The sequence below is a fragment of the Mytilus galloprovincialis genome, chromosome 10 (assembly GCF_965363235.1).
Source record: "Mytilus galloprovincialis chromosome 10, xbMytGall1.hap1.1, whole genome shotgun sequence".
NCBI classification, from domain to species: Eukaryota; Metazoa; Mollusca; class Bivalvia; order Mytilida; family Mytilidae; genus Mytilus; species Mytilus galloprovincialis.
Genome location: NC_134847.1, coordinates 91,198,537 through 91,270,625, shown reverse-complemented (window position 1 = coordinate 91,270,625; position 72,089 = coordinate 91,198,537). Strand labels below are relative to the sequence as shown.

The window sequence follows — 72,089 nt, the reverse complement described above, 5'->3', positions numbered from 1 at the left end:
GTCAATTACCTGCCTTCCATATGTGAACGCAACGTTAATGTAAAGTTGTTGCTATGGTGGTACATGCAGTTTTGCTAAAATGAAGCAGTTGTAAAGCTAATCTGACTTATCCAGTCGTTATATTCCGACTCCCTATCGATCGCTACATTAACCCGACTTATCCAGTCGTTATATTTCGACTGCCTATCGATCGCTACATCAACGCGACTTATCCAGTCGTTTTATTCCGACTCCCTATCGAGCTACATTAACTAGAGGACACTGACCGACATAAGGCGCTGAAACATTCGTTTTATTGGAATACAGAATACGGTTGGACCAAGGTATATCATGTATAATAGAGGTGACCGTGAAAATCCAGTGAAGCTACGGATGAGACATCCTGAATATTCATAGTTTTACCTCGTAAAAACTTACACACCAACCCAAAGTCCTTTATTCTCAATTGTATCTTCAAACTTCAAGTTTCCTGAGCGAAAATTCTATATATTTTCGACGAAACTAAATATGATGGGCCGAATTTAAATTTAATAAAGTATCTCATAAAGACAAACACTCGTTATGAATATCTAAGCAAAATAAATTTGGATACGCAAACGTCAAGTTATTTTCAACAATATGCGGTGTTTTTTTTTTCCGGTTTGTGCAAGTGATTATCTTCTCTTGATATCACCAGTAAAAAAAGGAGTTTACTTTACAAATACCAGAAAGAAAATAAACGAAATTCGACAATCCCGGCAAGGAAGATACTCTACGCGGAAGATTATTTTTGCGAGAAAATATGAATGCTAACTCATTTCCAATCTTTAACAAAAATCGTTTTTTTTTTTACAAAAGTGTGTCCACCATGCACTTGCACTGCCCTATTATTACAATGGTAGAATAGAATGATATACAATTGGATGAAAATTATATATACATGTATCCGTACTATTAAACGAGAAGACCTCATTTGTGTGTCGCTTTTCTTCCTTCCGCAATAAACTGATCACCATGCCTCTGTGTCCTATTGGTACCATGCATAGTCGCATTTGTCATCCGTTCTTATGATTATTCAGTTTGGGTTATTTTGGGAGAAAAACGAAACAAAAAGGTGTCAGACCACCAATTAAAAATCCCTATCTGTTCAACCAAATTTTGCAATTTTCACAGCTTTCTAAATATTTTACCTTAAGTTTAACTTCAAGGAAACCAGGTATATCCTGAATTGTACATGTATCACCTTCCTACATGCCAATTTTCAACCAATGTTTAAAGTCTTGTAACAAATTTCTGATTTTGAAAAGACAGGTACTACCAAAATAACTCCCGGTTTTCTGGAAATCTGAAATTAGTGTACTATGTAGCGCATTAATCCTGAATTTTTAATGCAAACTCATAGACAAGTGAATTTTGGCTCAAAATGGTCTAAATATATTTCCCTTTCACCAAAAGTTTCATTTCTGCAAATTTGTTGGTTAGTTTAAGTAAACAATGACATCAAAAGCACTATTTTGTGTCAAAGTAGGACTACTTTTACATACGTTCTAAATTGGAGGGAGTAATTGGTGGTCTGACACCAAAAGGCGTCCGGGTATTGTTTCCGTCATCGGACCGACTTTTAAGTCATAGACAATATTTCCGGTTTTTAACTTTTAAACATAATTTTCATAATTATTCATGATGAGAAAGAGGATAGTACCAAGGATTTGTATAGTAAGATAAATATTTTCACTCATCTCCGTTTTTTGAGGAAGGAGTATAAAAATAGAAAATGATGTTAGGACCGCCCAATAGGCGTAATAGGGTGAGGTCACTTCGGTCAATATGCAAATTCATTCTATGGAGCCGTGTATTCTTACTGCGATCGTAAAAGTTATTCATAACACCAGAACCATTGTAAACTTCTTATTTCAAGCATAATATTTGATAAATATAGATTGTAGATACTTACATATCGATGTCTGTTTGTTTAGGTGATGCAAATGTCAGCCATTAATCAGAGCTAGTTTAGCATTTTCCAGATGCATCACGGGTAATCTCACAAAATCTCGCGCCGCAGAAGATATTATACTACAGTCTATGCAAAAGCCCACGAGATTCCAATCCTTCTTACTATACAAATCCTTGATAGTACAAATAAGAAAAAAACATAATAGCCTTGCTAGAAGTCATAATTATGATTAGGGACAGGACAATTATTTTTGCGTTATTCTGCATGTATACTATGATTATATTCCTTATAATAATAAATACTATATAGAGAGACTATATATAATATAGGAATGATTGACGTGGAGAAGCAACTTGGAATGGATAGTTAATAGCAAATACGCTTTATTAATAATATACGTATGTTCATAGTACAATGGAAATTGCCTAATCTCGGACTAAGCAGGGTGTAGGAATACTCCAAGTTTTTCTGCAAGGACAGGCCTATTTTTGTACCATTGAAATGTGTCGGTTAAAGCAGAATGTTGGAATACGTAGGTGTCGGATTAGGCAGGTTACACTGTATAAAGAAACGCGAAGATCATGGAATTTAATAGAAAAAAACCGGACTTTTACAAAAGAGGGAGGGCTTATGATAATTGGCCTGTCTCGAAGAAGTACCTATGACTTTCCAGTGGCGGATCTAGAAATTTCCATCAGTGGGACCCACTGACTGCCTAAGAGGGGGCTGCTAAAGTCATGCTTAAATTATTTCATATATAATCAACCTTTTTTCACAAAAGGGTTGGCCCGGGCACCCTGAAAAACCCTCTTAATCCGCCTCTACAGTTTTGATACCTTTTATGAAATTCTCAAGACAATATTTTACAAAAATTCATCCTACAACAGTTTGCATACTTTCAAACAAGCTCTATGCCAGCGATTTCGCGGGTGTATTCTAGTAAACTGTTATATTAACAACAAACCAGTGTATACTGATGAATATCACTACAATATAATAGTCATTACGGTGATGTTGAATTTCCTGTCATTTATAATATATTTTCATCATCCACGCACGACTTGTCCCCCCCCAAAAAAATCTCTGTTGTAGGTATAGAATTGTGAATTTTTTTTCTGTGACAAGTGACAAGTGTTTTTGACCATCCATACAAAATTGATTTTCAGTACTTCAGTTCTTTGATTACTTTATGCTCCTGGTAGAATTACTTATTATAATGTTTCATGCAATAAAACATATTTTAACCCGGATTTATTTTGTTATCAATGAATTTATGAATTTCGAACAGCGGTATACTTCTGTTGCCTTTCTCAAACAATTTGCATAATCTTTCTCAAAATAAAATAATAAACAGTACTGATTATTTATATTTTATATTCTATAATATTTCATAGCAATTGGTGGGACAAATCTTGGGCACTTTACTTAAATAATGATCAATGCATTATTAAATTTGCCAAGAATTTGCCATTTGAATAAATTCATGTTTGTTACAAAACATCTCTATGAGGGGGAGGGGCATTAGGGGATCCGTAAACATGGGGTTCGTGTTGTTTATTCTTTAATTTTCTATGTTGTGTCGTGCGTACTATTGTTTTTCTGTTTGTCGTTTTCATTTTTAGCCATGGCGTTGTCAGTTTGTTTTAGATTTATGAGTTTGACTGTCCCTTTGGTATCTTTCGTCCCTCTTTTAGCAACACTTCGATTTAGGCAAAAACAATTAACAACAAATTCAAAACGTTGATAACAGAACTTAACACAGTGGGTTGAAATAGTTAACCACTGGCGGATCTAGAAATTTTGATAAGTGGGGGCTCGCTCCAGTCACGCTTCAGTGCTTCCCTATATAAGCAACCAATTTTTTTTTCCCAAAAAGGGGGGGGGGCTCTTAATCCACCTCTGTAAACAGTTTAACATAGAAAGGTATTGCATTCCCGCCCCCCTTTCCTCCACTAACTTCTTAAGCTAGTTTTTACTTTTATTAATGAAGCTTACTTTAGTATAGAAGTATAGAGATAAATATATAAGGCAGCAACCATTTGATTTTCGGGGGGGGGGGGGGGGGGGGGGGGGTGGCTATGGACTCTTTTCTCAAAGTCAAAAACAAATTATTTTTTTCTCCAAAAACTGGAAACAAACAAATCCATAGCCCCCCCCCCCCCTGAAAATCAAATGGTTGCTGCCTAAGCAAGTTTTTATTTAACTTAAATACAATACTAACTGACCTTCATTTCCTTTTTTCAGATGTTTCTTCCTCCAGAAATGTTCTTCACAATGTATTTTCTATTGTTATTGTTTGTGCCTTTGTCCATCCATGGACTATCATTGTCAGATTATTGTTATTGTTTGTGCCTTTGTCCATCCATGGACTATCATTGTCAGATTATTTCTAGTAGGAATGAAAGTTTCTAAGACGTATAATTTCAAACGCAAGAAAGAAGAAAGACCTTTCTTGTTGTTTCACTTTTCCAATGTGTAACAGTTACTTTTATATTCATGACCCTGACACATATTTTGCTAACGCTAATGACGTATGTTGAAAAAAGTAAACAATGTCACCGTCAATTTGTGTAGGGGGTCAAAAAGGGATCCAATTACTTTGAAATGGAGGTATCGTATGGAATTATGAAAAACAACAATTTTTAATCACCATTTCATTCATATCTTTAATATAATCAGTATTTTAGAGTACTTTGGAAACAGTTACAATGAAAACTTTACTGTTTTGAATTAGAAACGCAGACAAAACAACATACAAATTGACATCACTGGTGGTCACTAAAATTGATGTATTACAGTAAAACACTATGCATTCAAAATTGTGTAGACATATGAAATAGGTAACCCGGGTTCATTTTAGATTATAACCGTTCTTTTCCGTCATTTGTATACGCAAAAGTCAAGTTATTAAAATAAGATGTTTTGTCGAACAAAAAAGATGGCTGATAGATCTACATACTTGTAAGAAGTAATAGCTTTTCTAAAAAGCTAGTCGTCTCTTAGCTGATGAAATTGGAAAGTGTTTGTAAAATTATGAAAGGTTTATACATTTGTTCTTAATTTACCATTTTTGGGGAGGGATTAAGTATCAACACTGGAATGGTAGGGGATGTAATAACTCGAGTCTTTCAATCGTTTGTATCTTTTTGTCTTTTTTCTAAACAGATATATTGTTCGTTTACTTTTTCTTTGGTTGTTTGTTTACTTGTTTGTGCTTGTCCCTGAATTCATAATAGGCAATGAATGTGTAGGGATGGAAAAGTAGTTAAATTTAAACATATAGGAACAAGTAATATACATTATATTTCCAACGGGTTTTCCACATCTTTTTAAATTAGGATAATGTTATTGATTACATAGAAGGTGATGTGTTCTGCAGTGCTATTTTTTAATTTCAAACACGTTACTAGACATAATACCGTTTAATACTGTATCATTTGATACTTTGTTTACATGTTCATGTCTTCCGAAACATCTTTTTACTATACTAGAGGATCGAAAGATACCAGAAGGACAGTCAAACTCATAAATATAAAATAAACTGAAAACCCCTAAGCTAAAATTGAAAAAGATAAACAGACAAAAAACAAGATACAAGACACAACATACAAAACTAAATACTAAGCACACGAACCCCATCAAAAACTGTGAATGATCTCAGGTGTTCCGGAAGGGTAAGCAGATCCTGCTCCACATGTGGCACCCGTCTTGTTGCTCATGTTATTACAAACCCGGTAATATAAGTTACATAGTGTGTTATTGACCTAATACTGTATGTATGGGGTCAGTTAATTCCATATGGGGTAATCTTACCGACTATCTTAACGTTGTATTTAGACTAGTGGCTTATCAAAATAATCAAGCCTTCAATACCGTTTGTATTAAGAACCTACATCCATTGGTCTATACAAAAACAAATGCCAACATTAAAAACTTGTTAGCTTTAAATGTATATTATGAATTTATTTCATTCGTTTATCAACAATTTCTTCGTTTGTTGAAACCCTTGAGATTTTTCCTCAACTGTATTGATTTTTAGAACGACGTCACAACAGTGCTACTAACCGTGTATTGCTTTTTACCATGCATTTGAATGTTATGGAATATAAAATAAGATAATTGTTGAAAAAAATATTTACACAAATATAAAGTTCGAAAGCAGTTCTCTGAATAAAACAACTAAGGACAGGGTATTCGATATGGCTCATAGTACAACTGAAGTATTGGAGACTGGTCTTGTTTGTGACTAAATGAGCAAGAATTGGAGGTATAAGTGGCCTAAGGATCGCCCTAATTATAACCTTGACCGTGCAAGGAGACTGGTCTTATTTGTGACTAAATGGGCAAGCGTTAATGAGAGGTATAGGTGGTCTAAGCACCGCCCTAATTATAACCCTGACTGTGCAGGGAGACTGGTCTAATTTGTGACTAAATGAACAAGAGTTAGAGGTTTAAATGGCTTACGCACCGCCCCAATTGTAATCCTGACCGTGCAAGGAGTTTGGTATTTTTTACGAGACTAAATGAGCAAAAGTTAGAGGTATAAATGGCCTAAGCACCGCCTACCGGTAATTACAACCCTGACCGTGCAATGAGACTTGTCTTATTTACGAGACTAAATGAGCGAGAGTTAAAGGTATAAATGGCCTAAGCGCTGCCCTAATTATAACCTAGATCTCTGATGTAAGAAATTGTTATAAGTGAACTGAATTGTCCGTATTATTCATTTGTCATTTTCATAATTCGATCAGGACTGACCTCAACTGTTATTGACTTTTATTTGAATAATAAAAAAAATATTAAATGGGAAATTTTAGGATATTACTTTTCAATTTCAATTAGGAGTTGAGATTTTTTTTTACTAGTAGCATATTCTCCTAAGATGAAACACAACATTAAAACTAACCTCATTGGTTGATATCTTTTGCGGAAGTACATGTGATACATCCTCATTCTTTCAATATCCAAGCTGTGGGAAGGTCGTGCTCCACGTTTTGTCGGCAAAGTAACTATATTCTTTAACTTTTACTTACATTTGCCTTGGTGGCAATATAGCCTTGGTGGCTTTAAGACCTTGGTGGTCATTTATATATGCCTTGGTGGCAAAAGACCTAGGTGGTCATTTATATATGCCTTGGTGGCAATAGACCTAGGTGGTCATTTATATATGCCTTGGTGGCAATAGACCTAGGTGGTCATTTTTATAATTTTTTACATTTGCCTGGATGGCAATATTACATTAAAAATACTAGCCTTTGGGGCGTCAAGACCTTGGTGGTCATTTATATTTGCCTTGGCGGCTTCTTGATAGAACTAGATAGTAATGTTTGACCTTGGTGGCAAAATGTTTTGGGATTTGGACCTTGGCCGGTAGTTATTATCAACCCAGGTGGTCAGATATTTGTTATGCCGTAAACGCAGGACAAAGTGCTATCGCTATATAAAATATATGTGGAAGTGGGGGTTCTGGCCATTTTGGGAACCTGTAATTGAAAGAATAATAAATTGTTTATAGCGTAAATAGTTTCTTTTGAGTGTTGTGTGCACTTTTCATTGATTATTACATCGTACATACTGATAAAAATGTTCTTTAAAGACTTTGTTAGAAAAGAAATATTGAGAAAGTGAAATAATTTAGTGTGACATGTCACTTGATATTATTGTTATTTACCGGAGTGATGCGTATTGAATTATGAGGTGTCTTCGTCGAGGTCCGCGTTCAGCGGTCTGTTTGATTGTACATAAAATTGAATAGAATGTTTTTGTTTTCAGATGGTGTTGCCTCTGATGAATGATGGAGAAGCAATATGACATTGCACGATGATTCATGTCTGAGTTCGAATAACCTAAAAGGAAAGGATTTTTCTGATCACAATATGGTGAGAACAAATTGCAATTAATATCGAAGTAATGTTTTGATTTCTAAAGATAATTATAAAAAAAAAAAATAAAAAAAAAAATGAATGGGAAAAATACGGATATAACACTAAATTATGTATGTCTGTGTTGAGAAAGGCAAAAGAAGTCAATATGGCACGGTATTAAAAAAAAATTATTGGTGAAAGCAGCTTTATGGTCAAATGAACCTATTAAGTAATTCTAATAATTTGTCCGTAATTACATGTGGATGTGTATATAATTGCATTGATGTGTTAAAATATGTCACATAAATCTGTTGACTTGGCAGATTAAATAATGATTGTACTATTTTTTGTTTTGTTTAATAAATATAATGTTGAATGATTTTGTATACTAGTACAAATGTATACTAAAATTTTATTTATGGTTAAATTTTTTAATTTAAATTTCTTTGTCTACAGTTCGAGGGACACTGATTCCCTAGTGGTTTTTCCACGTGGATTGTAGGCAAAGGGATTTTTCCTTTTCGAAGTGTGACTAATGCTGTCTTAAGTACAAATAAACAGCTTGTTATTGGTTAATATATTTTCAGCAGAGTTGTGAAGAATCAAGTGGAAATACAATTGTCAATGTTCCTGATTAGGAAGTAAAAAGTGTGTTTGATTCAACAACAGTAAAGAAAGAGACAAGTCAACATAGTTTACACTTGGAGGTGAAGTCCCTTTGCTTACAAGCTTTCCATATGCCGAAGATGTTATTAAATAATGACAATGTTCATTTTGATATGATTTCATTGCCTTAACTCAACTTTTAAAAGTCTATGTGGTCAAATTCATAAGAATTTATTGGAATATGAAGTACTTATACAGAACTGTGTACATGTATCTTGAAATGTTTAGAAGTGTTTTAAAGTAAATAAGGAATAATATTTAAAAAGTCTACTTACTATAATGGAAATTTTGACTTGTTTGTAGATCTTGTCATGCTGATAATTTTATTTCTAGCTTTCGCTTATAGTTTTCAAGATAATTGGTAAAAAAAACAAAAACTGATTAATTCAATTAACAGCGGAAAAACTCCAATATTGGGTCGACTCACGATTTCGCAGGACATTTGACCTCCTTGTTACGATCTTGTCTTGCTGTATTTGTAATTTAAAGTTTTTATCTATTTATTATTTATTATACATTTCAATATAATACGCAAACATGGAAAGTGGTAAAATTAGTCATATAAGGGTGATTACTCCTAAACGAAATCATTTGACCGTTTGGCGTGTATGGACATAAGGTAGAACTCAACATTCTAAACATGTTTTTCACATCAATGTTTCGCTATTCATAGCAATTTTCAATAGACAGCACTTGCATAATATCCCTGTGTTTTAATTTTAGCCATGTCGGCTATCTTGGCTGGCAGGCAGGGTTATTCAACACTCTTTTAAAACTAGATATAACAATAATAATTGATGCCAAGTTTAACCAAAACTGTCAGACGACTTCCTAAAATACATGTATTCGGTCACATGTTGGTCATTATTTGTAAAAGTTAACAAAGACGAAAACGGATTACGGACGCCAAGTGTCGAGAAAAGCTCATTGGCAGGGCCAGGTCAGAAAAAACAAGAACTTTCAAAGGGTACCTCCACTAAAGACTAAAGCAAGTCTAACAGCAGAAAACGACCATGACAGAGCAGTAACATTAAATGAACAATTCACTATAACTGTATCAACTTAGAATATACAACACTAAATAAACCGTTATATCCAAAAAGAGAAGACATAATAACATAAACAAATTATAATATGGACTCAATACATTAGAAGTATGAGGGCCAGAAGAAATAAGCCATAGAATGTTAATAAATTATAAAATGAATTATCAGTTTTTATATTATTATTCACCAATTTTTCAACAACCATCAATACCAGCTTTATAACTGATGAATGGACAGCAGAAATTAAGCATTTGCACTAAGTATCTCAAACATGCATTCCCTGCTAGATGCTCTAACATATAGTATGCTCCTACATAATGCGTAACCCCCTCTTAATTCTTATAATATCATAAATGATTTACGATATATTAAGTTGAACATAAACAGTTACAGTAAACCAGGAATGACGCAATATTGAATTTACATATTCCTATGCTTCCACAAGCAAAGAGTCGTGGTATATTCGACAAAATCAAACAGGTTCAACAGGCCGTTGATTCTGTGGTATCTGAAGGAACTGTTCTGGATCAGGTATTATTTAGTAAATGATATTAATGATATCTTGAATAAACGGGTGTTTGGAAGTAGAAACATCCAAAAGATCAGATGCGTAGTGTAAAATAAAGTATCATTTCCGTCATAAAAAAGAACAGAGAAGTTTTCAGTTGCCTTGACATAGCACCAAAATATTTAAAAACTACCAATAAATATAAAAGTGACTTTCAAATTTTAACATTCCCTAAGTGTGAATGAATATAAATTCATGTCTATCATAGTGTTAACGGGTGTCACATGTGAAGCTGGATATGAGATACCCCTCCCCTCCCGTTTGGGGATGGGGTTCGTGTTGCTTTATTTAACGTCAATTCGTATTTTATGATTTTAAAACCTAGGAGATGTAATGCCGCTTTTCGGACGTTCATAACAAACAGCATACTTCATAATTTTTTATTTTATTGCAAGTTTTTACATAAAAATAAAATATATTTAAGTTTCTATTCTAGTCCATGGGTTTCCTTATCGGTTGTTGTCCGTGCACCATTGACGTATTAGTGTGGTAGAGACGATTTTCATTGATTTTATTATTTTAATCACTTCTCTGTATAGTTTATCATTATTACTTATTGACCAGTTTATCTATGTATTATTTAATCATTAGAGTATTTAGTAATAATCAGCTGTGCTTGACCGCACATTGGTAACTGTTTCTACCTGTACAATTTATATATCATTAGTTAGAAAGCTCAGGGGCCGGTTTCACGAAGCTATCCTAAGACATGTCATAAGACATATCTTAGGACATGTCTTATGATCCTCTTATTACTATCCTAGGACATATCTCAGACCTCGTCTTGAAGCTGTCTTAGGATCATCTTAGCTAAGACATCCTAAACCTGTCGCAAGTTCTTTAAATTTTCAAATAAAAATATGATCTACGGAAAAAAATCATGTAAATGTAGTATGTCTTACCATAAATTATTCTAAACGTATTGTATTGATTAATATAATGACATAATTTCGAAATATAAATATAAAAAAATAAAAGTAATTTATATAAAAATTATCTTTAAACAATACATCAATATAAATATGAAATTTTCAATGCAAAATTAAGAAAAAAGAATATAAAATTATGACATTGTTTTGGTACAAGTGAGTTGAATTCAATTTCGACTTTATTGGTTATAAAAGGTTCAGAGATAAAATCGTGCAATTTTTATATCAATACATCGAATTTTCATTGTTGACAAATCCTGATAATCCGTCAATGTATATATGTTTTAAGCAGGAACTGGAGGATAGATAATTAGATAATAATAAGATATTTTTTTTCAAAATTGATATAAAAAATGAGTGTAATTTATATAAATAAACGTATAACTATCCTAAGACCATCATAAGACACCTCTCGCGTTGTCCTAACTTTATGACCAACTTTAAGAGATGTCCTAATATAGGACCGCTTTGTGAAACCCACTTAGGACTAAGATATGTCGTAAGACCATCCTAAGACATGTCTTAGTCCTAAGACAGCTTCGTGAAACTGGGCCCAGGTGAATTTCTCTGTGGTCAGAATTATCTGTGTTCTCATTGGTTAATTGAGACATACCCCCAGATTTGAAATGGGTATTGTTTGAGAAAAAATGGAGAATTTATATTTAATTTAGTTTGTACCATTTCTATATTGTTTGGAACGGAATGATATTCCATTGATAGTCATTTGCAACATTTGGACATATGGAATTTAGTATATTCACTTTATAAGGTAAGAATGCACTTTATTTACTTTGAGTTGTATGAGAGACGAATGAATTGTATGGAACGCTTTAAGCCCTATTTGGGAGGTATAACCCTATATCCTTATATCAGTAAATGTGTGTAAAAGAGTTGATTCAGAGTATGATCTATATGAAAGCGTAGTTTGCAAGTAGGGAGATAGATTTTTGAATGATTCTGAGAATGACCTTTGACCCTTATGTCATGAGTCTTATACGTCACATTGCTTTATACTTATACTACGTCATAGCCTGTAATTTTAATATATGATAATCAAGTTTATATTACTATTGTGATTGATTATTAAAAACATTGTGATGCTTTGATTATATGGAACTGAAATGTGTATTTGAATACTTATTGTGTTGTACATTGTTTGTAGGACCCATTGATCATACAGACATATATTTGATGATAGAAGTAGAGCATTGGTTATAATGCTAATGTAATGCTGTTGATGTTATAGCCTGATTCCATAAATCGGTAAGGCTTATCTTGATCTCTATTGATATACGTATTATTGATGTACTATGGTACCTTGATATATGTTAATTGAATGTTTGATAGTTATATTCAAATGTAGATCATATACTTAGTTCTACGTTCACGATCGTTATGGCTATGATATTTTATCTTTGTATTTATTAAATGACGTCAGCTATTATAAATGCAAATATGTGATTACTTCATATGTAACTGTGATAATTAATAACTTTATTATATATTTGTTATTATTATTTCAGGGCTGTATTTATTATATTTCCTGAATATTAATAAAGTATGAAGAACCCTAAACAGAGTGTTGTTATACGAGCCTTAAAACCACCCTGTTATATTAGGATTCTTTACTTTTCTTTTCATTCTACAAGAAAAGATAAAAGATAGATAAAAAAATCACCAGTGCGAAACAACGATTCAAGATACATCACATCACATCACTTATCTGTATTCACGGCAATTAAAAAAAGACACAAAGAAAAAACAATGAAACGCATTTCCCCAAACCTATCTATAGAATCAAAGCAGATGTCCGTCTTTTTAGTCTGTATATAATTTTTTTTATATTGTTGGGTAACTATCTTATTGACATTGATCCTACTTTTTTTAAATAAGAAAAGTCAAACAGATTATACAGAATCGCAAGAACGATGTACGCATGACCCTATCAAATATTTAAAAAACATAATATCATTATCTCCTGCTAGTTCAATACTTTATGCTTTAAAATCGTTTTATTTAAAATTCATTCCTCTGTTTTTCTTTTTTGTAAACATGTGTTATGCTATATTAAACATACCTATGTAGATAAAATAGTCAAAAAGAAAAGAGATTAATTTGCTCTGTTTCCGATTTCCGTTTCCGTTTTCCGTTTCCGCCGTTTAGCAACACCCTATACAAAATATGTTGTATTGTATATATTTTCATCTCTGTAACTATGTAATTTAGTTTATGAGAATAAAGATTTATTTATCTATCCCTATATGCGGACAAATTATGTGACATCATGATTTCTGTTTTGAACCCTGCTTTTCCTCGATTTTGAACGATCATTTGCTATTTTTATAGCAATTCACCTTTTTTAGAATCTAGAGGACTGTGGGTAATCTTATTGTCCGTACACCAAAATGAAAATAACATTACGTCATTGGTTGAATTCCTATTTTTTATCAAGTTTTCAACCAATCACAAGATTTTGGTGTACGCTTTAGGAAATATTACCCAGAATGCATTAGAGTCTGAAACGACGAATTATACAACGATTACGCTTCCGATTTTCAAACTAAAAAGGCCGAAAGTTTTCAAAGTAGACAATATTCTTTTGTATACGAACAGAACTCTAAAAACATTTACAATTGACATATATGCGGACTAATTGATGATATAGTATAGGAATAGGCATATTTGAATTTTTATTTCAGGAGAAAATATAATCCTATTGTAATGGCTGTCGTCATGATAATGCAAAATGGCCGCTATGCAAGAGGGACGAAAGATACCAAAGGGACAGTCAAACTCATAAATCTAAAACAAACTGACAACGCCATGGCTAAAAATAAAAAAGACAAACAGAAAAACAATAGTACACACCACACAACATAGAAAACTAAAGAATAAACAACACGAACCCCACCAAAAACTAGGGGTGATCTCAGGTGCTCCGGAAGGGTAAGCAGATCCTGCTCCACATGTGGCACCCGTCGTGTTGCTTAAGTGATTACAAATCCGGTAAATAGTCTAATTCGGTAGGTCATATTCATGAAAGGGAAGGGGATTGTAGTTACGACGTAAGGAACATATCCGATATCATTTGTGAAACGGTTATTCCATAACGGTCAACCAACTCGTGATGGCGTCCGTAAAATTTACGAAGGGATGATTTCAACTTCACCATTTGGAACTCTTGGTTTAATAGCTTCCTTGTGAGCAGCAAACCTCTATCAAGAAAATCATGATAGGAAATGCAAGCACGGGAATATCGTATCAATTGGGAGATATATACCCCGTATGCAGGTGCTGCTGGAATGTTGCTACTGAGAAATGCAAAGTTCACAATTGGAAAGCTGAAATCATCTCTTTTGTCGTAAAGTTTTGTTTTCAACCGACCCTCATTGTCAATTTCTAGATGTAAGTCAAGATATGAAGCCGACTTAACTGTATCTGTAGTATCCTTTATCTCTAGTTCGATTGGATAGATGCGTTCCACATAGTCACCAAATTTTGAATTGTTTAGTGAAAGAACATCATCTATATAGCGGAAAGTAGAGTTAAAGGATATTGCTAACTTCTTATCTTTCTTCCTAAGAAGTTCCTGCATGAAGTCAGCCTCATAATAATAAAGAAACAAGTCGGCGAGTAGAGGGGCACAGTTTGTTCCCATTGGAATGCCGACAGTCTGTTGAAAAACACGTCCTCCGAACGTAACAAATATGTTGTCAATCAAGAAATCAAGCATCTTGATAATATCAGTTTCAGAGAATTTTTTGTTTGAATCAGAGTGATTCTTTACAAAGTAGGATTTATCCCTCCCTAAGACAAGATAATTAGCAAAGTACCCTAAATTTTACCATATGTAATACGTGTACCAAAATTACGAGCCTGTATAAATTATTGTTGCTGTGTATTATATTTGCTTGCCGTCTATAGCTGTGTATTTTTTTTAATTTCTCTTTACGTTTGTCATGTCGGATCCTCTATAGCTTGCAGTGTAGTTCAGTTTATGTAGACGAAACGTGCATCGGCGTACTACACTGTAGGGCTCAAATTATTCCCATGACGGATACCTAATTTGATTGGAAGTTTATAGGTTATGTGTTAGGGACGACATCAAAAGTTCAATGAAGGATAAAAAAAAAACAATTCATATAGTTTTTTCAATGACCCCTACCCCCTCTTAACTTAATTTGGGACAAATTGATTGACCAATAAGGATATATGTAAAATCAATGTCATTTTAAACAAAACTTGCAGCAATTTGACCCCCCTACCCCAAAACTATTTGTAATAAGTTTTGTATCCTTCATTGAATTTTAGATGTTGTCTCTTACTTTAAGTTTTTATAGACATATCCGTCGAAAGCCTTTTTAAAATCAACAAAACAGATATAGCGACGTATACTTAGAAGTATTTATCAATCACCGTTTTAATTTTCTCTGGCTCAACTATATGTCTGTGAACTATAAACTTTTCTAATACATTATTAAGTATTTATAAAATAACCATACAATAACCCATCGTGATGTCCCTAAAATTTAAGAGGTCATCTTTTGGTCCGCGTTAATGTATTGGGACAATAAATTCTTTAGGCCATATTAGGTACAGCAGTCATCACCGTGTTGAGAAGATACGATTGGCTGTACTTTAGTATATCATGCATTATGATGTCGAAGCTGCTTGGTTTATTGTTTAAGTTGTTTGACTGCTTCATAAATTAATCTCTTTTACCATAGAAGGCGGACGAAAGATAACAGAAGGACAGGACAGTCAAACTCAAAAATCGAAAATAAACTGACAACGTCATGGCTAAAAGAATAAAAAAGGCAAACAGACAAACTAGAGTACACATGACACACATAAAAAACTAAAGAATAAGCAACACGACCCCACTGAAAAAAGGGTGATCTCAGAATTGCTCCGAAAGGGTAAACAGATCCTGTGTGACAGCGATATTTTCCTCTTTGTTTTATTTCGTAACAATTCAAACTTTATCTAAAAGCAAGCGACTATTATTCTCCAAATTGCTAGCTCACACGTTTTAAAGAAGTTAATCCATAATAATATTATATTGTTTCTATGCAAATGGTCAGTTGGATATCAGCGGTCAAGCTGTACGGACGCCGTGCATTTACAGTGACATTCATTGTGTTTAGTATAGAACATTTATTGGAATTACCATTTGTTGTATCTTTTCGGAATATTTACCGTTGAACTTTTATTGTAATTAATCTTTTGCACTATTGAAAAAGTTATATATAAACCATCGTAAAGCTTAACTAAGTTTTGTTGACTTTGCCAGTGACCCCCCCCCCCCCCCCCCCCCCCGAATTCTAAATATAACAGGAACGACGAAAACCCCTGTTATACCTGCGTCACATGTGGCAATGTAATTGCAATTTAATAATCCTTGAATTAAGCTTTTTTAAAATAGTGCAACGACTTAGAGTTTGATATAAGATGTATCTCTTTTCGGTAAGGATTCATTACTGAGAGACCCAGTAATAGTGGAAGATATTAGCAAGCAAAATCGAAGGAATTATGCAAATGATGATACAAGCATGAAAATTAGCACGGAGCATCATTATTATATACTTTTTAAGAAAAAACTGCTGGCCATGAAAAAAATCATGTTTTCAAGATGGCCACGGCCTTTTAAAAAAAATGGCTGTTTTTTTTCGAGTTCAAAAATACTTATTTTACTACAAAACTTGTTCCTAGACCTTCTTTTAGTGAACAATATTATATGGTTTGGTGGAGACATTACTTGCATTTGACGTATTTAATAGAAATAAATATTTGATTCTTCATGGTTTGTGCATGTGCGAAAATGTAACAAAAATAACACCTAAACATTTGAACTATTTACTATTTACTATGGTTTGGTGGCGACATTACTTGCATTTGACGTATTTAATAGAAATAAATATTTGATTCTTCATGGTTTGCGCATGTGCGAAAATGTAACAAAAATAACACCTAAACATTTGAACTATTTACTATTTACTTGGTCTTTTGGATTTTTAATGATATTATGAATTGGTTTGAAAAAAATATTTAAGGTTATGAAACAAATGCGTTTATCAATTTTGCGCATGCGCAAACTATTTTTAGACATACAGAGCGATTTGCACTAACTACCAGGGCACACTGATGTAAATCATAGTTCATGTAACAGAGGAGGATTTGAATTTCGTAAACATATCTTGGTCGTCATTTCATTCCTCTAAAAAATATACTCTTTAAGTAACTGTAACTTCTATGATGCCACTGTTTGAAAACACGCCCACTCAGTTGAATTGATCAATGATACGATGGATAGGTGTAAAAAGTAATTAAACTTTCAAAATCCCGACCAAACATCAATTATAGCTGCAGATCAACAACTTTTTGTATTGCGTAAGTAAGTTCAGTATGAATGGCCAGATTTGTATGAATAATATAAGTTTATCGTTATGTTTGGTGGAAAGTACCTTAAAATGGCTTGTTTTAATATTCATGGGGTTATATTGCCTGAAAGTGGATGGACTTGTGCTCTCACTGAAGCCGACATTGCAACACCTAGAACGTCATAATATTTTCATATATATTCAAATGAACCTAGGTTTAGACATGCGAATTAGATAACTGAGTGTGTTTTAGTTTTGAATAGGTAACCTTTTAGAACAAGTTTATGTAAAGGAGCGACAAGTTTACATGGATCATTTCTAAATTTCCGGGCACGGTTAACAACATTTCCGTAAAAGTGAGGATGTGCTATCCCGTTTGAAATAAGTTTTCTACAGGTACAACCAAACTTCAAAACCATATCTATGGAAAAATTTGGTAAAGGTTTTAAGTAATTTATGGTAACGATATCCCTGGTTTAACAATTTACCAGTAATACATAGGTTGCGTTCGTTAAAATCAAAAACGTCACAACAGACACGGGCATAGCGAACAAGTTGTGAAGTATAAGCACCGTAAGATGGTGCCAAAGGGACATCACAATCTAAAAATGGAAAATTAACAAAGTAAATTTTAGTGTGGAGTTTCCCGTTTAAAACCGAAATATCTAAATCCAGGAAAGGACAGTTATTACCGTATAAATTTGATTTATTTAAAGTATGTTCCTTGGGGTAAATTTCAGCAGTATATTGAGAAAATTCTTGATTATTTAACGAAAAAATATCATCCAGATAAGTGTTGTTGAATTTATCAATTAAACGCAATTTCGACGGGTCTTTACTGAGTTTAGTCATGAACTGTGATTCGTAACAGTACAAAAACAAGTCTGCTATTAAAGGGCCACAATTAGTGCCCATGGGGATACCTACAACCTGTCGATAAACTTTGTTGCCGAAACTTACATAAATATTATCAAGGAGAAAATTAACAGCTTCAATCATCTCATCACACCTCCAGTAAGTATATCTGGCTTATTTACCTTTCTCATTAGAGAAGAAGGCTTTAAATGAGTTGCAGCAAATATATCTACATTCAGCTTTACCAAACGACCATTTAATTAAATAGGAAAACTTTTGTTTAATAAGATAGTGTGGAAGTGTAGTGTAAAGAGTAGAAAAATCAAAACTATTAACAGAATCAAAAGGACCATCAAAAGCACGTAATTTATCTAAAACATCCAAAGAATTTTTACACTCCAAAAATGGTTTATACCACTATGTTCATATATTTTATTACAATAGTTTATGATAAGCTCTTTAATAGTAGTTAATGAACTAGTTAAGAGCACTGAAAGATTAGTTGTAGAACACTTACTAGAGGCCGAGATGAAACGATATTTAAATGTTTTTTTTGTGTAGTTTAGGTAGCCAATACATAGTAGGGACCTTCAAATATCCAGAAGAAACCTTTAGCTTTGATGTGGTTGTGATATGGTTGTTTACTATATGGCTCTCTGAGGAGCGGATGAACTTGAATGTAGATGAATTTAAAATTTCATTCTTAAGAACGTCCGTGTAGTATTTACGACATACCACCACCACATTAATAAGATCATTGAATATTGTTTTTATTGGTATAAATATTGATTTTGTTATCAGTAAATTAAAAGCTAACTAAATTTTACTAGTATGTTATATGCATATACATATTCATGGATCTACAATCTGTTGATACCTGTAACTTGGCATTGCACAAGGTCATGTTTTTCTCTGGCTGTGTATGACGTCTTTACACTAAATCCATTGGATGTTGGATGTGTACGGATTGATAGTTTAGTCTTAGATGCATGATTTTTTTATTAGTTGTTTATGACTTTGAACTAGCTGTCAGATAACTGCGAGTACTCTCAGATCTGTTCATTGTGTCTTTTTGTGTCGGGATGTATAAGTATCGGGCCACGTCCACTTGTATGTTTGTCCATCTGATTTTTATAGTTCGTTCTTATGTTGTACAGTTATACCACTGTCCAAGGTTAGGGGAAGGGTTGGGATCCCGCTAATATGTTTAACCCCGCCACATTATTTATGTATGTGCCTGTCCCAAGTCAGGAGCCTGTAATTCAGTGGTTGTCGTTTGTTTATGTGTTACATATTTGATTTTCGTTCATTTTTTTTACATAAATAAGGCCGTTAGTTTTCTCGTTTGAATGTTTTACATTGTCTTATCGGGGCCTTTTATTGCTGACTATGCGGTATGGGCTTTGCTCATTGTTGAAGGCCGTACGGTGACCTATAGTTGTTAATGTCTGTGTCATTTTGGTCTTTTGTGGATAGTTGTCTCATTTGCAATCATATCACATCTTCTTTTTTATATTTGCTCAGCAATTAATGTCTAAACGCAGTAAATATATCTCATGAATCTGTATCGTTCGGTTATTTTAATATCTGTTGTTCAATTATATAAATTAAGAACTTTTGTTCTTTCGACGGTACGCCCATTTTATGAGTCAGATATCGTACAAACAGTCTAAATAAAGCATGATACCGTATTTGTTGGGTCCAGATCATGAAAATTATTTTCGACAGTTACGGATCCATCTCCAAGATATGACTTCCCTTCACTAGCATCACCAACAAGGTGCCAATTGTTATTTTACTGTACGTAAGACCAGCAAGTTTTTTTTTTATCCCAATTGATTAGACACAAACACAGAATAATGCAATTGTGAAGGGCGATGTTTGTGCCACCGAAGATTCCCTTGAGACTATTGATGGATGGATGTCAGTAGACTGGTAGATGAATTTGAACGAAATAGTGGTTTTAGTCATTCGAAAACAGATGGACGAAGACGAAGACTCTACGAAAACACAAAAGGAATTTTTTTAAAGAGTCAAAGGCTTTCTAAAGTGATGACCGAGTTTGGAAATCCATCTTCTGATTTTACTTTTTTCTAGAACAGTCGTAAGATTTGTACACAATTGATTTTTTTTAAGAAATTATTGACTCGGAGGCAGGTAAGATATGTATGTGATCTCTTTTCTATATTTTTCATTTCCTGTAAGTGTAGACAGTTTGACTTGGAAGATGTATTTATTCATGAAAACAAAATTGCTTCTCTGTTTTTGTCTAAGGATGTCACTTTAAACAGTGTTATTAAATCGCAGCAAATGGGTATACTTGAAACATTGTGAAATTTGCCGCCAACTGATCCAAATTCTGACACGCATTTTGGGGGGCCCTCAATGGTCAATTCCAAGCCACCACGTGCTAAACTATTTGATGATTAAGCAATCGATGTCATACTGCTTCACATAAAATCTTGAATCGAAAAGTATTGACGAGTAGACATTGTACTTGATGTTTACTAAATGAATAATTTAAAGGCTGGACCGAGGAAAAGGCAAGGTGCTGGTGCTAGACGGAAAGTTGTTGGTTCTGATAGAACGCCAAGAATTTGGAGTCGTTATCTTTGTGAAGATCATGGCAACAAAACGGAATGATTCAAGTTTGTTGCCGACAGAATTGCTTCTTTGGAGACTTGTAAAAACGTTTATGTTACTCAAGGTGAAATATTCTTTGCAAAAAAAAATTTCAATACGGGTACTTGCCAGCTATCACTTTTAACCAAAAACAAGCAGATACACGTATGTGTGTCAATGATAAGCTTGCTGCGCTGAAATTGGCTGATAAAAGTAATTTTAAGTAGTACTGATACAGATGTAGTAGTATTAGGATTGCAGCTCTCGCAGTATTAGATATGGACAAAGTGTGGATAGGTTTTTGAGGGAATAAAGACTTTCGATGGCTTCATGTATATGACATACCAAATGTGCTTGGTCTACGTGCAGCTGCTATTATTTCCTTCCATGCATTCTGTGAATGTGACACTGTGTCAGCATTTGGTTGGAAAGTGAATAGGTCAGCTTGGCAGACATTGGAATTATTTCCCGATGTAAAGGATGTTGTTGCTCGCTTTAGTTTTGTATGAAGACAGAGACATAGATATCATAGAAGCATTTGCTAGCATCATTTGTCAGGAAGCAGCGCCCTTACTATGCTATTTTCCCTACAAGAAGTTCTCTTCCGGAGCACATCTAAAGAGAAGCATATCAAGGTGGGCTCAACCGGATGTGTGCATTCGACAGGTACACAAACCAAGTCATGAACACTGGGTTTGGATGAAAGAAAAACAAACACTGACAGTTGGAAACCAAAATGGACTTCTTTGGCTGCATTTGCATCCTAGTATCAGAAATTTTGGAAAAGCGGATGCAAAAAATCCAGCGTTGTTGATAACTGTAAACGATTCCGTTCTGGCTTACCTTGTACGTGTTTGTGTTGGCAACTATCACATAATTATACGGAATGCAAACTGCCTTTTCTAACCAAACTAGGTATTTGAACTTAACAAATTAAGCGATATCTCTTTTAAATTAGAAGAAAATGAAAAAAAAAATGAAATTTTAAACGTTTTTGTCGCCATTTTTGAACCGGAAGTTACGTTTTCGTCGTGTATGTATTGTGTCATCGTACTTAAGGAACAGTAATCTACGTTTTATCAAATATACATTGAATTATACCTACAACACAGCTTTCAAGGGACCTACGAAATGTAGCCATCTTCAACGTTTTTGCCACTATTTTGGAACCGGAAGTAACTTTTTCGTGTTTTATGTATTGTTTAATCGTACTTTAGGAACTGTTATTTTCGTTTTATCAAATTTTACTTTGGATTATACCTAAAACACAGCTTTTAAAGGATTTATGAAATGTAGCCATTTTCAACGTAATTGCCGCCATTTTTTAACGGGAAGTCACTTTTTCGTCATTTATGTATTGTTTTATCGTACTTTAGGAACTATTATGTACATTTTATCAAAATTGAATTTTGATTATACCTATAGCACAGCTTTAAAAGGATTTACGAAATGTAGCGAATTGGATATGACGCCATTTTTAAAATGAGAGGTGGCCATCTTGAAAAAATTAAAATTTTTGATGGCCAGCAGCTGATCATTTTTAATTGTCGTTAAGTCAACCTCTATACCAAATTTCATGCTTGTATCACGATTTGCACAATTATCTCCATAATATCTCCCACTATAAGGCCCAATATTGGAATGGATTGTTATCTCTCATGTTGTCTAATTGTACAATAATCTTTACGGAACTATTTATATTAAAAAAAAATTATATTTGTAAAAAAGCTGAAGAATATCCTTTCACTGTAGGGTCGTTATTTTTTTTTAAATAGATTTCCCTCGTCATCTAATTGTTTACTAATTTTAATTAAAGAAAAATCAAACCACTTTGGTTGTCTTTTTATTTTTAGTATTTAAATTTCAGGAGTGAAACTTGGGAATATTTGCTTTCAAGAACGATAAGCTGCCTCACAAATTATATTATCTAGTTTATATCATATTTTGAGATTCAGAGTCATCTGACAAAAAGTTTGATATTTTTTCTTGCATATCTGTTTTGAGGTCAGGTGTTTGAAATTGTTATTAATGAAGACTCCATTCAAACTATATCTGTATAAATTATCAGCGAGTGTTCACTCTGTTATCTATCTTATATAGGGTGAAAAAGGGGAATATTCAGAATTAAACCAAATTTGCTTTATTTCACAGATTTTAAAGAAATTAACTCAAATAAGAAGTTTTATAAATATTTAATGAAGAGTGATAGAATCCTGGGCCTTAAATATGATGACTCAGCATAAATTCACAGTTTACAGTATGCATAGTTTACTTAAAGTCCTGGATACAAAATTAAATCATAATATTTGCATATTTGTAAGTTAAATTGTTAAGAAGTGCTTATATTTACTCTTTGCAGTCATTGAAACTCATAGATCCTTCCTGAATATTATTTATGGGGTATTTGTGTCCTTTCGATAACCCAAAAAGTAAGCCGCAACACCTAAATCTGCATTTTTGTCACCACGGCATAATAAATACAAGCTAGAAAAACAAAAATATCTCAAGAAAACTTACAATAGTGTGTTCTATCCTGAATATGTACTAAATATTCCAAATTGCTAGAAACAGCAGAATGATTTAGGAAATTTGAGGCCCCAGGGGCAAAAAACATAGAAAATTGCCTACCCCCTGGGTCATAAAACAAATAATTTAACTTGTAAATGCTATGATTTTATGATTTTAAAGTTCTTGATATAGAAAACAATAACTATGCTTGGAAGTTATGCAAAAATCAGATGTTAGCAGTTATCTATACAACATTTTAAGTGAATTTATATCTCAGACTGGTATCTGCATACATACAACTGTTGCAAATATGGCTTTGTTTGAACACTTCTATTATATAAGTAGCTAAATTCTGTCAGATATATGGTGACAGATGATACTGTTGTGACAAGAATTCTAAATTGACCATTTGAGGCAGAAAATGTGTTCTTTAATTGACAAATAGGCATACAGTAAGATGTGGACTGGAGATGGAGGTTCAATTGGATACTTTATATAATCTTGAATGTTGTAATGATTGATTGCTACACATTACATTTCTGATATTCTGATATGCTTTCAATATGTTATCAAAACAGTTTTTAACAGGTTCTAGGCATTTTTTATCAGAAAATATGCAAATAAGGTATGCTGGAAATAATTAAAGTCTTGTTTTCAAATTCTTTAAAAAATTGAAACAGGGGAGGGGGTATAAAATGTATAGTAAAGAAATACTTAGAGTATACACAGTGATTTCTTTAAGACTTTAATTCTGATAAATGAGTATTAATGTGAGAAAAGATGATTTTAGAGAGTTTTCTATTTGAATAAATGTCTGTATAGGTTTCACTTTGTAAATACAGCTGTTTCTCAAAACACGCCTCTTTTGGGGAGTAATAGAATATTCATAGAAAATTAATTTTGTTTACATACTGGTTCCCAGTTATGCTCTCTGTGTTCCATATCGCAGAGACAGAACTTGGGAATGTTACCAGTAAATAAACACGTACATATTGTTTACATTGAAATCTGTGGTAACCTTTCATTCGAGGTAGGGGTAGTTAAGAAAATTAGTGTAAGTTTAAACTCTGAGAAGTTCAGGGCATATAAACGTTGAAAATATGCCGCACAGCCCTATATTTTGACCTTTGAAAAAAATTGTGGTGCATATGAACTTTCAATTCTAGGATAAGATTTTTTTCAAAACTTCATAGTAAAAGTAGTACAGTTTTAGCCGTAAAAGGAGTTCCTATGGGGTATTGCATTGTCAATATTTACAGAAATGCAACCTTAAACAGGAATTTTTATATCAATATTTAACATAATAACATTAACGGTACCAATTTTCCTGCACCAGATGCGCATTTCGACAATACATATCTCTTCAGTGATGCTAGTGGCCAAAATATTTGAAATCCAAAGCTTATATAAAAGGTGAAGAGCTATAATGCAAAAGGTCCAAAAAGTATAGCCAAATCCGTAAAAGGAATCAGAGCTTTGCATGAGGGAGATACATTCCTTAATTTATAATAATTTTTAACATTTTGTAACAGCAAATTTTAATAACACAAACAAATCCGTATTTTCATGCCAGTACCGAAGTACTGGCTACTGGGCTGGTGATACGCTCGGGGACTAACAGTCCACCAGCAGATACCTAACTGTTCAGAAAGAACAGCTAAAATGTAATGAAATAACCGACTCAGTCACATACATGTAGTTCCTATAAAGTAGTCAAATACACTGATCAAACAATGAATATGATAAGGTAATTGTCCAATGATATCATGATATGTTTTAAAGGCAAGCAATTAAAGCTCTTCAGAAGAAGGTTATAAATTAAAGTGACATTCAAACTCACGAGTTGAAAAAAACCCTAAATATCCGAAGAAATGACATTCAATAAAACTAAAAAAAAAACACACTGAAACTAAAGACTAAGGTACACGAGCCCATCAATAAACCGATCTCGGGAGCAAATATATCTAACGACCTCATAAAAATGAATGATTAATTGTTGCAAAACGTCCGTGGCAAATATTTCAGGACGTTCAGAACGAGAATAAGTTAACAATGAATACGATAGGTAGGTTTTGTATTAATTAAGGCCATCCAGGATGATGGACGGAGAAATTTTGACTGCCACTGGAAAATGAGGGTATATTAGATAGGGACAGAAATATTGCCTTGCTACAGGCCACCTCTGGGCCCCTCGAAGTTTTTTTGCAAGGGGTTTTCACGTGCAATGCGCTAGGCATCCGATTAAACCAAAAGTGACTTCGAACTTGTATAGATTTTGCTTAAACAACGTGTTATATTGTACTTTCATTTGTCTTTGTTCTATTATTAATATTACTTTAACTGTTGGACTATTATTTGTGATATCCATTTAGCGTGGCTCGGTACTTATACATCCCGTCAATGTGTTTGTACTATCTTTCATTTTTGCTGGTGTGTTTTGTTTAAGCGACTTTTAGTGTTTCTTTGGTTCTTCTAATGTGACTGTACTTAAACAGATCCGGTCAGTATGTTATTGTTCTATAATATGGCATTATGTTATATTTCTATTATAAATTAGAAAATACGTTGAACCACAAACGTCGAAATTATTAAATTGCGTACTGGAATGAACCATTTGTGGATTGTTATAAATTCTATAGAACTTTTGGACTATTTTAAATCTCGGTCTATTTCTGAAATTAATTATAGGATTAAACACATTTGTTCTAGAGGTTATTGATGTGTAAACCGGGACTCTTACTCACAAACTCCACATAAAAGTCCGATTAAACACATTTTTCTAGAGGTTATTGATGTGTAAACCGGGGCGATTAACTCACTAACTGAATAAAAGTCCGAATGTGGAGTTTGTGAGTAAGATCCCCGGTTTACACATCAATAACCTCTAGAAAAAATGTGTTTAATCCTTATAATTCTTCAGCCAAACATTTGCGATTTTATTTTTTGTTGATGACTACTATATATATTTACCATCAAAAGCACAATGGCAAGTCGTAACTAAGGAGTACGCCGCCATCTTGACTTTCTTAAAACCATAAATGTCCGATAAATAACACGGAATCTAAAATGAAATAGCACCTACCTCAAAAACTTTATTTTAATTAAATGTTATTCGAATTTGAAGCGTACACGTAACGAAATAATCTTCCCTTGAAAATTTCCATTCGTATGACGTCGTGTTTTGCCATGACGACAATTCGCTAAATCCTTCATAAAATTTCGCGTTAGTGCGTTAAATTTATTTCTTTTTTTGTTATATATGCACTAGAATAGTCACAACTGTTATGCAATTGTTTTTAAATCTCAGTTTGCTGAAAATCCCGGGATCACTGCAAGCTTGTGTATCGCGCATGAATACATTACAAAAGTAGTTTCGGAAACATGGTTTATCGAAGTGTATGTAAACTTAGAGAAAAATTCTAATTGACCGATCCAATTCAAGTATTTATAGATATGCAAATCATATAAGAATTATTCTTACATATTTTCGATTTTTTAAATGTGAAATTTTAAAATTGTTTGTATATACATTGGACGACTAAAATATGTGACTAATAAATTTTCTGACGTCAGACACGCAATGCAATGAATGTGTTTTTAATTTGATAGATGCTTATGTGTTAATTGTTTCTTTTAAAATTGTAACACGATGATGACTTCTGTACCCATATTTTGACTATTTTATTTATTATGTCTGTTTAGTTCACGCATCATTGTAAATATAACGGAATTTGACTAGACGTCAGACAAAGTGAGAGATTTAGAGCTATGAAACAAGGTTTAATCAACCATTTGAAAATGCCTGTACCAAGTCAGGAATATGACAGTTAATGTCCATTCGTTTTTGATGTGTTTCGTCATTTGATTTTGCCATGTGAGTAGGGACTTTCCGATTTGATTTTCCTCTGAGTTCAGTATTTTTGTGATTTTACTTTTTTCATACATCTCGCACAGTAAAACGGACGCCCCATTTCGGAAAGCGTTTAACTGTCGGTCGGGAGAAGACTAAATGACCACATTTCGTTTCCCCAGTAACCCTCGAGCATTTACTGCGAAATATAATTCTCTCTATGTAAACCATCACTCTTTCACTGTTTACATTTAGTTTAAAATGAAATCAGATAGATAAATATATTATGTATGACAAAGTAGCAAATCAAGGTTAAATGAATATTGTTACAAAGATTCAAAGCATAGTTGTATGTGTAAATGGCATATACTTTTGGTATCATCTATATTTTGTGGATTAAGTAAACTAATAATGGTTTTCATTACTTTGTCCTGGCACAGATCTTGTGAATTGATATTAGTTTGTTAAAAAAACCATTCTATAATTTTCAGTTTTTTTTTGCAATAAATAAGGAAATATTTTTCATCCAATATTTGATTGCAGTTCAAACACCTTCTGATTTCTCTCTTCATTTTTGGTCTGAAATATCTACACTTTTGAATCAAAAGACGGTTGGAACTAATTGTTTGTAAGATTTCTTGTTATATTAGGAGAACATTTATACGATAGATAATTTTGCAATTTAAATTCTCTTAAATAAAAATTAGCATAGAAATGTAATGTATTGTCTTGTTCAATAGAACGTAATTTTTTTTAGATTATTAATAGTGTTATTAGACTGTTGGTTGTTTATATTTTCCTGTAAGTTCTTAAATAAAGATAATTGTCTCTTAAATTATACATTTTAGAGTTCGAGATAAATTTGTAGCAAAATCTGTGTCCATCAGTATATAATGAATGATCTAATTTATATATTTCACTAAGCAATCTGTCTGATGGAAGCTGTTTAAGTCGATCATAATATTTAAGGGCTAGGAATAGTATATGATTCAAAGTAGGTTGTCTTCCTAGTTTACACTTCAATGCTATATTTGAACTTCTCTTGTGAACTCCTACAATATTTTTACAGAATTTATCATGAAATTTTTCAAAAGGTAATTTATCAATATTTGATTCTTTTATATTGAAGTCACTAATCCAAATTTCAGATCCATAAGTACTTATGGGTTTTATAAGAGTATCAAAGAGTTTTGATTTTAGTTTATGGTCTATAGAATTGAAATGTCTTAGAATGCAGAGAAAAGGTGATTTAATTAAAGCTTTGTTTGTATAAGTGTTCTGTAGAATGTTTAAGATTTCCATTGAAGTAGATGATAATACCTAGTTATTTATATTTCCCGACAATTTTAATTTCTTTGTTATAATAAAAAACTTCATTTTAAAAAAAAATCTTTTTTGACCTTTACTAAAGATCATAATGTTAGTTTTATTTAAATTGACATTTACCTTCAATCTATCACAGTATGATTTTAGAGAATTGAAGACATTCTGTGCTTTCAGACAGTAGACGTAAATCATCAGCACATAATAAGCAATTCATTCTAGCGTCTATAAGCTGCACCGAAAAACATGATTCTTGAGGGAAATTTTGAATCAATATAATTGACATATATATTAAATTGGAGGAGGCTTAAGCCATCGCCTTGTCGCACACCTTTTTTTCTTATTTAGATGGCTCAGTTCTAGTGTTGTCTTTTTGTACAACAAATTTTGCATTATAACACATGTGGTAAATTAATTGGAAAAAATATGTCCTTCGACTTCCAGTTTTAAAAGTTTTTCAAAAAGTCCATCATGCCAAATTGAATCAAATGCCTTTGAAAAGTCTACAAAACGGGCATATATCTGCTTTTTGTGTTTAAAGATATATTTGTTCAGTATTGCTTTTATTGTAAATATATGATCAGTTGTACGGTAATCTGGTCTGAATCCGGCTTGACATTTGTTATATAGATTATGATCATATAGGTATCCGTTAAGTCTAGTTTGTAATAAAGAAGTAAAAAATGTTTTCAAAAGCAGCTTGTAAGACATAGGCATCTGTAATTATCACAACAATTGATATCGCCATTCTTATGTTTAAATGTGGTACATGTGATATTCCAGCAATCTGGAAATACACCCGATGACAAAATCCTATTAAATAAATTGACGAAGGAAGGTTATAACTTATTTTTACCATATTTTATAAATTCGTTAGGAATCCTATCAATGCCTGGTTGTTTATTGTTTTTTAACTGATGCATACCTTTACGGACTTCTCTGCAAGTAAACGGGAAATCTAAAGGGTCTGTATCTAAAACATCTAAAGCTGTAGGTATAAAATTTGGGGCTTCATCTTTATTTGCTGCATATAAATAATTTATATATTTGTGCCAATCAGAGATACTAATTGGATTAGTTTTTGTAGTTTTATTATTTAATTTGTCAATAGTTTCCCAAAACAATTTTGGATTATTTTCATGTAGAGTATCCAGTTTTGTAACTAAATCATTGACAAACTTTCGTCTTGCTTATTTCAAAGATTTGTTATATTCTTTGCGAAGTCTACGAAAATTACTTCGTATATGTGCATTATTTGGATACTGTTGCATTTTCTTGTCTAAATTGCGAAGTTCTTTTTTCATAATGAAGCAATTACCATTATACCAGTGATGCTTCTTTTCTTTTTGAATAATTTGAAATTAAATGATTTCTTTGCCGCTTTAATCATGATATTAATTAAATGTTTAGTTAGAGTATTAATATCTTTTTCTGGACCATTGAGGATTCAATATTTTTATCTTCATCATTTTCTAGCTCAGATATGTATTCATTTTTACCATTTTCTACAAAATAAATTCCTGGGATTGGAAAAGTAAAATAGTAATCTTGTTTGAATTGTTTTTGTTTATATTATTTCAAGTTTTCAGATTAAACCATACAAAACAATGACATGATAGTTCATTAGGGGGAAGTACAAATAGAAAAGGAAAACTATTTACAATGTCTTCACTGACAATAACATAATCTATATTACTTCCCCGCCGTCGAGACCCGCGGTAGCCCGCTAGCAGGCCGTCCGCTTACCTTTACCCGTGGTAGCCCGCTAGCAGGCCGTCCACGTACCTTCACCCGCGGTAGCCCGCTAGCAAGGCCGTCCACGTACCTTTACCCGTGGTAGCCCGCTAGCAAGCCGTCCACGTACCTTTACCCGTGGTAGCCCGCTAGCAAGCCGTCCACGCACCTTTACCCGTGGTAGCCCGCTAGCAGGCCGTCCACGTACCTTTACCCGTGGTAGCCCGCTAGCAGGCCGTCCACGTGCGGTTGCCTGCCCTGATGAAAATGGTCTCGATGGTCGATGGTTCACCACTTGGGACCGACAACAGAGTTGACGTGGGGCCACTAAGCTAATCTGCCCGCTTTGCACCAGCAAACGTACACCGTTTAAAGCTTAGGGTGGGAATCGAACCCACGTACGTCAACTCCGTTGTCTGAAAAATTGACAAAGTCCAGAAACACCCCCTCCCAGTTAGGGATGGTCCAGAAAAAAGCCGGTGATTAATCCACCGGCCTTTTTCTGTCATAACTTAGGATAGTAACCCAAAAAAATGGAATTTTTTTTTTTTTTTTATTTATAATAAAAACATATCATACATAAAATAAAACAACAATAAAAATGTAAATACATATAATAAAAAAAGAAACCTACACTGGTAAAAAAATATAAACTTAAAAAACAAACAAAATCTCAGTATAAATGTAAGCAATCAAATAAGGTTCAGGCAGACAGAGAGGATCAGGCAGAGTCCGGGCGGCTGGTCTTGCCCCGGAGCCTCCTCTCTGCCTCCCATCTCCTCCGGTGTTGCCTGGCGCGCTCTCTGTGCGCCTGTCTTCTGATCTTCTCTTCCTCCTCCCTCCTCTTCTGTTCTTCTTCAGGAGAGGGATAGGGGTCTGGATGAATTAAGAGGAATTCAACCCCCATCCCCTCTAGCACTGCCACCATCTCCTTTGTCTTCTGAAAAGATTGTACACGTAGTTCATGTTGATAATATTCATAATCTTTTGGAGCCGGGTTGACCGTCTCAAGGAACTTATTCCACTCACCACGGCTTCCTCTGACCTTTATTATGTACATCGTCATATCTGAAAAATAGAGGAAACATTAATATGGTAAAACCCCATGGTTAACCCTATGCGGTGTCAGGACCCAAGCCGACAGTTGTCCCATTGGCTTTGAGATAGCTTTACAAGTTATATCAGTAGCAATTAATTGAAGGTAGCGTATTTCACAATACTTGCAGTGACCTGGGACTCTTTTGTTTGTTATGTGTAACCTATGGCTGGTTTATGCATTCTCCCAGTAAAGGTTTACCCGTGGTAGCCCGCTAGCGTGCCGATGTATTGGGCAGGGTTTCTTCTCTTCTTCTAGTTCTTGAACCTATGCCTTACGCTTCTTGATTTCACCTTTAGCTACATGCCCGTTGCCGTACTATAGAAAGCAGCTAGCAGGCCGACCACGTCCCTTCACCGCCGTCGAGACCCGTGGTAGCCCGCTAGCAGGCCGTCCACGTACCTTCACTAATATGACGTGCTTCTTTCGCTTTGTAAACAACACCGTGATAAAATTCTCGATATATCTATGCTTAGCGCAGACTCCAAGATGTACACAAATGGCTGTTTAAATATGCCTCCCACGTAAATCCACATGTATCGTAAGCTATGTGTAAACGGTTGTGGATTTCGCTGTGTTAACAATTACACTTGAATAAAACCCTACAGAACATTGATTCTGATTCTGATGCATAACAAAAAGAATTTACACATTAGAGAACGGAAAATGGACAAAAACAAAATAAATTAAAATTCCGCGAAATTCCAGTAATGATTTTTGCGCATTAACGTCATTTCAAAACATGACGTCATACGAATGAAAACGTCAAAGCTGAAGGTTTTTCTATTGCGTTTACCTTCTAAACTCGGATACAATTGCATTAAAATAAAGTATTGAGGTAGGTGTTGTTTGTTTTCTGTTCTATTGCATTATTCGCACATTTACTGATTTCAGCAAGTCAACATGGCGGCTCCTTGGTTACAACATGTCAACAGTGAATTTGACGGTAGCTTACGATAAAAAATGTAGATTTAAAATTGCAAATGTTGGGTTTACTGAGAAGTAAAAAAAGTAATCACATTTTTTTTCTAGCGGTTAGTTAAGAAATCATTCATGCAGGTTTATTAGATTTGTTTTACATTCATCGAACAGTGGGTAAAATAGAACAGCCACACATAAGGTATACCCATCATCGCTTCAGTTTTTTAATGATCGTATTTGTCCTATTAGAATCGAAATAATTCATGGAAGCCATAGATTTGTTGTAAATTTACACATGGCCTGGGCCGTGATATTCGTTAATTTTATCCCTCGCTAACGCTCAGGATAAAATTCGAATATCACGGCCCAGGCCATGTGTAAATTTCCAACAAATCTATGGCTTCCATGAATTATTTCTTAAATAACATAATCTATATTACTTCTACCATTTGAACAAAAATAGGTGAAGTTACCTAGGGAGTCACTCATCACTGCAATTAAGAATTCTCATTTTTGACTCGATACAAAGATCAATACTATGTTTGCTTTGTTCATTTACAGTTGTATCCTTGTTTGTCTCATGATTACACAGAGTAGTTTGTTGGAATATAATTATTATCTATATGTGAAATGTGGCCTAGTTAAATATAATCAAACACATCTCCAGCACGGGCATTAAAGTCTCCCATTAAAATAACTTTCCCTTTTTGGGAGAAGTTGTCTATAGAGTTTTTCAGATTTTCAAATAATGAATCATGATCAGGGGAAACTGAAGCCATTCTTGGTTTAATATAAACAGTGCAAATAAAAAAAAAACAGTTGTGTTTTATTTAATGTTATCCTTATATAGTCTTTAGTAAATATAACTTTATTTATGATATTTAAAGTTAAAAACTCTTTTTCCTAATATACTATAATTTCGCCTGATCGTCTACCTCTCTCAGCCTTAGCTTTGGTTGCATGAACTGTGATATGAGAGTAACCAGGCAGAGAAATTTTTGACTCCCCAGATGTTCAAGATTCTACAAATCTAAAGATATCATATGTTTTTTTCCGAAAATGCAATAGTTTAACTTAACTTTAATTGTATAAATTTCAAGATTAATGCAAAAACATGCTCCAACTTGATTGGTCGGGAATTTTTAGTGAAAAGAACCGACCGGAACTCGTGACGTGAAACATTAAACTTAAGATTGTTGTCATATATTAAACTGCTGTGATGAATATCATTGTTAAACACTTATTTCCTTGTTATGAATATTTAAAGTTCCTTATGTAAATGTGCGCGGTCTGTCCAAGTGTTTATGTCGCCACATATTCCTATAATAACGAATGATACAAACAAGACAATACAAATTAAGGTTTATGTACCCTTCTGTAGCCATTTTTGTACGAATTTTTCAAACCTCAATTGTATCAAAACTAAAGATATAATAAATAACAGAGATAGGCCATTTAGTACATGTTCCAAGGGGAAACTTGATGCAAAGCATTATTTTTTAATGTTTCATTGCATTTGATAGAAAAAGAGGACTTTGTGGCAAATAAATCAAGATTTTTATAGAAAATCCACAGCCTTTAATACAGAGATTTTTGTTATGAAATTTGAAACATAAATTACTCACTTGATTTTTTATGATGTGCTAGTGTTTATTTTTTACAAAAAGTTCTAAGTAACCTGTAAATTCCAAAACACCTCGTGCTGGGTCACTAAAGTCGAGCGCACCCTAAAAGGTGTACTTGATTTTGGCCATATTTATACTTGTCTTAACCAATAACTACATTTATAAACTTGTTTTAAGGAAATCAATGCTAGCACTGCATGCAATAATCCTATATCTATCAGTCATCAAATTGCCAAATATGAGAGTACAAGGATAAAGGCTGTGGATTTTCTATAAAATTCTTGATTTATTTGCCACAAAGTCCTCTTTTTCTATTAAATGCAATGGAACAGTAAAAAATAATGCTTTGCATCAAGTTTCCCCTTGGAATATGTACAAAATGGCCTATCTCTATAATTTATAATATCTGTAGTTTTGATACAATTGAAGTTTGAAAAGTTCGTACAAAAATGGCTACAGAAGGGTACATAAACCTTAAGGTTGTAGCCATTTTAGTACAAACTTTTCAATCTTCAATAGTATCCAAAAAAACAGATGTAATGAATAATCGAGATAGGCCATTGTGTACATATACTCAGGGGAGGCTTGATGCAAATCATTATTATTTAATGTTTCGTTGCATTTAACAGAAAAAGAGAGCTTTGTGGCAAATACACCAAGATTTTTATAGAAAATCCACAGCCTTTATTTTTATTATAAAATTTGAAACATAGTTTACTCACTTGCTTTTCTATGATGTGCTAGCGTTTATTTAGAAAAAAAAGCAACCTGTAAATTCCGAAACACCTTCGTGCTTGCTGAGTCGCTTAAGTCGAGTGCACCCTGAAAGGTGTACTTGACTTGGTCCATATTAATATTTGTTTAGAACCAATAACTACATTCATTAACTTGTATCACTGGGGTAAAGCTGATGACCGTAACTGCATTCACGGTCATCCCAAGATGTCGGATGAAAAATTAGGTCAGTTTCTGTATTGTCTGTTAAAGTGTTTCTATATCATTTTCTTTACAAATCATACATTGAAACGACGTAAATTTATAAAAGAATCACTCGGAAATCACTAATTACTACCGAGAAATGTGCATGAAATGGGAAATTCGATTTGAAAAAATCGTTAAGATGACCGTAAATCATAATCAAAATATTTTCAAGATGACCGTAACATATAACAAGGATGACCGTGATTGGTAAAAAGATGACCGTAACTTGTAAAGGATGACCGTAATTTGTAAAGGCTGACTGTTATTTATAAAGGACGACCGTCAATTCTAAGAAATATACGTACAAGTTTGTATTCAAAGCTTTTTGTTGAGTTTGTCGATCTCAATAGGGGCTCGGTTAGCGGATATAAATATGTTTCATAAATTTCTTTTTTTAAACTATTGGCCGTATTTTGGGTTCATGACAATGATAGTAAATTGCATATTTCTCGTAAACAATGAAATATTTATTGATAACGTTTACAAACGGACAAACGAACAGACGAACGGACGAACGCAGGCACAGACCAGAAAAACATAATGTTCATAAATAGAGCATAAAAATCATTAATAATACATATGAATATTCGGTAATCGAGCCCATGTGTACGGTTCCAGAGGAAGCAGATAAAAATCTTAATTTGTCTTGATATACCCAGTTGAAATAGAACAAAAGAATCGTAGCTCTTTGTAAGAGAAGGCGATAAATGTTTACTGTAATGTATACTATAGTAACAAAAGTTATTAGAAACAAATATATAAAACGACAATTTTCTTCTCAATAACGAAGTGTTTAATTAAAAAAAAACACCATTTGCATAAATTTTCAATTTATCTATTTCATAGTAATGCAGAACAATAAGATATCAAGTCGACGACATGGGTACTATAAGTTGGATGTAGAAAATGCATAACCTCCGAATTTTTTTTAACACGGACGGAGAACATATCAATCTATTAGTTCAGAAATTTTCGTGTCTGCCCTTCCATTATGTGAATCAAGAAAAAATTCCCCAAAATAGGTAACCGATTGTATCGAAAAGAGAAAATCGAGTGCACCTTTTTATGTTAGGGCGTGTTTGAGGTATTATATATTTTGTCTTTAAAACGTACAAAGCAAGAGTATTTTATATAGCATCTCGCTTCAGATTCTATAGTCTATATCAAAGCTACAGGTTAACTTTATAACGTAAAAAATGACAGTACGAAAAGATGAAATATATGGGACAAGTGAAATACCTATTTGATGAATCACAAAAACAGAGTAAGTGTGTTCGAATAGCTATTTTTTTTTCTAAAAGTACTTGACGACAGCGTTTAAATTTGGATGATGAAAATGCATATCTTCGAAAAAATATTTTTTTTTGTGTGTGATAACTAGGGTTTATAATCTTCAACCACTGAAAATTTTTAGTCTGCCCTTCCACGAAATATTTAATCAGATTTTTTTTTATATGTTTAAGAACTTTCGAAAATTCCACCTGACATCCGATTAGACAAAAGTTTTAAGTTGAATCAATGCAGACAAGATCATTAACTGATGCTCATTAGCTAGTAGATACATGTGTTCTTTAAAATACAACTGACATATAAGGATCGTACTGGTGCTATTTGGATAAATTTATCGATTTTCAAGAGCAAAATTGGCAGCGCGTCATCCCTACAATGGCTTCCATTTCTACGACTGCCTGGCGTAATGGGGAGATAATTGTGACGAAGTAGAATCCTGACTGTATGAATAACATTTCGGTATACATATACAAATTGACAACGTTTACCCTTGTGATACGATATTCGTACAAGACTATTTTAAAGATCTACTTTGCTGGAGCTCACCATCACTAGTTTAGTCGTATGATATTTTCAAAATATTTTCTGTTATTTTATTTGCACGACAAAATGGAAGATGATATAATATCAATGGGTGTACATGCATTGGCATTTTTAAAAATGTGTATTTATTATACGTCATTAAAAGGAATCCCAGAAATTAAAAAAATTCTTTTGTCTTGTAGTTGGAGGCTGTGCACCGCATTTTTTTCATTATACTTGTAAGGTGTCATTTTATCACGCTTTTGTTGCATGGTTTCCCACTTGTTCATGTGCATGTCTTGTTGCAAATTCATTTTAAAAATTCAACCCTCTCAACTGTAAAAAAAAGTTACATATGGTGAACTATGCATTTGATGCAAGTCTTAGTTTCTTCTACTTGTAGGATAATACTCTCTTATTAAGGTAGATAGGGTGTCTTCCTCCATCTTGGATTTGGAAATACCAGAAAACAAGGTCTAGATCTTTAATAGAATGTGCAAATTTTTAGAGAAGTAGGTAATGCATGTGTAAGAACTTCCACTTCGATATAGAAAATGACATGCTTTATCATATTTATGGTTGTATTTTACAAACAACAGAAAACTTTTGTTTGATCAATTTTTTTCCAACTTTTCCACATAAGGGGAGGCAAATCAAATTCAAGGACAGATGATTCAGATTAAGGTACTATGAAAGCCATCTTCTCATATGTTATCTCAAAATTCTATGGTGTAGATTACGCTTTATTGCAGAAAATTGGGTTTTCCCTGCATAATCTATACAAAATTTGTCAATTTTGAACACCGTGTAACGTGAAAATAAGCCCGGTGACCCATTCTTTTTATTGCTTTTTTTTTTAAAAAGCATCTTATAAACTTCATTTTGGCAAATTATTAAATAATTCTATGGATTATAATTTAGACACCCCATCTACCTTAATACGTTTATACCAACACGATTAACTTCATTGGATACAAAAAGGTAGTTATATAAATACGGATTGTCTTAGAAATGACGGTCATCCTTTAAAAGTTACGGTCATCATTTACAAATTACGGTCATCTTCAAACCAATTACGGTCAGCCTTGTTATGAATCGCTGATTCTGTTACGGTCATCTCGATTGTGATTTACGGTCATCTGAGCGATTTTTTCAAATCGAAATTCCTGTTTCATGCACATTTCTCGGTAGTAATTAGTGATTTCCGAGTGAATCTTTTATAAATTTACATCGTTGAAATGTATGATTTGTAAAGAAAATGATATAGAAACACTTTAACAGACAATACAGAAACTGACCTAATTTTTCATCCGACATCTTGGGATGACCGTGAATGCAGTTACGGTCATCAGCTTTACCCCAGTGTTGTATTAAAGAAATCAATGCTAGCACTGCAAGCAATAAACCTATACCTATAAGTCACCAAATTTCCAAACATGAGAGTACCAAGGATAATGGCTGTGGATTTTCTATAAAATTTCCATATGATTAGCATTGGATCAACACAAGGGTACATCATCCTTAATGGTGTAACTAATTACAAAGCTGTATCAATTCCATGCATTGTAAAGCACTTTGTTAAATTGACCTTCAGAAAAAGACTATTTTAGCTATCGAATTGTTAGGACCGAAACTTTTAGACATGTGCCTTGGAGGGAGGCTGGTCAATAGAAGTATGGTCACTTGTTCTTGTTCTGTATAGCGCATGCTATAGTGGGGCATCCATTCAGGATGGAGACGTTAAATTTGATGATTCGTTTAAAGAGTATGCACGACAAGGACCCTTGAAACAATTCTTTGAGGAGTACGTAGGTATCCCGTTGCAAAGCAAATTTCTCTCCCTACCCACACACCCCGGTGTCCGATCATCATCCCGTATGGCCTTTTTTTTATAATACCTACCTATGTTATTTAATATTTAGGCGCGGATCCAGAGGTTAAAGCGGAGAAAAAGGGGGGGGGGGGGTAAAGTCTTGTAATCTTAATAATGCTGTTTGGTTGAGATTACCATTCACCACTTGCTCTATCCAATTTCTGAACAGTTTTTTTTATTATCGTCAGTAGCCAAAAAAAAACCCGAAATTTTTTGTTTACCATACATTTATCGTTTTATATGAAAAGGAAAGCACTAGATGAATTCCAGTTTTCATTTACAATGCTGTACAACTGAGCACTAGGTACAGTTGTGAAAAGAAAAGTTTTCAATATCCTTAGATTCCAGCAGGTGCCATTTTCTGAAGAACAAGTATTTTTCTTCAAATCAAGCTATCAAAGTAATAAAATATAGGACTGTCCTAATTAAATCCTTTGATCCACTATGAAGTTCCCCTCCGGCCAATGTAATTATGACGTGCGTGTATAGTTGAAGGAGCGAAGTGACAGCGTGTTGCAGTCCTGGATATTCAATTTATAGTAAAGATAACCTCAAACATAGAAATTAATAAAAACAAATATTTAAGATTTTTAAGCGGGTGGGAAAAAGGGGGAGGGACGCCGATGGCGATATTGTTTACTTGATTTCGTCCTGAACATGCATGATATATTTTCCACTGGACGTTAAGCAACCTATAATCTATTAATCAATCGAGATACATGACCTGGAAATATTTGAAAGAAATCGGAGTTGAAACTTTATTTTTTCAATAATTCATCAATTTATAAATGGACATCTTGAGGAACGTTTGTTGAAAAGCATGCCTACCAATCTGTAAATGTTAGCGCAAATCACCTGTTGTATTGAGTCGTACCAATCGCTACTTAATCACACATCAAAAAGGTCAAATGCTCTCCACTTAAAACGTTTGCATTATCCCTATTGTGTTGCGGGGTTCGTGTTGCTTTGTCTTGTTTTGGACTATTTGTTGGTCTTTTCCTTGGCATGCGAGTTTAAATGTCCCTTCTGTAACCACTCGCTCTCCATGTATGTATCTGTCTCGGTTAGAAACTAATTTATTTTCTATTGTGACAAATGGCTTTAGTTAGTAATATTCAATATTGGCTTGACTTTTAGGTAAGGTAATGCAACAAAAATGTGTATATCCTGAGTGAAAAAAAGTCCAGCGATATAAATCCATTTGGTTATTATTCTCATAACCAGTCGCGAATATCAACACTCATGCAGACACAATGCAGTGATATGATTTGGCGGCCACTTGTTATTGGTGAAGTGCGCTGAGAAAACCACCGACTTTCAATAGGAAAACTGACAATCATAGTCGATTAAGATTGGAGTAGTAGTAGCGGGTTCGAACTCTAAATCTCGGTGTTGAATAGCTAGTGATTTTAGGACCACTCAGCCCCTGAGGCCAACTTACTATGTAGTGTAAGATAATTATTATATTTCACTCACTAACAAACGGAGAGATTGGGTGCAACATGCTAATCAGAGTTACGCGTATGTGAAGATGTAATGGATGTTAATTTAAGGATCTCCATCGACTTACCAATACCACAAATCGACGGCTGGTTGATAGTCGAGATAATCCAGTAATACGGCGGTACTCTTTTTTTATGCACGATTGTTCTGCATCAGTAAAAAAAAAAAACATCAAATGTTTTCATTGACATGAAACCTATGTAAATTTACGTTTAAAAAATAATTTCATACACGGGTATTTATATTCAGCCGTCCAAATAAATGTATCACATGTTCCATAAATATAATTTGTTTATCGACCATTTCGTCCTCCCTCTGTTTTCCCTCCATTGAATGAGATCTTCCTTGACAAATACGGTCATTTTCTGTGTAAACAGAAAAAATATATCACCTTAGCCTATTAATCTGTTATGTAATATCGACTGTGAACACCTAATAGAGAGGGATTGATGTCAATACAATAGTTGCTAATAGCGAATCACGTGTAAGAGAGCAATTAATATTAATACAATATACAGTAAAACAATTATTTGATACCGAGAACATAATTTATTGTGACTTGCCTCATCTCCACGCCTGCGCCAAGACATCCTCCCGCCTCAAAAGAAGTTTGAGACACGATGTTGCGTCAAACTTCTCTGCTCTTGATAGTGAAAGAATATCATCTCCAATATGTATATAGCAGAAATTAAGAGTTAAAGGATATTGCTAACTTCTTATCTTTCTTCATTATAAGTTCCTGTATGACGTTAGCCTCATAATAATAAAGAAACAAGTCGGCAAAAAGAGGGGCACAATTTGTTCCCATTGGAATGCCGACGGTCTGTTGAAAAACACGTCCTCAAATATGTTGTCAATCAAGAGGTCAAGCATCTTGATAATGTCATTTTCAGAGAATTTTATGTTTGAATCAGAGAGAATCTTTACAAAGTAGGATTTATCCCTCCCTAAGACAAGATACTTGTATCTACGTTGGTCATTCTTCTTTATGAAACGAAGCAATACCAACTCTTTCAATTTGTCTTTTAGGTTGGAATATGGAATACTTGTGTAAAGTGTAGAAAAGTCAAATGTTTTAATACTATTACAATTTGAAAGAGAGTGTATGTACTCTAAAAGATCTTTGGAATTTTTAAGTAACCACATCTGATTCACGCCACCCTCTAGAATAGGCAGTTTTACAATAACTTTGAAGCCTGTCTTTGATTACTGATAAAAAAAAATGTGAATTATTTAGAAAGAAGTTTCTTGGAGCACTTGGAATACCCAGCAATACCGTTGTTTGTAAGGACACTTATGAAGTTTAGGTATCCAATACAGTGATGGAAGATCCAGTTTTTCATCTTTGGTTGAAATTCCAAAGGAACATAGAACAGACCTATGATTATCCAGGATTTCCTCTTTGGTATGTGTCGTGAGGGTATATGTTGAGTTTCCAAGTGAATTGTCAATACCCAATTTGTTTATCAAGCAGTTAATGTAAATAATGGCAACAGTAGTATACCGCTGTTCAAAACTCATAAATCCATGGACAAAAAACAAAATCGGGATAACAAACTAAAACCGAGGGAAACGCATTAAATATAAGAGGAGAACAACGACATAACACTAAAATGTAACACACATAGACAAAATCCCACGAGAATAACAAATATAACATATATATATAACATCAAAACCAAATACATGAATTTGGGATAGACAAGTACCGTGACACGTCTTATCGCTGTAAGAGTTTTACACAAAAACGATGGATGTTGTTTGGAGCTTTATCTGCGGGAACAACAACATATTTGTGATGGAGGTAGGATAAGTGTTTTGTAACATTTGGGTCTTTAGAGATTGACGTACCATGGGCATTAATAGACCTATTCAGATTCTTGTAACTTTCACGAGGAAGTGAAATAAATAAAATTAACACTAATGACAAGCACTACAGTAACTCGTGTATGATTTTAAATGTTGAATAGTTCAATGAGTAGATTTTTGTGAAAACTTTTGATCTTATGAAATGAAAGCTGAATTTTTTTTTATATTTTACACCTGTTATAATTGCAAGTTCAAAGCTATTTGAGGTTTAAATTATATCAAATATTTCAAAAAAAGTGCACCGAGCTCTTATAAATTCGTATCTTTCTCATGAAGACTTACATGTAATATCCCTGCACAGAATTGAAAGCGGAATGTCTGACCGTTGTTCTCTGGTTCTCGTCATGAAACCTATCGGCGGTTTCAGGCTTGTGCGAAGTATGTTTAGCCAAGGCAGTCTGTGTCACCCGATCAGCTTCTCTTATGGTCACGACAGCCAGCTTCCGTTTCAGAACTCGTCAAAGGATTTACTAAAGTTCTGCCATTCTTAATTCACCATTTTGGACATGGACTGATAGATAACAGTAAATACAACGAAGAAAGATTGCATATCCATTTCGATATCTTGTTTGCTTTGGGGCTATCACTAACGCGTAATATTTTTTTTTACAATATGTGATACTTTCACAACCACAGTACCCTGTGTGGTATGGGGTTAGCATTATCACAAACAGGTACCCCATGTTTCAAAACATCCGATTTCCTTACCAGCGGACGCCCCTTGTCCACTCTACTGCCATCCTCCACCATTCTAGCCGACATATTTGCTTGAGGTCTAATCTCGAAAGAGGTCTTGTTGCAGTAACAAGGGTTGTTGACAGCAGCAACAACGGTTGTTTTCAGCCCTGTTTTAGTTGCCTATATATTTACTAACTTGGTATTTCACTTGATTGTCAAACTCGAACCGTTATTAAAACACTTGTAACTTTCAGGAAAAAGTGAAATAAATAAAGTAAACACACATGACAAGCAGTAACTGATAATAAAAATAAAATTGAGAATGGAAATGGGGAATGTGTCAAAGAGACAACAACCCGACCAAATAAAAAACAACAACTGCAGAGGGTCACCAACAGGTCTTCAATGTAGCGAGAAATTCCCGCACCCGGAGGCGTCCTTCAGCTGGCCCCATAACAAATATATACTAGTCCAGTGATAATGAACGCCATACTAATTTCCAAATTGTACACAAGAAACTAAAATTAAAATAATACAAGACTAACAAAGGCCAGAGGCTCCTGACTTGGGACAGGCGCAAAAATGCGGCGGGGTTAAACATGTTTGTGAGATCTCAACCCTCCCCCTATACCTCTAACCAATGTAGTAAAGTAAACGCATAACAATACGGTTAATTAGTGAAAATTTGTTAGTGAACCAAATAACAATGTCACAATGGCCACTTTGGCAATATAAGGGTAACAATTTAGTGCAAGCTATATCAATAAATGTATATTTGATGCAGAAAAGGCCATCCTTCTTGGTTGTATACTACTGATATCGTTACGTAATTACAGGTTGCACTTACTTTGATACGATGTATGATTTTAAATGATGAATAGTTCAATGAGTAGATTTTGGTTTAGACGTTTGATGTTATAAAATGAAAGCTGAATACATTTAATATTTTGCACCTGTAATAATTGAAAGTTAAAAGGTATTTGAGATTTAAATTGTATCAAATATTTGAAGAACAGAGTACCCAGCCGTTATACATTTGTTTCTTTTTCGTGAAACGCCTAGTTTGTACTGTCCGTGTGCACTATCCAATGCCGAATGTCTAGCTGTTGTTCTGTGGCTCTTGTCATAGAACCTGTCGGCGGTTTCCGGCTTGTGGGCCATATGTTGTCCAAGGCAGTTTGGGTCTACCTTCCGGCCTCAGCTTCTCTGATGGTCGTGACAGCCAGCTTCTGGTTGAGACTAGCTGTCATCTTTGGCAAGTCCTTGTCAATGGACTTACCAAAGTTCTGCCATTTATAGTTCACCATTTTGGACACCGACTGAAATAGAGAATATATGTAATAGTTATTTTATCAAGGACCAACCTATATTTACCTAACGATATCAGTAAAATACAAACAAGAAAGATTGCATTTGCTCCTTCCAAATACATTTTTTAATATTGCTTCTACTTAATTGTTACCCTAACATTGCCAATGTGGCTTTTGTGTCATTGTCATTTCGTTCACTAATTGAATGTTAGTACAAAGATAATAAATTTTTGACTTTGAAACTTAACATTTTTCACTTACCGAGGATGAAATCTGAGTTCACTCTTGGTCACAAACATGTACTTGGTATTGTTGATTGGTGGGTGCACATGTTTGTTGTACTTTTGAAGGAAGGCCAAAACTTTCGCAGTGACCCGGATCGGGCACTTCTTTCCGGATCTTGCTTCCTTGTATTCAAAGACCTAAAATGACAATTAAACTTGTTTATAAAAAAATATATACAAATACTAATCTCTGTAAAACACCATTCGACAAACATAAACAAGTGAAGTAGTAGTTAACACAATCAGCTAATTGCATGTTTTATAGTTTTTGTTCACGTGTACAGCTGTACGCAACTTCTGAAATAGAGAAAATATGTAATAATTATTTTATCAAAGTTAAGTCCAACTTATATTAAAGTAACGATATCAGTAAAAAACAAACAAGAAAGATTGCATATGCTCAATCCAATATACATTTATTGATATTGCTTGCACTTAATTGTTACCCTAATATTGCCAAAATTGATTTAAACTGGCTGTTGGACTTGCCAAACTTCTGCCATTCGGCGTTTACCATCTTGGACATGGACTGCAAAAGAGAATATATGTATTAGTTATTTTATCAAAGTAAGTGCAACCTGTAATTACGTAACGATATCAGTAGCATACAACCAAGAAGGATGGCCTTTTCTGCATCAAATATACATTTATTGATATTGCTTGCACTAAATTGTTACCCTTATATTGCCAAAGTGGCCATTGTGACATTGTTATTTGGTTCACTAACAAATTTTCACTAATTAAATGGCAGAACAAAGATGATAAAATAAATCTTCAGTTTGAAACTGAATAGTATTCACTTACCGAGGATGAAATTTGAGTGCCAGTCTTTGTGAAAAACATGTATTTGGTGTTATTACATACATGCTTGCCAAATTTCTGGAGGAAAGCCAACACCTCTGCCGTCACCCGTATCGGGCACTTCTTTCCTGACTTTGCCTCTTTGTGTTCGTACACCTGAAAATGACAGTTAAACTTGTATATAAAAACATATATACTTATACTAATCTTTGTACAACAACATCCGACAAACATAAACAAGTGAGGTAGTAGTTATCATGTGATCGGCTACTTGTACGCACCTGGTGCAGCCCGGAAAATTAAAGTGCGCATTTGAAATGATTATTCCAGTACATGCTGAATCCCTACAAGAGTAACAAAGGCCAAACGCTCTGGACTTGGGACAAGCGCCAAACATTAATAGATTAAGTGTTATTCTCATAGTGGCGTTTACTGTTTCGTACCAATTTCTTTAAATGACACTTGAACAGATTATCAATTGTTTACTTATAATTGCCACAATATTGATGGATAATGTCTTCAGTACCAAAAGAAACTAAAAACTGAACGCATGTAATGTTACTTTCAATATGACTTGAGACGTGGATAATTTATTATGATTTTAATCTATATTTACTTACCAACAGTTCGACGTCTTCGCCCTTGGCGGATTTGGCTTTCACCACCTGGTCTTTTGTGAGGTGCGTAATGTCCCCTGCTCTCTTGGCGTTGGTCAAGATGAGCAGGGTCATGAGACAATTACGCACCTCAAGCTGTTCGGGTGCGGTTAACTTTCTCGTCCCTGCCTCCTCCAACATGTTGTGGAGGAATGAATGGCGGTCTCCGCTCAAGTAGGAGCCCACCATCCATCCCTCTATGGCAATGTCCAACTCCCCGGCTGCCTGTCTGAAAGAAAGGGAAAAAAAACGTCTTAAGCTTATCTATATGCCGTAATTTGTGTGTAATATAAAATTTGAAGGTGACGTGACTTCTAATACAAATGACCAAACAGATATGTGTTTATACACCCGACGTGTGTTTCTACGAGTGACTGTGATTGGTTATTTTCGTCCGGTACTTTAAAGGTATTAAAATTTGTATAAGAAATGAACGAAACATCCCAGAACAAGGTGATAAACCCAGTGGTTGTAAATAATAATCGATAAAAAAGACATTTGGTGTGGACACATGTTCTAGCGAGGGACTTCCTATAAATCTTTAATGTAATTTCTATCGTATTCCTACCAGTTAAAATGGTGAAGGGTCGGGTAAAAATGGGTGATTGAGTAATTCTCTTAAAACCCTTAAGATATAGAGTGTAGAATTGTACCTTTCCACTAGCCTCTTGTTGATGTCCTCTTTGAGGGTCTTTGCCATATTCTTCACTTTGTTGACCAATGTCAACACCTGTACGGGCGAATACTGTATTTGCCTCAGCCACTTGCCGGAGCCTGAAATGAAGGTCGGGAAATTTGCCAGGCTGTGCAGGTAGGCCTTCATACTGTCTGGTTGGATTCTGAAAAATATGAAACATTTTTATGAATTAATTGAAAAAAAAAACCCACTTATAATGAATATATCTTTGATGCGTACAACAAATCACAGCACTACGCTGAGATCAAAATAGTTATCCAGCGAAAACATGTACAAAGTTGAAGATCAGTCAGGACTTAAAAATGGACAGACAGTGGTGGCGAATACGGGTAAGATTATCTATTCCTCGGATAAAATGTTAATTAAGTGTAATATGATTTGAACATTTACTGTTCGAATTGCTTATATAAGGATAATTACTTTTTAGCCTGCAGCTGCGTGTCAATCAGGCCATTGACTTCCCCAATTCTTTCCAAAGCATCAATGGCTCCTTTGGACAAGGTGTCCAAGAAAAAGTGGATGGCACAGGTGTGGGATTGGGTGGTCCCCAGCGACTTTTTCGATCCCGTAGATCGATCAGTGAGAGATTTTCTGAATAAAAGAAAAATATAATCAGATATTATGGTCACCTGTTACAATACAACTTCAGAGGAATTTAATAACTTTCAGTGCTATAAGGTTTACCAGGTACAGGTGTGAAAGAACCCAATGTTGGGTCATTTGAACACTAATGCACACAATACAGATAGAAATACTGGGTAATAGTATTTCAGTTAATGCATATGAAAAAAATAATCATAGATAGACGGGGCTTTTAAATTTTGTATTTACATAGTTATCAAATGTATCAGGATTATAATTTTGTACGCCAGACGGGCGTGTTGTCTAGTAAAGATTTATCTCTGACGGTTAAATTCCGCAAAATGTCAACAAAAACACAAGTACAGTACGAAACGAAAGAGCATTGAGAAGCATGTTACAGGAATTTTGTGCATAGGTACAGGTTATTTAAATAATACAACATACCCATAATCCACTATTGAGTGTTGAAGGTGAGTCTTGTCCTCACTGACCTACACAAAGTCTGCCGAATCTTCAAAGGCCTTCTGGTAGTCTGCATCTTGGCGTGTCATTTCGTGACAACGCAGAAGATGCAGGTCCAGGCGGATGGTGTCAACGCCGCAAATGGAACACACCCGTCTGCCCCCATACTGACGCTTGGCGGTTCACGTACAGGGATTTTAATCCTGCACGTCAACAGCCAAGTGGGCAGGGGTCTTGACGGCCAAATGTCGTGTGACATTCACGACGCTGGCACCACACCCTTGCACTGGACATTCCAATCTCTGTCGTTTCTGAAAATTAACCACGAGATGAAAAAATTGCCAACGAAACCGTTGATCCACGACGAAGGAACGAAATTAATTGATGTTATGACACTATAATAGTGATTTTAAAACCCATTCATTCGCTTTAAATTTTGTTTTTTTTAACACATTACCGTCAGTGTAGGCATTCATAGAACTATTAAAAACTATTCACTATTGTAATGTTCACACTTTGAACATACAGTACATATATTATAAAAAGTATAACACAAATTCCCATACGCTTCGGCTATTACGTAAAGATTCTGTATACGCTATGGGAACACCATGAACAATTTGTCTGTGTAACTGAATTGGAACAATAAAGCTTTCGAGCATCGTCATTGTCACATTTATAAAGCGAACAGTATAAAAACCAGTGTTCAATAGGGATGGAGTTGTAAAGGTTGAAACGATATAGGATACGATTAATGTGTTACTGATACCAGTAAATAGGTGTCATGCAGGCATGTACATCTAAGGGTTCAATAGTGATGGTGTCGGTAGGTTCGTATGATATAGGTAAGGATTATTGTGTTAATGAAACTACTATATAGGAGTCATGCATTTCTATCTTAGTGTTCAATAGTGAAGGTCTTCGGTAGGTTAAAACGATGTAGACTATGATTAATATCTTAATATCTTAATCATACCAGTACATATGAGTTCTGCATGTCTATTTTAGGGTTCAATAGTGATGATATTCGGTAGGTTCATACGATGTCGGTGATGATTAATATGTTAATGATATCAGTAAAATAGCAGTCATGCATGTATATTTCACTATCAAATCGTAAATAAGGATGTCCATGCAACAATATGTATTACTTACTGTCTCTCCTGTCCTCTGCTTAGTGTGGGCGGCTCTCTTCGGGGGCTGCCTCTCCGTCACCACTTCCATCACTTCCACCACATCATCATCATCAATCTGTGTAGGTGCAGGTGTAGGTGCAGGCACAGTCTTGAATGCTAGTGTGGTCTGTTTCAATTTCTTTTGGGTCATTAAAAAAGTATAAATAACACTGATATGTAGTTCAACAGAACAAAAACAAATATTTATACGCAACAATAGGTACATGCAAGATACGATGTGTGTCATATGACAACACTCCTTTCTGGAGATGTTTGTATTCATTTTGTGACGTTGTTGTTTTTTTTTGTTTTTTTTTTCCATTGGTTCATTTTCGTTATATTTACATATCATACTTCTTTGGGATTTCCTTCAGTGATTATGGTCATTACAATTTGTTAGGACTGTTTGCTATTTATAATATACCTGTTATAGCTGTTATACAAGTGTGGGGTTACAAACAAAATAACTGTTTTAGTTCTGGAAATTTACGCTCGTATCCAACGTTTGAACGTTTGGTTTGTCTATTATGGATGTCGCCACCCTTTTTTTATTTGTTCATGTTGTGTTTTTAGTTTTTAGTTTTCTTTTCGGTCTTTCTGTTATATACGTTTATTCATTCTTACCTGGGAAGGGCGCTGTTCTTTGGACCCACTGCTTGAAGGGCGCTGTGACAGCTTTGAAGGGCTCTGTGACGACTGCTTTGAAGGGCGCTTGGAACGGCGGGAGGACCGCTGTGGAGGGCGCTGGGTTATATCCTCCCGCTGATCCTCCTTCAATTGGCGAAGGTGCTCCTTTGTCACCAGGAATTCGTCCCCGGATGCTGTAAAAAAAATAGTTTACATTAGTCACAGTTCATGCTCTGTGAGATGAATATGCATATACGTATTTTATGTTCATTTGTGTTGTACATCATTTACTATCATTTATTCCAGTGAAGCAAAATAAGTGGTAATTCATGATATTCTGGTATTTACCGAGTGTCAATAGTGATAAGGAAAGGAATATGGTGTCGTCCTTTTATCATGGTTATGGCACTGGGTCTACAACACCCATTTAATAATTCCTTTTATGATGGACTAATCAGTAGTTTGCGAAAGTATTCATCCTTTTCAGATTCAGCATTACTACTGTTTCAGACAGTATGGTCATTAGTATTAGCGCAGGTGCCGACATCTCCTCATTTGCAGAGGAAAGAATTAAGGTGTTTACTTACAAAGTATCTCTATTCGGTTGTCGTCCTCGGAATCCAAATGAACTGAAAAATATAAAATGATGCTCTGTCATAATGCACTTTCAACACTGTGCACAACTTTAAATTTTACTATCACCACACTGTTACCATAGTCTTTATATGAATTTAAAAAGGATTGGTATTAATTGTACTATCACCACACTGTTATTATCGTCGCTATATGAATTTAAAAAGGATTGGTATAGTTATATGTATGATTGCATTTTCATTACGATGTAATATTATATTTACCTATTCTGTCCGAGTCCGGAATTGGGAGGGTTGGTCCTGAAGAAGAAAATGTGTTTTTTTTTTATTATTAATAACCTGAGTCATAAGAAGCATCACTAAACATTATGTACATGATGTATCACCGTTGCAAAATCTCTCTCTATTGGAAAGAACATGACACACGTTTGTGATCATTGCCCATCCTTTTAATTTGTTTTGAATTTGATATATAGTTTATGTATGAGTGAATTGATAACACATGAGTTAATCATTGTATTTTATGAAAATCCACAACATCAATTGCTCTTTATTGCACCTGAATTTTCGGTATTTCAATGCCAGTTTCATGACCAATACACCTATCGATAATTGTTTAGCGCATAATTTACTTACTAGTCCTTTGGAACCTTGACGTATTAGCACCTGCTCTTTTCCTGTTAACATAGAAAAAGGTTAGTTTAATTTAAAGTAGATGGTGACGTTTCGTTGAAATTTAACCGTATATGTATCAAATTGGCGGATATCATTAAATTGTAGTTGATATAATATTGAGGTTTTGGTGATCTTTAAATTCCTCTACTACACCAACAATAAGTCCTTTGTGACCAGCTACCCTTTTTGTAGTCTCGATTTGTTGAAAATACTCTTCCACTTTAACACATAATTGATCAATAATGACCCAAATAAAGGCAACAGGCGTATACCGCTGTTCGAAAGTCATAAATCGGTTGAGAGTCCAAAAATTCAGATGCGGGTTACAAATTAAAATTGAGGGAAACGCATCAGATATAGGAGTAGAACAACGACACAAAAGAAACAACATTAAAATGTAACACACACAGAATAGACAATGGCCATTTTCATTACTGGGTACAGAACATGTTAAGAAGAATTGTTGTTTACTCACTTTTCAAAGACTTATCCGAGCTATGATGGTGTAGCTCGGCTGTCACCACTACTGTGTTGTTGTTGGTGGTGTTGGCCTTCTCATCTATTCAATAAAGATATTTGAAAGTTTTCATTTATATATATATATATATATGTTTATTATGAATATGACGGAAAAGTACAACAACCCAAAACTAATACGTTTTTCACACGCTAGACGGTTGGTGTAAATGCAATATTCAATTGATCGGTCTTTCCCCAGCGTTGATAGTAGATTGAGAAAACATGTGATCGTATACATGTAATAAAAGGCAACACCAATTTGCACACACCTGCTATTAGAGTTTCGCGTTTTTTAGCTCATTTAGGAATTGACATAAACTTACCAATATGACACTCCGTTGTCTCTTCTGCCGCAGGCGTTGGCAGGGTCTTATCCTCTGCAATTAAATACATATGTCTGTTATTATTAAAATATTGATAAATAATACAAATCTACAATTAAAGCCGTGACGTGATCGTATACATATACAGTGATAACAATTTTTGGGCAGAGACAAGGCTATAAAATGTCATTGACTTAACGAGATCTGTGAGTGTATCTGGCTGCTCCTCGGGAGGAGTATTGTCTGCAATTAAAAATATGTTAGTGTTATCATTGACCTGTTGATGATTTATACAGATACATAGGAAAAGCGGTGATCCGTTGTCATTTGCATGAATCGACAATTGTATTGAAATGTGTTAATCTACAGTTGAGAGAAGGATGTGTGAAACTGTGATTGTAGACATATAATAAAGTGATAACACCTTCTTGGCTGATGCATGGAATGACAGCTATCACGTACCAGAACAGTTTATATGAGGGAGTACGACAATTCATTGAAAATAAAAGTGTCATTGACTTACCAACATTTGTGTGCCTGTGGCCTTCTCCCATCTCGTCTGGCTGCTCCTCAGGAGGAGTATTGTCTGCAATTAAAAATATTTTAGTGTTATAATTGACCTGTTGATGATTTCTATACAGATACATAGGAAAAGCGGTGATCCGTTGTCATTTGCAACGACAGATGATTTGCATGAATCGACAATTGTATTGAAATGTGTTAATCTACAGTTGAGAGAAGGGTGTGTGAAACTGTGATTGTATACATATAATAAAGTGATAACACCTTCTTGGCAGATGCATGGAATGACAGCTATCGCGTACGTGAACAGTTTATATGAGGGAGTACGACAGTTCATTGAAAATAAAAGTCTCATTGACTTACCAACAACAGTGGCCTTCTGTCTGTCCTGTGTTGACGGGGTCATCTGGCTCATGTCTGAAATAAAGATATGTCCATAAATAAAGGCAACAGTAGTATACCGCTGTTCAAAACTCATAAATCCAGGGACAAAAAACAAAATCGGGGTAACAAACTAAAACCGAGGGAAACGCATTAAATATAAGAGAACAACGACATAACACCGAAACGTAACACACACACAGAAACGGACCAAGCATCAGACAAAACACCACGAGAATAACAAATATAACATGAAAACCAAATACATGAATTAGGGATAGACAAGTACCGTGCCACGTCTGATCTCAATATCTCAAAAATAAGAGAAAACACAAACGACTCAACGTTAAAATGCAACACACACAGAAACGAACAATAATATAACAATGGCCATCTTCCTGACTTGGTACAGGACACTTGTAAAGGGGAATAAAAGTGGTGGGTTGAACCTGGTTATGTGGCATGCCAAACCTCGCACTTTAATGGCAAAGTTAAATATAACATTGAAATGACAACATAATATTACAGGACTACAAGACAAATAAATAGGAGAACATATTAGACAAAGAAAAACATGATTAATAGATAACAAAAAGCATCAGGTTTAAAATTCAATACGCCAAAAACGCGCCTTGCCCACACAGGACTTACAAGTGACGCCCAGATATAAAAGATCGAAAGAGAAAAAAGTACAAAGTTGTACAGCACTGGAGATAAAAAGTTGAAATGAGTTGAGGAGTAATAGCCAAAAAATACAAGAGTCCCGAAGTGACGCGTCAGTGTACTGTGTGTGAGGAGGTTTTGGGGTGAATTGATGTAGTTTTGTTAACTTACCGAAATCCCAGACTGGATCCGACCAAGCCTTTGAGGTGGAGGCCTTTTGGGTGGAGGATAAGAGCCAGTTGTTTTTTTTAGCCAGTTATATGGTGTCGTCCGTCTTGATGAATCTGGTTCTTCTGTAATAGTAAACCCCTTCATTTACATGAAAACTTTAACATGTACAGTTAATGTTAGTCTAATGTTGTCATTGATAGGAAACGTGTGTTACTTGACGTTATGCAAACATAATAAAAGGGGTGTTGATCTACAGTTGACAGAAGGAGGTTTGAACCTGTGATCGCATACATATAAGACTCTGATAACACCTTTTTGGCACCTACATGGATTGACAGTTTCGCGTTCGCGAACAGTGTCTATGAGGGAGTTCATTGACTGAGCAAGATCAGTGTGAAATGTTGCTGATTTATACAGATACAAAGGGAAAGCGTTAACCCGTTGTCATTTGCGACAACAGACTACTGCCATGAATCGAGAGTTGCATTGGAATGTGCTGGTCTACACTTGACAGAAGGATGTTGAAATGAGTGATAGCATACATATAATAAAATTATAACACATAAAGATATGTGCATGCTATTATTGATAAAAATACAAGAGTCCCCAAATCACGCGTCAGTGTACTGTGTGTGATGAGGTTATGGGGTTAATGGATGTAGTGTCATTAATTTACCGACTGGATCCTTTGAGGTGTAGGTCTGTGAGGTGGAGGCCTTTGAGGTCGACCAGGGTCTATACAACTCCTCGGAGGTGTAGGCCTGTGAGTTGGAGGGCTTTAATGTTGAGGCTAACAGCCAGTTTTTTGGTGTCGTGCGTCTTGATGATGCATATGGTTGTTCTGTAATAGTAAACCACTTAATTTACATGAAAACTTTAACATGTACAGTTAATGTTAGTCAAATGTTGTCATTGATAGGAAACGTGTGTTACTTGCCGTTATGTAAAAATAATGAAAGGGGTGTTGATCTACAGTTGAGAGAAGCAGGTTTGAACTTGTGATCGCATACATATAATACAGTGATAACACTTTTTCGGCACCTACATGGATTGACAGTTTCGCGTCGGGGAATAGTGTAAATCAGGGAGTAAGACGGTTCATCCTAAAATTGTCATTGACTTACCAACATCAGTAGCCTCCTGTGTGTCCTGCGTAATGGGGCTCATGTCTGCAATAAAGATATGTCCATGTTATGATTGATGAGCTGAGGAGTAATGCTCACTATGTACTTTTTTAAAGACACTTAAACTATGGGGTCACCAAAGGTTCTGAACACCTAAATAAAGTAATTCGAAAAATTAATCAGAAATAACACGATATTTTGATTTATATCAATTATATAAATCAAAACACAAAGGTTAATTGTCTATCGTATGTACGTCGTGAACAGTGGTCGTTACAGACAAACGTTCACGTAAATTGTCCCAGTCAATGGATAATTTTAATGTATCAATCAATGGCCACAGCTACACTGTTTTGAATTTCATTCTATGAAATAGTGTCCTCTCCTATTTAATAACATGTTTAAAAGTGACCTTAGTACTAAATCATGATATTGAATCAAATATTGTATGCTTTTACAGACTGCAGTTGATCAAGGTGAACCTAGGAAGGAGTTTTTCGCAATAGTTTTGTTGGCCATAAAAGAGAAATATTTTGACAAAGGACGGAAAAATCGTTGATACATTGTAGTTTTTGTTAAACTGCATCTTTTGTCGCAGAAAGAGTGACATAGGGATAGTGATCAGGTGGCATGTTTTATTTGACCATGACCTCATTGCAACGGTTAAGTTATTAATTTTTTTTTTGTCTAATTTTCTAATACTTTTATTGATAAACAATATTTGGATTATGAAATGATTGTAAGATCATGAAGATGGATACTTTTAATTCAGAAATTATTGCAATGTTTGTTTTTTTTTTATTGCGAAAAATGCAAAGGGGGTTATAATTGCAATGAACTAAACTCGTGTTTTGATTTTTTTTGTATATGAATTAAACAGCTTTAACATGAATTTTGTTAATACCGCAAAAATAATAATGGCATTTTAGTATAAAAAGGCAAAACCCTAATTATAAATGCAGGCAAATTCCCATAATTTCTCAACTTTCATTGTATGTCTGTGTGGCAATAATCATCTGACCAGAACCACATTTTCATGGTTCATTGGTCAATCTATTGTTTTCCTGGTTAAGTTTGTTTCTGAGATACTGAATTCAAAAGGTCAACTATAATATTTGAAGCATTTAAAGATTGTAAGGTATACATTTGTACATGTCTGTCTGGCAGGATTTATAGGACCTTGACCTCATTTTCATGATTTATTATTCAATATTGAGAGTAAACAATAATTGAATTCAAGGGGGAAAAATTCCTAATTTTTTTACTCAAATCTTTAATAATATGGTCTTGAAACTGAACTTCAGATTGCTTTACTCTAACAGGACCGACATGAATTCAGGAAGGATAACACATTCGACCAAAATCATATACTGATACACTGGAACAGAGCACCAAGAGTATTTCTTCACCATAAATTCAAAAACCAAGGCCATCAGTTACATGTTGTACATAATAAGGATTCGGTCCCAAAGTCTTGAATCTAAAATATTTAAAAACTGCAGCATGTTTATGATGTACATACAAATGATTTTTGTTGACAATTTCCAAAAGATTTACTTATCATTCTAATGGCAAATGTGAACATGTACCATAGGCGGATACATACTAAATTACCCCCTCCCCCTTTTTCGTGGGAAACATTAAAAATTTTGGATGATTATATAGAGGGAATCACTGAAGCATGACTGTGACTGGAGCCTCCTCCTTATGAAAAGTTCTGGATCCGCCACTGGGTACTGGGGTAGCGCCGACACATGGATTGGAGGACCTTACAGTTTTCTTTGGCTTGTATACATATTAAAAGTAATAACAATATATATAAAAAATGTACATATACTATGTTATGTAATAGTCACTGCATCAATATCTTATCTACATGTACACAGTAGTACTACAATTTACATATACAAGTATACTATATGCTTTTTCTTTTAAAATTTGTTTTATGTATTTTCTGTTCTCTTAGGGTTTAGTACACTATAGAATGGCACAGTTCCAAAATTTCTTGAAGAAAGCAGCTTGGATAGGTTATTTTCAAACAATAAAGCAGAAGAGTCCATTTGTATACTAAATCTAAGGAATAGCTTAGATTGTCTTTGCTTAATCAAGAAAGTCACCCAATTTACTATAAGTAGGTATGAGTATTATATATTGTACAACGGGGCTTTATTCTGTTTATTTTCGACCTAGTCATTATTTTGGGTATATGTACCCGGTATCGTAATCCATCTTATTGCCTGTTAATATAGGGAACTATAGCTATATAATTTTGCACCATAAGCTCACTGTATGTACAACGAACTCTGTATAATGTTCACATGTACATTTATACGATTAAACATGTGAACAGATGTCTATAGCTCGATCTTGTGTGAAACTTTATGTATTATAATATACTAGAACACACCCGTGATATCGCGGGTCCGTGACTGAATTAAAGTATATAACTATGCGCAAGCTTTATTTTAGTATTAGTATTGTCATCTGATAAAGTCATGCCGATTATAAGATACACAGTTTTCTCTGCTTTCAAATCTTTCTGTTTGAACCCGTCGAACTGGAACTTATCAATTATTGGTAATATTAATTATTTGGAAAACAAAAGGTCCTGGAATGGAGTATTTTTTAATCAACAGCATTGTCCTATATTAGTTATAAATAAAGTTGAATTCTTTGATACACTGTTTTACGTCATGCCCGCTAACAAATTGAAAACTGTACCTATACGCCTTATTTTTAGTCCAGATTTTTAGTATTCGTATTGTTATCTTAGAAAGTCTTACTGATTAAATGATTAAATTTAGTAGTGTCAACCCTGTGATTATGACCCGTGTATATAGCATATTAATCCTACATACACCGTTTGGTGGTACGCCTGTCAGATGTGGAACGTACAGATAAGGTAATAGGTAACAGGTGAATATACTATTGGTATCGGTATCGGACTCGACCCGGAACTTCTTAATTATTGGCAATATTAATTACGTGGAAAACAAAAGGGCCTGGAGTGGTGTAATTTTTAATCTACACCTTTGTACTATATTAGTTATATATAAAGTTGAATTCTTTGATTCGTCGTTTTTACGTGATGACGGCTGACAAATTGGACCTCGTAGTTTTAGTATTATAGATGATATATTTAAAGGTTCACAATTATAAATTCCAATACCAAACGCTACTTAATTCTAGCTATATAAAACACTTTGTTACTTCAAGCTACTACTCCAATATAACTGACCAATACATAAAGTTTCTCACAAGATCGAGCTATAGACATCTGTTCTTAATTTAGATTATATATTGCTTAATGGTCTTAGATTATTTTGATAAACTTGTAAATGTTATTGCAGTTCTACTTTGCAATTCATATACCGTATAAAGTATCACATAAATCAAGATGAAAGATCATTAAACTGATTAAGAACTGACCATCAACTCTTTGATGAAATTGACCACGCCACATCTGAACCACTTCAAATTCACTTGAAGTAGATTCCCATTCTGGATAGCACATTAGTCATTAAAGTCATAGTTTTAGTTTATTGTTTAAAAGATAGATACTTTATTCTCTAGAAACTAAATACAATTTTACAGAGAAACATCTAATGATCTATAATCGGCTGTTTTCTGCTCTTTGGTCGTGTTGTTGTCTCTTTGATACATTCCCCATTTCCATTTGCTAACTTTATCTGTTAGTTTTTCCGTCCGTTGTCACAATTAAATTAAATTTGTTTATACTCTTTGCACAACTTACCCCGGTTCCAGCCCCTGACTTCCGTTCCTCATTCCAATATTACCATACCCTTGTCAACCCTTCACTCCAGTTCCTGCCCCTTCCCCTCATTCCTCATTCCAATGTTACCATACTTTTGTCCACCCCTCACCCCGGTTTCTGCCACTGCCCCTCGTTCCTCATACAAATGTTACCACACTTTTGTCCAACTCTAACCCCGGTTCCTGCCCCTGGCCCTTGTTTGTTCCCCATTCAAATGTTTTAATATCTTTGTACACCTTCACCCCGGTTCCTGCCTCCGACTCCGATTCCCCATTCCAATGTTTTAATACCTTTGTCCACCCTTCACCTCGGTTCCTATACCCGACTCCAACTCCCCATTCCAATGTTTTAATACCTTTGTTCACGCCTAACAGAAATATTTCAAGTAATACATAGAGATGTCTACTGCATCTGTCATTATATTGTAGAAAACCTCATTTGGAACAAACTCAGAGGAAGGACATTTTATGAAATAGTAGCTTTTTGTCTCTTTCATCGATGTAAAAATGTATTTTAAGCATTTGAACTAAATGTACACAAATTTAGAGGGTTTCCAAATACACAGCCAGCTGTTTGAAAGTAATGGCTTTGTGTGGATTATTTTTTTGTTTTTTTTTCAATTCAATTCAATTCAATTCAAAGTTTTATTTAGAGTCGATATTCAATAAACTACACAACACAAGTTCTAGTGAGCTTTTCAAATCGCTTAATAACAAAATACAATACACACACACACACACACACACACACACACAATACAATACACACATACAAAAGTCATGAAAGCAACACAATTTTAAACATATAATGCATAGTAAGATACCATAATGACATATATAACTTAGAAGCATATAGTACACTTAAAATATAGCACAAGTTAATAATAAGATTGCACAAATCAAATAGTCACACAGAAAATAAAAGTAAAATAAAACAGGCATTAACACTATATGCATGCACTGCACTGGCTTGAGCTGTTACTTGGATCCCATGTTTGTACCAATTTTTTGAATTGGTCGAAAGATGTTTCCACTCGACAATGGTTCGGTAGCTCATTCCAGATTTGTGCAGCATTATAGCGAAACGATCTTAAGCCATATTTAGTAGTTCGAACTCTTGGGAGTACTACTGTTTCCTGTGATCTTAAATCATACTTGTTAATTTTTATATCAATCAAATCATGAAGGTAGCTCGGACTTTTTTGGTGAATTATTTTAAATGTTTCCATTGCAATTGTTTTTATTCTTCTTATTTTTAAAGATGGTAATTTAGATTTTTCTAGCAATTTTTCGTAAGGAATATCATAATCTTCATAGATGAATCTTAGAGCTCTTTCTTGAATTTTTTCCATTTTAAAAGAATTTTTTTCACTACAGTAGTGTCAAATTACTGGACAATAGTTAAAGTTCGAAAGTATGAATGAGTAGTATGCTGTTAACCTACCTAGCCTGTTTAAATATTTACCCATACGTTTTAGAATATTTAGTTGTCTTGATGCCTTTTAACATATTTCAGAAATATGATTGTTAAAATTTAAGTCGGAATCTATAGTTATTCCAAGAAGTTTAACATTTTCTTCACAAGAAATTTTATTTCCATTTAAATTAAATATCAAATTATGTTTATTTGTTTTTTTCCCAATGGCTATAGCCTGGAATTTGTCAGGATAAGCCTTCATTAAATTTATAGAAAACCAGTTTATTAGATTTAAACTATCAGTTTCTAAACTTTCAACAACTTTATCTAAATTATGATCACTGTATGATACAGTGTTGTCATCAGCATAATTATAAATGGTGCTTTTTTGTACAAAATGAAATATGTCATTTATGAAGACATTGAAAAGAACTGGACCAAGAATTGACCCTTGTGCCTTTAAGCATACGATCCCATTCGCTGTAAGAACTTCCAATTTTAATTCGTTGTTTTCTGTTTTCTAAATAACTTTTTAATAATTTTAGAGAATTTTTAGACAGACCGTATGCTTCTAATTTAAGTAAAGGTAAATCATGAGGTAAACAATCAAATGCTTTAGATAGATCTATCAAAATTGCAGCAATAAATTTGTTCTCGTCCAGAGCTTTTTTCCAGTCTTCTATTATTTTAATAAGTGCAGTTTGGCAACCAAAACCTGACCTAAATGCCGAAAGAAGAGGATGAAAATGTTTATTTAAGAATTCCATTAGTTGGTCATGAATAGCTCTTTCATAAATTTTAGAAATACATGGCAACACACTTACAGGTCTATAATTTCTTTATCAAGAAAGTTATTCTTTTTAAAAAGTGGGGAAACCTGAGCAGCTTTAAGATTATCAGGAAAAATTGAGCTTTCAATTGATTTATTAACTAAAACTTTAATAGGATTTGCTATTACTGGCTGTGCCAATTTTATAATTTTTGGTGAAATATTGTCATATCCAGTGGCTTTTCTTATATTTAACCTATTTATTTGTTTACTCACAAACTCTGATGTTACAGGTTTAAAATTCAACTCATTATAATCATTTTTAATTTCTTCAATTTTTATTATACTTGGATGATTTCTGTCTATTTTAATGTTTTTATCTCCTATATCTTTAGCCACATTTATGAAAAATTTATTGAAAATTTCTGATACCTCTTTAGGATCACTGAGAATTTTATCATTTTCATATAAAATTATGTTATTGTTTGATTTAATATTTTTATTTGATAGAAATGGTTTAATAGTGGAATAAAATGTTGTTGACTTTGGACCACCAGCAGTTCTTTCATAAAAATATGTTTTAATTGAGCTCTTTTTTATTTTTGTCACAGTATTTCTCTGTTTTCTGTACAACTCCCAGTTGGCATCACTTTTATTTTTAAGAAATCTGTTATGGTACATTCCTTTTTTTGTAGATTGCACTTCTTAGATCTTTATTCATAAAGGGTGCAGGTGCTACTATTGATCTTGTTTTTTTCATTGGTATATGCTTGTCAATGATGTTAACAAATTCAGATTGAAAATTTGAATACGCTTCTTTGACATCATCAACTGACAGCAAATTATCAAAATTTACACAATTTAGTTCATGTACAAATTTTTCCTGGTCAAAACTTTTAAAACTCCTGTAATTTATAAATTCATTTTTAATTTTAGGCACAAAACCTTTTAACTGAAACGAAATTATGTTGTGATAATCACTGAGCCCACAATTAAAATTAGATATATTTTGACAAAAATTTGGTTTGTTTGTCAGGATAACATCAAGTAAAGTTGGTAATGCATTTTTTGTAAAACATGTAGCTTTTTTAACTACGTTTGTAAAATCAAAAACATCACACATATTTATTAGAGGTATACATTTTTCTGCATCTAAACAATTGTAATTTAGATCACCAATAATAATAACATTGTCATATTTTTCAGATATTTTATCAAATGTTTTATTAAAGTCTTCAATAAATAAATTATCATTGAGGAATGGGGGTCTGTAAAGACCACATATCAGCCACTTTCTGTATTTAAAGTTTATTTCAGTAAAAATTGATTCGATTGTTTTACATTCAAGTTTGGTCTTTCTGTCACATGCCAAATCTGAGCGGATGTAAACTAGGAGGCCTCCGCCTTTCGCTGTCTGGTCTGCTCTCCATAGGTGGTAATTGTCAATAAAGAACTCGCCGTTTTTAAAGGTTTCATCGAGTTTGGTTTCTGCTACAATTATCATGTCAACTAGGTTGTCATTTATGTAACAAATCTTTTATAGAAGAGAATTTATTTCTAAAACTGTTGATGTTAAGATATGCACAGTGAAAGTTATTGGGGTGTTTGATTCGTACACCTTTCAGCTCGTTTTAGCATTAAAAAAGTTGAACGTTAGATAAAACCCAAGATTAAAAAAAGATTAAAAAAGTATGGAGTGCTGTGCAGTATCCCAAAATAAACGCGAGTTTTTTGTTTGTATGATGTTTTTGTCTCACCTGCGAAGAAAGCAGTATGCGAGACAGAGGTATATCGAATTACAATCCAGCGGCGTACTATTCGTATCTATGAATGATGATTTTATTAACCGGATTTTTGTGACAAAAATGTCGGTTAATGATTTGGGGATGTACGGCGGGCGGGCGGGCGGCAATCAAATGTTGTCCGTGCATTAACTCATGAACCGTTCAACCAAAGCTTTTAAAATTTTAATATGTTGTTACCGATGACAAAATGGAGGTCAAGTTCAATAATGACGATTTTGACTTTTACGGTTCAGGAGTTATGGTTCTTGAAAGTTTGAAAAATGGAGTTTCCAGTCGTGTCCATGCATTTACGCATGAACTGTTCTACCAAAGCTTCCCAAATTTTAATATATTGTTACTGATGACAAAATGGAGGTTCAATAATGACGATTTTGACTTTTACCGTTCAGGAGTTATGGTTCTTGAAAGATTGAAAAATGGTGTTTCCAGTCGTGTCCGTGCATTTTCTCATAAACCATTCAACCAAAGCTTTTGAAATTTTTATATGTTGTTACTGATGACAAAATAGAGGTCAAGTTCAATAATGACGATTTTGACTTTTACCGTTCAGGAGTTATGGTTCTTGAAAGATCGTAAAATGGTATTTCCATTCACGTTGTTGCATTTACTAATGAACCATTCAATCTAAGCTTTTCAAATTTTAATATGTTGATACTGACTACAAAATGGAGGTCAAATTTGATATTGACCATTTTCACTTTCAGCATTCATCAGTTATGGTTCTTGTGATATTGCCAGGACACAAATAAATGTTAATAAATCCGGTTTGCTGTCGTTGTGACAGCCTCTTGTTTAAAGCTTTATTTGGCAGAAGGTTGATGACTTGAAATCTATTAGGAAGTTTACGTCTATAATGTCTATTGTCCATTACCTCATTTTCAGTTATGACGAGGCACCTGGGGGAAATTTTCACGATAATTTTTCTATTAGGACAATTGCAAGTATTTAAGCTGCTAACCATAGGACGTATCATTCACAGGAAATAACAAGTTTTGTTTGGGAGAACATTATTTGTATGTCGTTTTAGCAGAAAAGGAATTTTCTACGAGGATCATCGCGAGATATTTTCGTGGTTCACACTGCCGATTGGAAGGGGACGATAAATTGTTGACTCGTGTTACGAAAGAGAGAGCAATATCTCTTTTACGTCAAAGATACCCTTGTAAAGTTCGAAAAAGAGCAGACCAGCGCCGCTATAAGTAGGAAAATCGCGTACAGACCGCAATGTGTTTGTCATTTTGAAATTCCTAAAAATGCGACATGCTTGGCCTGTTATGTCTGCCAGTGAGATTGATGACGCTTAATGGAATGTAATCAAGGAAATGGAGGCCGGGAGAGGAATTTTTAGAAGTTCTTAAAAAAAAAAATTTTTAAAACTTGTTGATTATGTTCTATTCTATATTCTTTATAATTTCTTTCTTGATTACAGACATACAGTTGATAAAATAGATACTATAGTGACCAAATATTTTTCATTCTTGAAAAATCCAAAGAAAAGCTTATTTCAAAGTCCTGTGGATAGTGTCAGGAGAAGGATTTGCCAGGATTTTCAACAACTTTGGAATGTATAACAATATCAAACGCAATGCTAAGTTAGATATAGTTCTCCTTAAATGAGTTTTGAAGGCTAATTCCATTAGCCAAAACAATTAATTTAATTGCTATATAATTTATTGGTTTATTTAGTCGGCAGAATAGACTCGAGTTTAAACAAGCCTTGAACGTTAGTCTGTACTAATGTGTGGAGACTGTGTGTTTTGTGAATGTGCAATGTTTCTGTGAATATGTACACACTTAATATAAAAACACTATTTGTTCTAAACTTAATGTGTAGTTAAAGTCTGACTTAATTTACCAAAATTTGGAAATGTTTGTCATCATTAAGCACATGTTTAAAGACTCCGAAAGGGAATAGGAAAGTTGGTTGGTCACCTGTTAAACGTACCCCTGTTAAGAGTCCTAAGAAGAAAAGCTGGTGTCAGGAGCTAACATTTTTAATAGTTATACTTGTTTTATGAATATTTGATATTTTTCTATATAATACAATTGATTAATGATTGGTTATCGTCCTTCAAATTGATGAGCATGGAATGGGTATGTGAAAACGTCACCTATCAGAATCGGAATCTGAGGAAATATTAGTCGACAATAAAAAGATGAAGTGTTCGAGTTCACCACCCACATCTATGCCTACACCAGCTGACGATAATATTCAACTAAGTGCCATTATGAACATGATAAACAAGTTATCATATAATTTCAATAGTGTAGCCACTAGGTTAGAGAACCGAATGTGTGAAATCGAGGGAAATGTCGAAAAACGTCATACTGTAAAATTCAACACAGTCATACACGACAGAGTCCAAAAAGAAGTATGTCAGTTAAAAGCTCAAATGTCAACAGAAGTTAAGAAAATTAGAGAAAAAATTATGTCACTAGAAAAATCATAATTATGCTGAAGTGCTTTTGTCAGGTACCCCAAAAAGCAAAAATTCTAGTAGTGAGGTTGACTGACATAATTTAAATGTTAATGTTAAAAATCTACCCTTCAATAAACAGGAAGAAAATGATAATTCGATACTATTATCAAAAGATACTGGTCTTTTGAAGGATGGCCTAAAACTTGCAAATATTGGAATTAAATCTGTGATTAGAAAACCTAGTAGATCAGACAATAGACCGGGTATCGTAGTAATTTCGGTTGAAAATCTTATTCATAAAAAGACAGTGATGAAAGAAAAGAGATCGTTAAAGACTTCGTTCAAGTATTCAAATGTTTTTATTGAAAACGATTTACCGTTACAGCAAAGGATAATAAATAGTAACAATCATTTATTTTTAAAGGCCTTTGGCAAATAAAACGACTACACAATTTAATCAGGACGTGTGATTACAATTCGTCTCGAACCAATGACCAACGTGGTCAGTCTACACACAGCCGTACACATAATTATTCACAACAGGTCAATCGACACGGGGAATACACAAATGAAATGCTGAGTTTTGGAGCCGGTAACAGACGTGGACGAGGTTTTAAGCCATCACGTGGTAAACAATACTAGTTATCCTGCGGGTTTTGGAACATAAACTGGTGGAGTAAATATGTAAATAGTGATAAAAATAGTTTGCTTGCTGCATGTATTGCGAAACGTAATTTGCATATATTAGGGCTAGCTGAAACTCATCTGATTGGACAAGCCGGTATTGTCGTCAATGGCTACACATGGATAGGAAATAACCGTAAACAATTACACGTGCGTGCTAGAGCAGGCACAGGAGGCGTTGCTTTATTGGTGCGAAATGATGTTTTATCAGATTATAATGTTACTAAAATAAACGATTTAGATGGAATTATATGGATACGCTTTTCCGAAAGAAATAACACAGAATCTTAATTGTTTTTATATTTGTGTGGTTTATCTACCGCCGGAAAATTCTGCACGGTCAGTAAACATTCATGAATTTTTAGATTCGCTTACATCAGATATCTATACAATTCCAAATATATGGTAGTCCTTTTTACTTATGTGGAGACTGGAACAGTCGGGTTGCAGATATACCGGATTTTATAACGGGAATTGATAATTTACCTGAGAGACAAGTTATAGATTTTACTCGCAACACGTACGGAGATATTTTGTGTGACTTTCTTAGTAATGTTAACTGTTGTATCTTAAATGGAAGGAACTATTTACATAATGATTTTACATATGTTTCAACAAGAGGGGCATCAGTCGTTGATTATTGCATTGTACCATATGAGAAATTAACCTTGTTTGACATTTTTGAGGGTATTAGAGCTCAACAATTAATTGATGGTATATTTAAACCATATGAACCTAAACATATACCTGACCATTCATTATTATGCTGGACTTTTAGTTCACAAGTTTGTTTGAATGACAAAGGAGCATCCGGCGACAAGTTACATACAGAACCGAATAAAAGTACTAAATTTGACACTCGCAATATATACCTAATATAAGTGGATAGCAGATGTTGAAATAGTTGGAAAATTAAATCAGCAGTTTATACAGAGCTTAGAATTATCAGGAATTAACCAGAAAGAACTGGACGATAAATATATTGAATGGTCACAATTATTCATGACGAAATGAACTTAAAACTTACTAGACGAAAGGTGCTTCACTTGATTGGTCTTAATAATAAACGTAAGAAATTGGAAAAAAACCTGGTGGAACGATAACCTCACTACGCTCTGGAATGAAGTATGCGAAGCCGATCGTAAATGGAATAGTCGCCATAACCAGGATAAGGAGAACTTGCGTCATATATTTACAAACAAACGTAAACTCACTGAGATTAAGTTACCAGCTAAGCGAGAATATTGTTATAACAGGAGATTTGAACTCTGATTTATTTTCCATTCATAATAATAAATTATATGATACATTGAATCTTTTTAATCTAGAAAATGTTATAAATAAACCAACAAGGGTGACTGCACATAGTAGCACATTACTTGACCCGATTATAATCAGCGATACAATTAAATATTCAATTGCCGACGTTCTTAAATTACCGTCTGAAATAAGTGATCACGATGCTTCTGTAATATTTTTAGAATGTCCGATATTTGCAACCAAATCATACAAAAGAGAAATTTGGTTGTACGATAAAGCAGATCTAAATAAATTTTCTTTAGACCTTGATTCTGTCAGTTGGGATGAACTTTTTTCTGATGTTGAGGATGTTGACGAGATGTGCAATATATTTACTCAAAAACTCCTAGACATAGCCAGGCAAAACATTCCAACTCGACATGTTTATATACGAAACAATGACCGACCATGGTTTGACAATGAATTAAGAAGAGAAATTCGTAGAAGAGACCGTTTTCGTAAAAAAGCCTTAAAAACTCAAAAAGATTGCGACATCGATAAATATAAAAAGCAGAGGAACAAAGTAAATAATATGAAAAAAGCTGCAAAAGAAAAATTTGAAAGAAGTTTGGAAAATCTTATATTAAATAACGTGGCTAACCCTAAAACTTATTGGAAAATAATGAAAATGCTTATAAAATCAAATAAAGGTTCTGGTGATTTACCCCCACTTAATAATATTATTCACGATGAAAGCATGGACGATGTAGTGTACGGAGACGACGAGAAATGTAATCTGCTAAATAAATATTTTAGTCTGATTTCTTCCCTAGAGGAGGAAGGTGTTCCTATACCCGAAATTAAGCCAAGAACAAATATTTTTTTAAAAGACTTGGTAATTGAAATAGATGAAATAGTCGATATAATTAAAACTTTAGATCCTAATAAGGCATCTGGTCCAGATGTCATAAGCCATAAAATGTTGAAAATGTGTCCTGAAAAAATAGCAATTCCCTTAAAAATAATATTTAATAAATCCCTACAACAATGCAAATATCCCACCAGCTGGAAGATTGCTAATGTAATAGCATTTTTTAAAAAGGGGGATAGTTCGTTACCATCTAACTATAGGCCAATATCGCTTATAAGTTGTGTAGGGAAAATAATGGAGCGAGTTGTTTATAAACATGTCTTCAATCACCTACACAGAAATAAGTTAATATATGAATACCAGTCTGGTTTTCTGCCAAAATATTCGACAGTTCATCAGCTTTTAGAAATTTATAATTCTATATTAAATTCATTAGAAAATAAAGAAATTAGCTGTTTTGTTTTTTGTGACTTTTCTAGAGCATTCGATAAAGTTTGGCATAAAGGATTGATACATAAAATGAAGTCATACGGTGTTGACGGAAATTTATTAAATTGGTTTCAAAGTTACTTAAACAACAGACAACAGCGAGTTGTTATTAAACAATCTTCCTCTGAACTTTGCAGTATTTCAGCTGGTGTCCCACAGGGTTCTGTTTTGGGACCGCTGTTATTTATTATCTATATTAACGATATTGCTGAACACTTGATTTCTTTATGTAGATTATTTGCAGATGATACATCTCTGGGCTACTCTAGTCGTGACACGACACAAATACAATCAGTGATCAGTCACGACCTGAGTGAGCTCAGCGAATGGTCTAAGAAATGGCTGATGTCCTTTAACCCAGCAAAAACAGCAATAATGTTGTTTTCATACATTGAAACTCCAGAAATGAATTTCACTTTCAATGATAAGAGGATTGAAGTTACAGACTTCCACAAACACTTGGGTGTTACATTTAGTAAAGATGCTAAATGGAACACCCATGTGGATAATATCATAAAAAATGTATCTAAACATTTAAATGTACTTAGAAAATTAAAGTACAGGATAAGTAGGAGCAACTTAGAAAAGCTTTACTTGACTTTTATTAGACCGCTTCTCGAATATGCATGTGAAGTTTGGGATAATATGGGTGTGGGTTATTGTAAAAAATTAGAACAGCTGCAGCTTGAGGCAGCCAGAATTGTAACAGGTCTTCCTATTTTTACAAGTAATAGAATTATTTATGATGAGATTGGTTGGGAAACTCTAGCTGAACGAAGAGAAAGAAGGAAATTACAATTATTCTATAATATTCAGCATAATAATGCACCAGCCTATCTTTGCAATTTAATTCCACCAACAATCCAAAGTACAGCTGTTTATCCATTACGTAATGGGAATGATTTAATATACCCTTTTTGTAGACTTTCATTAACCCAAGAGTCCTTCATACCTTCAACAATACGACTGTGGAATAACCTTAATGTGGTGACACGTAACATTGACTCTTTAGGTAAATTTAAAACCGAACTAAAAAATCTTAAATTAAATTCAAAAGCCCAAGTACCAAAACATTATGACTTTGGCAATCGTAAACTCAATATTATATTGACACAACTTAGGTGCTCAGCTTCTTTTTTGAACTATGATCTTAACAGAGTCAACATTATTTCAGATCCGTCTTGTAGTTGTGGTGCTAAGTTCGAAGATTCACGTCACTTCTTTTTTTATTGTCCTAAATATTCGAATATAAGAACCAAATTATTTAATAATCTAAATTGGTTACCAGACAACTCTCTACTAAATTTGAACACCTTAACCTCCGGCGATAAGTCTTTAACTAATGTTGAAAATGAAAGAATTATAAAGAATGTATATGAATTTATTAAAGAGTCTAAGAGGTTTCTAATTGTGTAATGTAACATATTATAAAGTGCAAATACATGCATATTGTGTATTACCACTCACATCACCACACACCACCTTTTCAGAGTTCAAATAATTTATATATTTATACATAATGTATTGTTTGTATGCATGCTTTGTAAATATTCTAATGTTATAAATTGTTATGGGAGAAGACTTTATAAGTTTGATTAACTTGTGTCTCATCCCTTTTGCACATTTACGCAAATAAAATATGTTTAAACTAAACAAACGTAAACTTTTTGATAAAAAAATGTCAACAGACAAAAAAGCAATATTGGTACCGAAGTCAAGATAAACTTTTGAATATACAAAGAAGGGACCCTCGGGAGTTTTGGAATAACATTGGCAAGTGTCGGTAGTGAAAGACAGAAGACCATACCCATGGAAGTTGTACTAGAAGATGGTTCAATTTGCTCTGACACTTACATCATATAAATAAATTGAAAACTTCTTATGAAAATCTTTTGAATTGTGATGCTGTAACTAATGTAAATGATAATATGTCAAATAATATTTTGAATGTTGATTTAGATTGCGAAGTTAGTATTGATGAAGTGTTAAAAGTATTAACTCAAGCTAAAAATGGCAAAGCGCCAGGGATCGATTTGATACCTGTAGAATTGTTTAAAAATAATTTGTTATTACATGTTTTGCATAAATTATTTAATATATGTTTTAAATTTGGTAAAATTCCGTCTGCATGGTGTAAAGGGATTATCATACCTATCCCAAAGTGTTCTACATCGGATCCCAGTGATCCATTGTCTTATCGGGGAATAACTTTGGCACTTTGTGCCTATAAATTATATTGTAGTATTTAAACAACAGATTGGTAAATTGGTTAGATCATAGAGATATTTTACATGATGAACAAAATGGGTTTCGTAAAAGTAGAAGTACTATTGATCATTTAAGCACAATTACGTCAATTATTGAGACAAGGAAATTGAAAAAATTGTCAACTTTTGCTGTCTTTGTAGATTTTAAGAAAGCTTATGATACAGTGAACAGGAGTTTATTATTTAAAGATTTAAATGATCTTGGAATTAGTTCAAAATTTTTGAATACTATCAAAACAATTTACTCTCAGGTTGAATATAAATAAACTCATCATAGATACCAGGACTAAATTTAGTATATACGCCAGACACGCGTTTCGTCTACAAAAGACTCATTAGTGACGCTCGAATCCAAAAAAGTTAAATAGGCCAAATAAAGTACGAAGTTGAAGAGCATTGAGGACCAAAATTCCTAAAAGTTTTGCCAAATACAGCTAAGGTAATCTATGCCTGAGGTAGAAAAGCCTTAGTATTTCCAAAAAATTAAAAAATTTGTAAACAGTAAATTTATAAATATAACCATATCAATGACAATTCATGTCAGCACAAAAAGTGCCGAGTACCGGGCGTATGATACCCTCGGGGATATGAATCTCCACCAGCAGTGGCATCGACCCAGTGGTTGTAAATAAACTCATCATAGATACCAGGACTAAATTTAGTATATACGCCATACGCGCGTTTCGTCTACAAAAGACTCATCAGTGACGCTCGAATCCAAAAAAGTTAAAAAGACCAAATTAAGTACGAAGTTGAAGAGCATTGAGGACCAAAATTCCTAAAAGTTTTGCCAAATACAGCTAAGGTAATCTATGCCTGAGGTAGAAAAGCCTTAGTATTTCAAAATATTAAAATATTTGTAAACAGTAAATTTATAAATATAACCATATCAATGACAATTCATGTCAGCACAAAAAGTGCTGACTACTAGGCTTGTGATACCATCGGGGAAATAAATCTCCACCTGCAGTGGCATCGACCCAGTGGTTGTAAATAAACTCATCATAGATACCAGGACTAAATTTAGTATATACGCCAGACGCGCGTTTCGTCTACAAAAGACTCATCAGTGACGCTCGAATCCAAAAAAGTAAAAAAGACCAAATTAAGTACGAAGTTGAAGAGCATTGAGGACCAAATTTCATAAAAGTTTTGCCAAATACAGCTAAGGTAATCTATGCCTGAGGTAGAAAAGCCTTAGTATTTCAAAAAATTAAAAAATTTGTAAACAGTAAATTTATAAGTATAACCATATCAATGACAATTCATGTCAGCACAAAAAGTGCTGACTACTGGGCTTGTGATACCCTCGGGGAAATAAATCTCCACCTGCAGTGGCATCGACCCAGTGGTTGTAAATAAACTCATCATAATATGTCTTACAAGTGGTGAGACTCAAATAAAATATTGAATCTGAACCTGAATCTGTACAATGTTAGACAGATTTAATTTCATATATAAGGTATATAACAGCAATGTCTCATAATAATAAAATTCTTTATTTAACGAACGTAACACATTTAACACTTACATGTTAATCTTCCATGAGGCCTTCAAAAACTATTAATACAAATAGAAAACAGAAAAAAATACATACAAAATAAAATGCATTATACAGTTAAATATAGCAGCTTAAATATTGAATAAGTACATATGCATTCAGTAAAAGAAGAAAAAATACATTAGTTTCGTGCATCTTTATTCTGTTCAGTTAGAAAATAGTTTGAACAGTTGGTCTTAAATGTATCTAAATTATCTATTTCTTTAATATTATTTGGTAAATTATTCCAGGTAATAAGACCAGGATATTTAAATGTTTTTTTTTTAAATCAGAATTAGGTCTTGGTACATGAAGAAGTCCTGATGTTGTCGACCTCAGACAATAATTATAAAGATCAGCACAAGCAGTAAGTTTAATAGATAGATAATCAGGCGCTAGACCATTCATACATTTAAACATTAACACAGCTTGAAAATAGTGTATCCTCGTAAATATAGTCATCCATGCAAGTTTTTTAAACATTACTGTTGATGGAAAATCAAAAGAAACAGATAAAACTAATCTTGCAGCACGTTTTTGGAGCTTATGTATCCTCTCCAGATTAATGTGTGTGGTGTAGCGATTTTAGTTTAACAGTATATTTATTATTATG

General features: G+C 33.9%; 2 long non-coding RNA genes across 3 annotated transcripts; one reads left to right on the top strand and one right to left on the bottom strand.

Moving 5' to 3' along the window:
- Positions 1 to 11,569: 11,569 nt before the first annotated feature.
- LOC143049465 (uncharacterized) lies at positions 11,570 to 12,689 on the top strand. Its single transcript, XR_012970260.1, has 3 exons — positions 11,570 to 11,775; positions 12,169 to 12,269; positions 12,530 to 12,689. It is a non-coding gene; the product is annotated as an uncharacterized LOC143049465 (long non-coding RNA).
- A 32,021-nt stretch (positions 12,690 to 44,710) lies between these two features.
- LOC143049464 (uncharacterized) lies at positions 44,711 to 48,738 on the bottom strand. 2 transcript variants are annotated; one of them, XR_012970258.1, is made up of 4 exons: positions 48,584 to 48,738; positions 47,411 to 47,739; positions 45,035 to 45,187; positions 44,711 to 44,759 (listed from the first exon to the last, which is right to left on the bottom strand). It is a non-coding gene; the product is annotated as an uncharacterized LOC143049464 (long non-coding RNA). The 2 variants fall into 2 exon arrangements; XR_012970259.1 differs by lacking the exons at positions 47,411 to 47,739; positions 48,584 to 48,738 and adding an exon at positions 45,652 to 45,910.
- Positions 48,739 to 72,089: the final 23,351 nt, after the last annotated feature.